This window comes from Bidens hawaiensis, unplaced genomic scaffold, assembly GCF_021521415.1.
Source record: "Bidens hawaiensis isolate Kalapana, Puna unplaced genomic scaffold, B.hawaiensis_p1.1 tig00035923_1, whole genome shotgun sequence".
Classification (NCBI taxonomy): domain Eukaryota; kingdom Viridiplantae; phylum Streptophyta; class Magnoliopsida; order Asterales; family Asteraceae; genus Bidens; species Bidens hawaiensis.
In genome coordinates, this window is record NW_027496257.1 from 79,811 (window position 1) to 151,899 (window position 72,089).

General features: G+C 37.4%; 3 protein-coding genes and 1 pseudogene across 4 annotated transcripts; 3 read left to right on the forward strand and 1 right to left on the reverse strand.

The window, feature by feature from the left end:
• Positions 1-26,484: 26,484 nt before the first annotated feature.
• LOC143587920 (prohibitin-1, mitochondrial-like) lies at positions 26,485-28,413 on the forward strand. Its single transcript, XM_077069074.1, has 4 exons — positions 26,485-26,762; positions 26,850-27,020; positions 27,809-28,021; positions 28,103-28,413. Exons 1-4 carry the CDS (start codon positions 26,496-26,498, stop codon positions 28,262-28,264), a joined length of 813 nt encoding a protein of 270 aa, XP_076925189.1. The 5' UTR covers positions 26,485-26,495; the 3' UTR covers positions 28,265-28,413.
• Positions 28,414-38,310: 9,897 nt separating this feature from the next.
• Positions 38,311-42,678, forward strand: LOC143587922 (bifunctional riboflavin kinase/FMN phosphatase-like). The gene is made up of 10 exons (XM_077069075.1): positions 38,311-38,374; positions 39,195-39,381; positions 39,480-39,610; positions 40,591-40,660; positions 40,771-40,836; positions 40,932-41,086; positions 41,165-41,242; positions 41,491-41,627; positions 42,224-42,316; positions 42,480-42,678. Exons 1-10 carry the CDS (start codon positions 38,311-38,313, stop codon positions 42,582-42,584), a joined length of 1,086 nt encoding a protein of 361 aa, XP_076925190.1. The 3' UTR covers positions 42,585-42,678.
• A 5,067-nt stretch (positions 42,679-47,745) lies between these two features.
• On the reverse strand, positions 47,746-52,744 carry LOC143587923 (TPR repeat-containing thioredoxin TTL4-like; annotated as a pseudogene). Its single transcript, XR_013144998.1, has 6 exons — positions 51,828-52,744; positions 50,924-51,116; positions 50,668-50,852; positions 49,543-49,876; positions 48,981-49,146; positions 47,746-48,096 (listed from the first exon to the last, which is right to left on the reverse strand). The product of XR_013144998.1 is annotated as a TPR repeat-containing thioredoxin TTL4-like (transcript).
• Positions 52,745-64,879: 12,135 nt separating this feature from the next.
• LOC143587924 (uncharacterized) lies at positions 64,880-71,312 on the forward strand. Its single transcript, XM_077069076.1, has 8 exons — positions 64,880-65,060; positions 65,128-65,240; positions 65,358-65,407; positions 65,499-65,732; positions 66,498-66,650; positions 70,264-70,359; positions 70,442-70,462; positions 70,995-71,312. Exons 1-8 carry the CDS (start codon positions 64,909-64,911, stop codon positions 71,160-71,162), a joined length of 987 nt encoding a protein of 328 aa, XP_076925191.1. The 5' UTR covers positions 64,880-64,908; the 3' UTR covers positions 71,163-71,312.
• Positions 71,313-72,089: the final 777 nt, after the last annotated feature.

Below are 72,089 nucleotides of genomic sequence, written 5' to 3' on the forward strand. Positions count from 1 at the left end.
AAGTGCCTGAGATTTGATCACAGTCCAGGGCTCATATTGTACATCATAGGCGCTGATCTTCACAACCCACTTAGCCATCCTACCTGACATTTCTGGTTTTCTAAGCACATTCTTAACAAGATAGTTAGTTCTGACAACAATAGTATGAGTTTCAAAATAATGTCTTAACTTAGTTGAGGCCATAATTAAAGCAAGTATTAACTTTTCAAGGTGAGAATACCTGACCTCGGTGTCTAAAAGACTCTTACTTACATAATATACTAGATGTTGTTGTCCTCCGTGATCTTTGGCTAGAACAACACTAACTGCATTACCTAAAACAGCTAAATACAAGGAAAACGGTTCACTATCCACTGATTTCATCACGGCTGGTGCTGAGGATAGATAATCCTTAAGAGCTTTCATCACATCTTCCTGTTTCTGAGTCCACTCGAACTTCTTGTTCTTCCTTAAGATGTCATAGAAGTCATTGCATTTCTCTGAAGATCTGGATATAAATCTATTCGGAGCTGCAATCCTTCTCATCAGTCTTTGGACAGTCACTGGAGACTCTAAGGTAATGATGGCTTCAATTTGCTCAGGATTGGCTTCTATTCCTCTTTTGGTCACCACGTGTCCTATGAATTTTCTAGCTTTGACACCAAAATGACATTGGGATGGGTTGGGCTTCATGTTGTATTGATCAAGGATGTTGAATGCTTCTTCGAGATCCTTGAGATGATCTTCTGCTCTTTTTGACTTGACCACCATTCCTTCTATATAGACTTCCATGGTCTTTCCCAATTGGTCTTTAAACGTCATGTTGACAAGTCTTTGATAGGTTGCACCTGCATTTCAAAGTCCAAAAGGCCTAGCAATATAACAGTATATGCTAGTGGAAGTCAAGAATGTTGTATCCTCTTAATCAGATGGTTCCATCTGAATTTGTTGGAATCCAGATGAAGCATCCATAAAGGTAAGCATCTCATGTCCTGCTATAGCATCCACTATGGAGTCAATGTGTGGTAAGGGGAAAGGATCATTGGGACATGCTTTGTTTAAATCAATAAAAACAACACATACCCTCCATTTTTCATTTTTCTTAGAAACAACTACCACATTGGCTAACCATTTTGGATACTTAACCTCCCTAATCATACCTTCCTTAATTCTTATTGGATAATGATGTTTCTCTCAGGCGCAAATTTTCTCCGTTTCTGGTGGATAGGCCTGACAGAAGTATTTATCCCAAACTTATGCGTAATAATGTCTTTAGAGATACCTTTCATGTTGGAATGTTTGAAAGAAAAAGTATAATTCCTTTGTTTGAGAAAGGATACCAGATCCTCTTTAATGTTGCTAAGAATATTGGATCCTATATACGCCTTGATATCTGGATCTTCAGGTTCCAATGATACTTCTTTAAAATCTTTCTCCCTTGCTTCCAGAACTTCTATGGAATGGTTCTTTGATTGCTATGAGATCGTCTGCTTTGTAGTTGGCTTCAAGGATGAAAGCAGTTCCTAGCCTCTTCTTGATCACTATCAATCTTCACCACTCCCCACGGGGTTGGAAGCTTGATACATTGATGGTATGTTGAGGCCACAGCTTTCACTTCATGAATCCAAGGCCTGCCAAGGATAGCATTACAGCAAGACAGGTTATCAATAACACAAAATTTTTTGAAAGAGTTAACTACCTAGATATATATTGGAAGCTTAATGTCTCCCATCGTATTCTTGGTTTCACCACTAAACCCAACGAGGACAGATGATCTTGGAGTAAATTCAGTTTCAGGAATGTTCATCTTCTTGAGAACATCAGCCTGAATGATGTTAACAGAGCTCCCACCATCTATAGAAGCATGCGAACATAATTGTTAGCAATAGATAAAGTAATAGTCAAACTGTCATGGTGAAGATCCTGGAGGCACAGTCGATCCTCTTCATAAAAATTTATGACCCTTTGGTCAATCAAAGTTGTCGTTCTGATGGGTCTTTCTCCATTCTCCAGCTTGATCTCTTTGGCATGTCGTTTCGCTGAGAAGAAAGAAGTTCCACAAATATCTGAACCTCCACATATGAAATTGATAATTTACGTATCCGCTGGTGGTGGAGCAGCCTTCTCTGGGATTTCTTCAAGATCCTGATCCTTGACTTCTTCCTGCCCATCATTCCTTGATATGACCCTTACTGAGGAGATACCCTATCTCTCTTCTTAGAGCAATACATTTGTCAGTCATGTGGCCGAAGTCTTCATGATACGTGCACCACTTGGATTTATCCTTGTAGGATGTTGACTTTTCATTCTTCAAGGCAACTTTGCTTTCCCCCCTAGATCTCTCATGGCACATATCCGTCCAGGAATATCAATGGATAAACAATACTCTGATATTCTTGGGTATTCCTCTTCATCATCTTCTTCTTCTACAACATGGATGTTTTGGTTGTTGAATTTTGAATAGGGCTTGGAGTTGTTGTTCCGCTACGAGGATCCTTGTTTCTTATTGAGTTTCTTCTGTTTTGTTGAAGTACCCAATATTTCTAGGATCCTTTTGTCGTCTTCTAGTCTGATGAATCTGAGTGCCATATTTCTGACTTCATCTAAGTTCCTGCATAGAGTCATAACAAGATCATCATAAAAGGGGGAGTCCTTTTGGAATCCCATCTTGAATGCCTCAACAACCGTAGCCATATCAAGATTTGGGATTTCCAAGGCTTCCCTTCTAAACTTGGTGACAAAGTCCCTTAAGGATCCATCACGAGATTGGACAACACGGTATAAATCACTAGTTAATTTTTCAAACTTTCTACTACAAGAAAACTGATTATTGAAAAGATTAACTAGGTGCGAAAATTAAGTAATTGAATAAGGAGGAAGACTTAACATCCATTTTACCAAAACCCTTGCACAAGCATTCTTTCCTGAGTAATTCTGGAATGGGTTTAATCTCCATTCTTTCTCTATATTGGTCTGCATGTTCCTCCGGGTCATTCGTGCCATCATATACCTTCACGTTGGGAGTTTGAAAGCGCTTCGGTATCTCAGCATCACAGATAGGTGGAGCAAACCTACAAATCATATGACTTCCATCTGGAATTTCCGGAATAAGCCTGACCAATCCCAGGACGCTAGATATCATGCCCTTCAACTTTTGTAAATCTTTAGCCATAACTTGATTAATACCTGTATTCTGCATGAAACAAAGGCTAGTATCGATACATTATTATAGCTATTACCTCTTGGTTGACTAAAGGATGGTATCCCATAAGAGTATTCAGGATATGACGCAATAGCCATAACAGTTGGTCCACCGGAAGCAATGGTTTGCATAGGGATAATGTCTCCCTCATGAACCTCTGATGACCTTTGATGTTGAACTCATAAGGATCCTTGATTCTGCATGAAGTATCCTTAAAGCTGATAGTGAGAGGATCCTTGATGGAACATTCCTAAGGATCCTTGAGCATATGGAGCCATGGACCCTGGTTGAAGGATAGAGGATCCTTATTGAAGGATGGAGGATCCCGGTTGGAAGGTGGTGGATCCTTGAGAATATGGAGCCATGGATCCTGGTTGAAGGATAGAGGATCCTTGTTGAAAGATGGAGCATCCTTGAACATTTGAGCCATGGATCCCGCAGTGGTGAAATCCTGCATAGGCACTAAGTGAGTCTGATCCTCCGCTGGCCTTTTTTCTTTCTTGAGATCTTTAATCTCACGTAGGATCCTCTGGTTGGTCTTATTTTGCTGCTCCATATATGCCTTAACCTGTGAACACAAAACTGATGTGTTATAAAACACACTTACTTTCCATATCGTTTTATCATGTTTTAATTGCTTAATAGTATAATTAATAAGAGTTATGGATGGTTTTTCCATGATCTTACAAAGATTTATAATTAATTGTAGGTTATGAGTTTTAATGGAGAAAAGAGTAAAGTTTGAAGACTCTATGGGCCTTTTTGATCAACTTTGAGGACTACAACTCAAGGCCTGACCCAAGCCCACAAGATTAAAGCCTTACATGATAATATATTAAGTTAATTAACAAGAAAAAAACCCTAGACCAGCCCTAAATCCAGAAATCAGCAGCCCCCCCTAGTCTGATCGCAATCTGCAGCCAAGAAAAGAAAGAAAAAAAGTGTTTTTGAAGCTTGTGGCGGCTAGAGGAAGAAGAAGATCATTAGAGAAGGTTGTGGACAGAAACTAGGGTTGATATTAATCATTAAACTCAGCCCCAATTGATAGTAAACATTCCATATACTTTGTGTTCTTGTTCAAGGTTCATAACTTTTTGATTTGATCTTTAAACTTGATTTCTTTTACAATTAAATTGAAGATTGGATTGTGTATGATCTTGATAGATTGTTGAATAATTAATATGATGTTTATGATGATTAATATGGTGTTTATAATAAGATATAGATGTTGTCCAAAACTAATGTTAGGCTAAACTAGTTAGTTCTACCTAGGTTAGATGAATATTGTTAGGTTTTAGTGAGTAATATGGATTGTTGATCATCATGACTTGAATTTTTGATAAAAGTTTGGTTTAATATTGAATTAGGTTGTGTTTATTGGCTGTGATTTGATTATTTATACTCATATACCTCTTGCTTTGATTGATTGAATCGTTTTGATTGATTTTAGCTTGTTTGAACTCTTTACTTTGTGTTTAGAGATTGTTTGCAGGGTGTAAAACCGTAGGATTTAGTGGGTATGTTAATTAGTTAAAATCAGTGGGTAGGCACCCTCTTAGAGACCGAGAGGTGATAGGAAGTAAACTCGTCTCATAGCTTTTACTTGTTAGGATTAGGATCGCGCGAGAGCGGGTTCGGTTCTTGTCGGGTTTGGTTTTGTGAGCGATTAGTTGACCTAGTTTAAGTTAAACTAAATGGTTCTTCTATCCTTGGTTGCGTAGTATTCGTCTCCATTAGGGTAGTGTGTCGGTGAGACCGAGAGGAGAATCGACATTAGAACACTTTAGCAATTCATTCCTCGGTTTTGTTCTTAAAATCAATTAAGTGTAAGTTAGAGTTTGTTAGTGAGACTGAGAGGTGATCTAGCGTTCTTGAGTGAACCTTAGTTGTGTCATCCTTAGATACTGGTTTCGTGAGATTCTTCAATCCATTAGCTTATTATACCTTCAATAGGATTCTTACCTAGGTAGACGTTTTCTCCATTGATAAGTCTCATTCTCAAAGTTTCGTCTAGTCTTGCTAGGTTAAGTCTTTTAAGTTAGTTAAAGTAAGTTAGTTCAAATAGTTAATTATTAAAAAATCATTTAAATATTCTTAGGTGAGTCTTGGTTAGGGTTAAGTATTAAAAACGTTTTCACGTGTCCTTGTGTTCGATACTTAGACCTCCTTAGTTCTATACTATTAGTGATCGGTACACTTGCTGGTTTTGTGTGGTTTCTTTAGGAGTCTTGTTTTATAAATTTAAAGCTTAGTTGTGAGTTACTTAGAAAGAGCATCATTAGACACACATCAAAAACAGAAACATCATTGTTAGTGGTTAGCACAGGAGTAGCAGCAGAGAATTTTGAGTTTTGGAATACTTGAGTTTGCGTCTTGCTCCCAGTAGCATTGTTCCTTTGCAACCCTGCGGTGGAGGAGGCGTCAGCAAGGAGGCCTTTGATTAAAGAGAATTTGTAAGTCCCGAGAGAGGATATTTCAATATGATATCAACAAACCTAACGTTATTGCGGAATATAACGTAAAGTGATTCAAGATAAACAAGTATAATAAATAGAGAACATATGATGATGCTTCAAAACACATGTTAGATTAACGTCGGGTGCTTAAGCACTAGGTTACACAAATCACTCGTTCACAAATATGTTATGAACGACCAACCCCTAAAACCCTATACACGATATCTATATATAGGGGAAACCCACAACCTAGCCCAACGTAAAGCCCAAAGCTCACCGAGATCATAAAGTGACCTCAGTTTAGATACACACATCCAAACACAAATTACACTAACATATAACTAAGTACAAACCAACTGAATGTAGACCCAAAAATCTTCCCCTTAGTTTGTAGCTTCGTCCTTTAATCGTGTTACAAGATATTCACATCCGCATCCTTCAATCTACCAGCCTAAAATCCCGTTCTGATAATCGATGCCACCATCCTTGTATATTCTTTAGCAGCAACTTCAAAAATGGGTTCAGCAACAATGTAGAAAATACTGAGTGTCTGATATCTCTCTCACCCAGCTTCAGCAAGTCTTTTGGATCAATAAACCGATACTGCCCCTTTCATAGACGTATAACAACAGTAGCAGTTTCACTGTCATACGCCCAGAACTGCCTATCGTCAAGAGAACCATCTGGAATAGCACTCAGCACAGGAATGTGAGTTGCCTTATTTGTTGCAGGCCACATAACGTTCACCATTGTTTTTCCTATCCGTGGATCTTGAACTCCTTTAGCCTTCTTAAAAAATGACTCAGCAGTAATCATATTTGGAAATCCCATATCAACTTGCCTCTTCAAAAAGTTCCAGAAATCAGTAGCCTTTTTGTCATGACTCAGATTGCGAAACGGAGCGTTGATGAGGTCACTGAGATCTACTTTTGTCCAGGATCCAAAATCCTTCATTTCCTAGTGGTACTCGGTAGTCCCGTACCTCCGTTTCACCCACTACATGTTCTTGTCAGTATCAAAACCCCATGACATAACCCCAGAACGATCACCATATTTAACTGAAAAACCCTTCTTAAAAGTAATAATAAACTTATCTGGACTATCAGAAGACTCCGCATTCTTATTAGAATTCTTCATCACAAGATTCTTCTTTTGAAGTCAATCAGACTGTTCAGCAGATTTGGGTGGGACTGAGAGATAGTGCTTCAGTGACTCAGATGCGTCAGCATGTGCAAAGGTATGTGCACTGGAGCACCCGCTTTAATCGGCAGTGGTTGATTTCATAACAGGGTCTTCACTGCTTTTGAATTCGTCCCCAAATTTCTAAATGAGTTTTTGTTGAAGGTCTAAGTACATAGCAGTCAAAACACCCATGTTGGACTGAAGCTCTTTGATCTTAGAATCTTTGTCAGAGTTGCTAGCTTCGAGTTCTTGGATACGTACATCCTTACAACTGAATCTTGTTCGAGTTCAAAGTCTCGACGTTGTAAATCCTTCACATCCACAGGAGCATCTTCGAGTACAATCCCCTTTCCTTTATTCTGCATAAAAGTATCTTGCATGGCAAGAATCTGAGCAATCTTCTCTGAAGCACTAGAACTTGACTGACCAGTCAGGTTTGATGATCCCAATGGCTCGTCAAAGGCAGGAATATCAGCTTCAAAATCAAATTCCTGGGCGATATCATCAAAAATCTTTTCCTGAGATTGACGCTCAGTTGCGAATGGACTTGTATTAACGTGAATCTCAGTAGTGTCTAACTCACGTTCTTGTTGGCTTGATGTTGTTGTAGTTGTGGTTTCAGTAATCAGAACGCCTGGTCTTGGATCTTTCTTTCTCTTTTCACGTGGAATAAGATCAGCGTCTGATTCTTCTGGAGTGTCTTCATCTTGAGTTTCAGCTGCTGCTTGAGGAGGCTTCAAGGCAGTTGACTGAAGTAATTCCTTGAATTTCTCAAACTCCTTTAATTGCTCAGTAGAAAGAGCAATTTTTGTTTCATGGTGTTCCATCTCATCGTCATCTGAAATGACCTCAAACGTAGCATTACGCCCCTGAACCGGTGTCACATGCTTCTCAGCCACCTGAGCACTGACAGACACAGTCTCAGTGTCAGCAAACTTGTCAAACTTAACTAACTCGTGAATGCCTTGATAAATGACCTTTGACCCCTTCTTGTACTGTTTCATCATACCAAAGGTGTCAGATCCCATTGACTTCATATCCAGCGTCTCTACAGATTTAACAAGGTCAGGATAGTGTGAATCGAATATCATCTGTAGAAACCGTGGATACATAAGGAACATCTCCTTCTTATTTCCCTTCAAGTTGCTCATCATCTCATCGAACACGAAATTGGAATAATTGTAGTTCCAGTCCATGCTCAGAGAAACTACAGCCGACATCTGAATGTGGCTAATCTCATCAGATCCTCCTTTTCGTCTCGACATGCAAGTAAAGAACGTGTGTATCAAAAACCACCAGTAAGGATGAAAAGGCTTCTTGATAGCCAGAGGATAAAATCCCTCGTAACCCATCCTGACTAGAATTTCCATAACAATGTTAGTTGGATATTCCGTTTGGTAGTCAGGTTGATCTCCGAATAAAAGAACCTCGTGTATAATGGCCTCAGAAATGACCACCTGCTTCTTTTGAACTTTAGAATCGATAGTAACAGCTCCACCTATTCCTCGTTGGTTGATAGAAGCATTATTCCATAACTCCGTGATCATCTTCTTGCATATGACTGGAGTTTCTCGTAAAGCATGAGAAATCCTGCAAGTACTGAGACCAACGATCATGCATTTAAACTCCTTGTGTGTCAAAGGTGGATCAAACAAATATCCAGCTATGTTGTGAGCATCAACGAACTTCATTGGTGCTTGACCAGCCATTACTACAACTAACTCTAACAATGGCATCAACCCAATCAAAATTCCAACTTAATATGGGTTCATTATATGAATCGTCAAACAAAACTCAATCTAGAATCAATATCACAACTTAATCAAACTCTCAAGAATCAAACAATTCATTCATTGCGTTCCTTACATGTTTTTGAACACAGAATACCAAGACACAAGGCATATTCGATTAGATTAGCAAAGGGGTTAGGATTTTCAGCCAGGAGGATTTTAGAATGAAGATGCTTTTGAAAATAATGTCAATAATGGAGATTTGAGGGCTTTTATATCCCAAAACCAATGGGTCGAGAATCCAGATGAACCCAAACCAATAAGACATGCCCAAATCAGAAATTTAGCCCAAAACAAAATTATCATTCAAGCTGTAAACAAACTGTAAGCCCAACACGTTTTAACCAAAATCAAAAATAGCCTCTTTTATGGCACTTGTTTCGATGAGAGCAATTTTTAGATGAAAATTAAATAAAATGACAAAAATGAAATTAAACATAATAGCTAAAATAAAAGAAAAAACTAAAAGAAACATAAAAAATAACATGAAACACCGATCTTCTTGTAATTTAGCAAATTTTGGATCAAATTTCAGTTTTTGACAAAAAAAAAGCCGCCTTTATGAAAAGATCCGAACATGGAATCTTATTGATTAAGGTGCTTTCACAAGGATTCATGTTCAGCGTTATTATGACATAAAGAGACAGGTTGATAGCAGGTATAACAAACTTAGCATGATTTTCATTGCGGCAGTGATATAGGTTAGGTCCAGTTAGGCATAAATCTCATATGGACATCACTTATGGAACTGTGATGCATCCTATCTCTTCTCAAAGCGTATTTGGCTTTCCGGGATCACCCCAATTTGACTCTAACCCCCTAGTGCTTGATCAAAAAATTTATAGAAAGCAATAAAACTTTTAAGCTTTAAGGTTGAACGTTGGACTTAAATGCTTTTCATTCGGAGTGTTTAGGACTTACTTGAATGCCCCACCCTTGTATTTCTAGTTTGACCCTTTAAGCTTTTGAAAAACCAAAAATTTAACAACTCAATATCATATATATACTCAATTTTTTTTAAATAAACAAAACAGCACAATATATTTGGTGATCAAGACAATAACGGGCGCTTGTATGATTGGGTAATTACTTTTCTGCCTCTCATTCGGAGAGATGTATATGAAGACATGCACATTTCTTCAAAATGACTTTCCACAGTGAGTTTAGCATATTTAACTTATATCACTTCATCATTTACACATCATGGAAAGCTACCATACAAATCAATGACTGTTCTAGAGTCTTTTAAGCTTAATAACTTCACCCGTTAGGCACACAGAAACAATTTATCTATCATTTTCCAAAGGTTGGATCAATTTTCATTTGAAAATATTTTGAAGCTTCAAGAAGTTGTTAACTGAATAATCATATCACTTCCCAGAGAGTTACAAAAGACACATTTTTAAAACTCAGTCACCCCGGTCAATCTTAGTTTTCAGGTGAATGACTATCCTGTATGTCCACAAATGGTTAACAGGACCAACCACATATAAGAATACATGTCCCTCCAACTTAGAATAACCGACATAAATTTAAGTGAAAGAATTTTAAAACAAAATCGCATCAATATCACCCCGGATGCTTTCAGTCTTTAGGTGAATGGCTACCAGTGAGTCTATGTTATAATGCTAAATGTTTATGTTTCCCGTGTGTATTTTATATAATATTTTAATTGTTTTTATTCGTTTTTAGTCAAGATTTGTATACTACTAACACTTTTATGTTTCGTAGGTTCCGGGAGTTGATCGTGATAAAAAGAGGATGAAAAACGAGCTAAAAAGAGCCAAAACGGATATCCGGAACGCCTCAGGAAGGGTCAGAACAGAGAACCGCCGGTCTGACCGGGCCCCTTGGTGGAGCACGCCGTGCCGCACGGAGGGGTGCCCATATCCCGTCGCACGGCACCTAGGCAAAGCTGGAGGATTTTTAATTTCGTTTTTTTATCACTTGTTGGGCCTTGTTTTGGGTATTTAAACATCTTTAACTTAAACCTGAACATACCCTGAAGCCACCAACCGAATTGGAGAGTTTTTGGAGCTATCTTAAGAGTCTTGTGGTGATTTTGAAGGCAAGAGAACATCCGGTGAAGAGCTAGACGTTTAAGATCGAAGAATACGGGTTTTATCGCCTTTAATCTTTCGTTCTTTATTATTTCACCATGTTTTCATTATTATTTGTTTTGTTTGATTTAGACTTTAAGATGCTAGGCTAAATTCCATAAACTACCTATGTCGTGATGAACCTTAGTTTGGTTTGATTTTATTTGGATTTCGTTTCGTTATGGATTTTATGTTTTAAGTAAACTGTTGAGTTTGATTTAATTAATGCGTATGATTGCTTGGTTTTTGTTTACTTGAATTTATTGTTTCACATTGCCCTTGTTGATTGTTTCATAGGATAGGGTTTTGTTAGGTCATTTACTGTGTGTTCTTGACTAGTTTGTGATTGAATTCGAATAAGATCATAGAGACAATAAAATCAATTAAACAGATTAAAGTGAGCTGCTAGTCAAAAAAGTTATAAGGTGATAGACTATTAATAGATCTTTGCTTGTCAGGATTGCTAGATTTAGTTCTTCGTTAGGAGTCCGTCTAGGTTTGATTGTCAGCTTAGTCTATTAAGTTAATTAAGTCTGCTTGGCTATCTTTGAATTTCGCGCTGTAAGGTAGGTTTTCGTCATAAATATACTTAGACATAAGTTATTAAATAACCGTAAGGAAGTTTAATTAATAAACTGGTGAGTCTTAAAACTTGTTAGAAATCCATAGGCGTCTTCTTGAAGTTCAAGGGTCCTGTTTGGGTTTTCTGTCAAGGGTCTACTTTATGATCTCAGTTCCATAACGTGAGTTTTCCATTTAATTAATAACCGTAACTTTGGGGATTCTGGCCTGAGTAGTTATCTTCGTCATCTGAATTAATCTAAGTGTTTAATTGTTATTAGTTTAAAATTAATTAGGGTTAAGGTTTATTAATTAATTAATTAGTTTAAGGTTATGATTATGTTTTATTATTATTATATTAATTATGTTTAGGGTTAAGTATTTTATTATTAGTTTAATAGTTAAGTAATCATTAGTTAATTATTAGTAAGTTAATTAATTTTAGTTAATTATTATTTAGAGTTTTAATTATTAGTATTAAATTCCCCCTCAAATATATTTAATAAATAGTCGTGTCTTGTAGTTGAGTCTTATTTGCTAGTTTCATAATTTAAAGAGTCTCATGGGTTCGATATCCGGACTTACTTAGCTGTACTAGAGTCGACCGGTTCACTTGTCGGTTAGTAGTTTAAGTTAAGTTTAAGAGTCTAGAGTTATTACTTAATGTCTAGATTAGCTTATTTTTAGTTAATAATTATTTGACTACTTTTAGCACAGCAGTCTACGAATAGATGACAGGACCAAACATATACAAGTATATGTCCTTCCAACTGGAGCAACCGACATAATTTTAAGCGAAAGTGAATAAATAATCCTTACAATTTTATTTTTTTGTTAAAGAAAACATACACACACACACTTTTTTTGAATTTTTTAACTCTTTTTGAATTTTTCAATCCCCCCCCCCCCTAAATTTGTGCAAAAAGAAAATATGTACAAATTTATCCTCAAAAAGACTCAATCCTCGAAACTAAGCATTTTGAGAAAACCGACAAGCACATTAAATTTGGTTGTCCCGACCGGTTTTGTAAATAAGTCTGCCACATTATTATCAGTGTGAACTTGTTCAAGATGAATCAATTTACGATCGTAATAGTTACGAATAAAATGTATTTTGATATCAATGTGCTTGGTTTTTGAGTGTTGAACCGTATTCTTAACAATTTCAATGGCAGCATCATTATCACAAAAGATAGGGGTGTCAAGAAATTCCAAACCGTAATTCAGCAATTGATGTTGCATCCAGATAACCTGTGAGCAGCAAGCTAACGCAGCAACATACTCAGCCTCGGCAGTCGATGTGGACACCATTTGTTGTTTCTTGCATTGCCAAGAGATGAGACGATCGCCCAAGAACTGACAACCGGCAGATGTGGATTTCCTGTCAATGTCATCTCCACCATAATTGCTATCAGCAAAAGCCTATAGATCAAAGTCTGAGTTTTTGGGATACCAAAGACCTAACTTTGGTTGTCCCTTCAGATATCTAAAAATAACTTTAACAGCAATTAAATGAGAGAGTTTAGGGTTAGCCTGGAAATGGGCGCATTGACAGACAGCGAACATGATGTCAGAGCGACTGGCGGTGAGACACATCAAGGACCCGATCATTTATCGATAGTATGTTTGATCTACGGGATTCTCTTCAGGATCAGAGGACAAAAGAGGCCTTTCCGCCATAGTAGTGGTAGCACTCTTGGAATCTTGAAATTCAAATTTGGCAAGCATATCTTCAACATACTTTCCTTGATGCAGCAAAATTCCGGTCGAACTATGACGAACCTGCAACCCTAGAAACGTTGTCATTTCTCCCAACGAGCTCATTTCAAACCTCTTCTTCATCGCTTCTTCAAACTCAGAGCACAACCCAGCACTAGTAGATCCAAAAATAATGTCATCCACATAAATTTGAACCAGTTGCAAGACTTTCCCAATGGTTTTAAGGAACAGAGTTTGATCAATGGTCCTTCTTTTATAACCATGACCCAGAAGATGAGTCGTCAACGTAGCATACCACACCCGAGGAGCTTGATGAAGACCATACATTGCTTTATCTAACTTGTAGAAATGAGTAGATTCTTTGAGTCTACAAACCCCGGTGGCTGGTCCACGTAGATTTCCTCCTTAACTTCTCCATACAGAAACGCGGTTTTAATATCCATCTGATAGACTGTAAAGCCCATGAACGATGCATAAGCCAGAAAAATCCAACTGACTTCAAGTCTAGCTACGGGCAGTGTAGTCTAAATCTTCAACCTGACGAAAACCACGAACGACTAGCCGTGCCTTGTTTCTAACAATAACCCCCGTGTCATCTTGCTTGTTTCAGAACACCCATCTCGTATCCAACGCTTTCTTTCCAACCGGCAGTTCAACCAATCTCCAGACCTTTAACTTTTCAAACTGATTCAGTTCTTCATGCATATCATCCACCCAACTTGGTTCTTGAATAGCCATTTATACCGACTTCGGCTCAATTTGAGAAATAAAACAAAAAAACAAGAGGTGGACACGCATGTTTCAAGAGGACCATTGACATTCTCAATTGGATGATTTCACTGAATTCTTGATGGAATTGATTGTTCGGGTACAACACCGGTAGAAGGTAAGTCTGACAGATTTTCATCAACCTTAGTGAGGGGATTCTTCCATCCAGAGGCTGTCGTACTATACGAGTACGAGGTGATTGCAACGTATTCATTTGGAATTACATCGAGAAACAAAGTGCTTCCGAAAATTTGATGAATAGATTTCTCCCCCTCAACAATTGGAGTATTTTCTGATAAAGTTGGTGAGGACACAGTTTCAGTAACTTCTTCTTGTTGATTGACAGACACAGGCGGAGAGATATTGGGTGATTCTGAGAGATCATCAATCAGAACTGGAGATATATGAGAGACATCATGTAAGTCTTGTTTCTTAGTATCTACAATAGCAGCACCCGAAATTTCTGAGTCGATGACAGGAAGTATATTGAAAGGTTTGCATAGTTCATTGTAATCGAACAGCCAGTCGGGACCAAAGCGAGCATCGGTCTCGTTTTCTTCTAACCAACGTACATCATATGATTCAAGTATCTTCTTGGTGGACTTGTTGTAGACTCTGTAGGCAGTACGACCAGCATAACCAACAAAATCATAATCATCAAATTTGGCCCCAAATTTTGGAGTTGACTCAAGATTCAGTAGAGTGCACGGGCAACCAAATGCTTGAAATATGCAACTGTGGGCTTGTGACCATAGACAATTTCATATGTAGTTTTCATTTGAGACTTGTTAATAAGCACCCGATTTCGAACATAACACGCCGTATTAACAGCTTCTGCCCAGAAAAACAACGACAGTTTTGAATCGCACAACATGGTCCTTGCTGCCTCAATAAGATTCATGTTTCTCCATTCAGCAACACCATTCTGTTGCGGTGTCCGAGCAGAACTGTATTGTCGAAGCACCCCCTTCTCTGAACAAAAGTAATTCAATGAAGCAAACTTGAATTTCGTGCCATTTTCACAACGAATGCCCATCAGCTTCACGTTGAGCTGATTCTCCATGAGCACCACGAACCTCTTAATCAATTCTGCAGTTTCACTCTTATTAGACAAGAAAAACACTCAAGTAAAACGTGAGTAGTCATCGGTAATAACGAGACAATAAGAACTGCAAGAAAGACTCAAAACATGAACCGGACCGAAAAGGTCCATATGCAATAACTGAAACACTGATGAAACGGTATTAATCAATTTTGGTTTATGAGTTTTTCGATTGTGTTTACCCAAGGCACAAGCCACACACTTTTCAATAGTAACAAAATCTTTGATAGGTAAAGCTCGCACCAAATCATTTTTAGCAAGATGTTTAGGTTTTTCACATTTGCATGACCAAGACAACGATGCCAAAGCATGGCATTATGTTCTGACACTTTTAAAAACAAGCATGCTATTTCATCAGGAACATTTTTGTTCATGTCGATCACGTAAGCGTTATCTTTTCTTTGTGATCTAACAAAAATCCAGTCTTCTGGTATGATGATACCATGTTTTAAAATCAAACACTCTTTAATAGTGAAATGAGTTGAGAAGCCTTTATCACAGATCTGTGACACGCTTAACAGACTGTGCTTCAGCTCTGGAACAAAATTAACATTCTCAAATTTTAGAACACCGTTACTTACAGTACCCCTCTGCGTAATCTTCCTCTTTTCTCCTCCCGCAGAGGAAACATACCCACCGTTAAAGATTTGAATGCCATTTAGCTGGGAAATGTCTCCTGTCATGTGCCTGGAACAGCCACTATCAACATACCAAGGTCTGATGATATTCCTCCATAGTTGTTCCTGCACGATGTGCGAGATTAGTTAGACTTTGGTACCCAGTCCAAAGTTACACTGGGTGACCCTGACTCATCTAAAGTTGTCACAGTTTGCAATGACATATCTTTTCAATCATCTAATATTGAATTCAATGCCTCTTTTACCAGAGATTTAGGCAACCATTCATGTCTACCATTGTAAGATTTGGCATTATTTGTACGAATGGATGACTTGGTATCTTGTGTTTGAGTGGGAGACAAATGATTTTGTCTTTTCTACTTGTTTTGGTTTAGATGTCGTGTTTATTTTTGAAACCGAAACACTGTTTCTACCACCTCTACGAAACATGTTAGGCTTGGTCTGATGAGGATTAAACCTACCAGATTTGTTTCTGTTTCAATTATCGTTAGATGGATTAGCCTGGTTATACCTGAAATTTCGCTTATAGGTATTACGAGGCATATTCCTCTAATAGAATCCATAGTAAGGAACGTATGAGCGATGTGGACAATTTCTAGCAATATGACCAGGAGTGCCACAGTTAAAACAAGTTTGATGTTTTATATAGAATTTATTCTGGTCAACTCCTTGTCTGGACCGGTTGTGTGGACCATTTTGCTTTACCTGATGTTTACTGCTTGACACGTGATTTGACTTACCACCTTGTTTGTCATTAGAGCATCCCTCTTTAACAAACATAGGCGATGAGTATTTATTAGAATTTTTTGATCTTTTAAACTTATCAAAAACCACATTGTCAGAATTCAAAGTTTTAACGAAATCAACCACCATGTATCTTTGCTCTTAAAAAAAGAGCCCACACAAACAGTCGGAATAACAGAATTCAAAGCAGGTAATTTTAAAGGAACATCAGAGTTAATGTCTTTATTATTTGAAACACACGAATCATCATCCCCATCAATCCAATCCTCAATGATTACTTTATCTGCACATGAGGCAAACAAATTAGAATCGTTCACTTCTAAAGTGGACGCAGTAGCCTTAACTGAGTCAATTTTTTCAATTTTAACCAGTTTACCATACTTCATGTCTTTCACCTTTTCTTCCTGCTTTTGGAAAAAGGAAGACTAGTATAGTTGTCATTGTATGGTGGGGGTACTTGACTATATCCTATACCCTCACCTTCATTCTCTTTTCACCATAACTGGTTTTCAATCATGGAATTGACTACCTTACTGGAACCATCAAACTTTCTAAAATCCAATTCAGCCCTTTTAAATTTATTAGTTAGATTTGAAACTTCTAACTAGGAGGCTTCCAGTTCAGCAGTTAATTCAACAATTTTTGTTTGGCATCTAGATGGTGACAACATTTCAAACTAAAATCAGATTTTAGCTTGGAAAAATCCTTTTTCTGTGCCTCAACTTTATCTAGATAAGCTTTTCATGTTTCTTAAGTTTATGGTTTTCGAATTTTACCGTTTCCATTTCTCTAAGCAAGTTACTGTTGTGAGATTTATAGAGATCTACTTTATCAATACAAGCTTGAGAACATAATTGAGAACTTACCTCAGACGAGTTGGAAGAAGTAAATGCCATAAAAGCAAAGTGAAGTTCCTTGAATTGTTCCTCAGCAGCATTTTCTTCTTTAGCATCTTCAACGAGAGCAAAGTTGGCAGTCTGATTATTAATGTTGAGATCAGCCATCTGATCATTCCAGGAGAATTATTGAACCACCATAACCCGTTCACCGTCTCCCGAACTACCCCCAATTTCTCCTGTAGCACTACCTACAGGAACCAACGCTCTTTCCATGTTTCCTTCCTTAGCTGGATTGGTGCGCTCACGAACAAAGTGACCTGGCTCGTGACAGTTGTAACATATCAGAGTATCTTTATTAAAACCCACCTTTTGATTATTTGGCACACTCCAATAATTTATGCCATTCTCTTAGTGAATTTCTTAGCGCGAAACACAGTCATGGCGATTTGCCAGGAGATATCCATCTCTTCTACATCATCAGGATGAATTTGATCAAGCTCAGCAGAAACTACGGGTTGAACCAGATCTCCAGCAAGGAATGCATTGTAGCAGTTCATGAATCCCGCCATTAAAGCAATGTTTCTTGAGTTTCCTTTGAGATAGAGGGAATCTGACTGGAACTCTGACTGGGAGAAGCACCAGATGATTAAGGTTTAACATTAGCAGCAGGAGATTGAGCAGGTTTAGCAAAGAAAACTGGAGCTGGTTGTGGTGAGGCTTGGGAGACTTGACCCTGAGCGGACTTAAACATCGAAAAGTTATTTTGAGGTTGTAACTGTTGTTGCCCTTGGGTAACTTTGAACATTGAAAAGTTGTCTTGTGAGATAAGTGCATTGTTTGAGGCAACACTGTAACCAGCTGTGTTGTAGGAGTTTGCATGGTTTATAGCACGTTGTTTGTCATCCATGTCACAGGCCTTGATGATGGCCATAACCTCAGACAATGTCAGCCTGTTTAGATCTTTCGTCTTCTTGATAACTGCAAAGTTCATATCCCAACTTCGAGTCAATGAGTTCACCAACTTATTGTTTATTTCAGCAGTTGAAAGATTGACGCTTGCAGATCTCCTCTCAGTCACAAGAGATATGAACCTATGAAGCTGAGTTTCCAACGACTCTCCCAGAATGTGATTGAACATGTTAAATTTTTGTTGCAGTAGATCTTGACGACGACTCCTCATGTCTTCATTCCCTTCATATACTTCAATTAATGCTTCCCATAGTGCCTTAGCAGATTACAGTTCTCTAAAACCCAAGGGAATCTCAGGTGAGAGTGCCATAGTCAAGGTTGAAAGTGCCCTTTCATCTTTATCATACAACTCAACCGGCTTCACAGCAATTTCTTGAGAGTTCTCACGTTGGTAGGTTATGACTTGAGGACCTCTAACTATACTTCTCCAAACTTTAGCATCTTTCATTTTAACATATTTCTCGAATCTGAACTTCCACTCGCTAAACCCCCCATGAGACAGTAGACGGGGTATGCGAGTAGTGGTTCCCATTATAGAGTCCAGTTCTTGGTGAAGTGTGGCATTGGATGATCCATTACCATTAGTTATTAGGTCCATCTTAACTTTCACAGTCCAATTATCCTAAAGTCCAAGAATCAAAGCCCAAAAGAATTGATGAGGCCCAAGATTATATCACAATCAGCGTTCTGGCCGAGAACTCCTTGTTTTAAGCCGAAAATGATTAAAAATGGATGAAAAATATGAAATACAGCCAAGGACACCCGAGAACTCGTTTGACTAGAAGATTTTGGTAACAACTAAATCCCTAGATTGGTGGGATTTGAATTATTTCAAAAGGTAACCTGAACTTTGACCAAAAATAGCACTTCTTCTCTGATACACAGATCACCGGAAAACAAAACCAAAACCACCAAACACACTTAGATCTTGAATTCGTTGATATCAAACCGAGCCTTGAATGGTTCAAAAGGCTCTAATACCAATTGTAAGTCCCGAGAGCGGATCTTTCAATATGATATCAACAAACCTAACGTTATTGAGGAATATAACGTAAAGTGATTCAAGATAAACAAGTATAATACATAGAGAACACAGGATGATGCTTTAAATCACACGTTAGATTAACGTCTGGTGCTTAAGCACTAGGTTACACAAATCACTCGTTCACCAATATGTTATGAACTGCCAGCCCCTAAAACCCTATACACGATATCTATATATAGGGGAAACCCACAACCTATCCCAACATAAAGCCCAAAGCCCACCGAGATCATAAAGTGATCTCGGTTTACATACACACATCCAAACATGAATTACACTAATATATAACTAAGTACAAACCAACTAAATGTAGACCCAACAAAATTTGATGAAGGCATTGTGGTTGAAGCAGAAGTTTGTTGAGAGGCAATTGGTTACGGTATGGGTTGGAAAGCTTGAAAATTGATGCTAATTCTTCTGGATTAAAGCACCACTTGCCCCACGCTGGGCGCCAAATAGTTTTGTTCAAAAATCAGTTTTAAGGATAATGTAACCAAATCGGTTTTGTAATGTAGAGTGCTTGAACAAAAATGGTGATTATGTAAACAAAATACGGATGAACACAAGGATTTGTTACGAGGAAAAGCTCTAGATCGAATGATGATCGCCAACACTAAAACCCCGGGTGATGACAAATCGTCTATAACCACTATATTAATCAAGAAATAAGGTTACAAGGGTGGAAGCTTTAATCAGTGATTACAATGATTGCTAAGTGTGTGTGTGTGTGTGTAATGCTAGAATTATAGAGCAAAGTGTAAGTCGTGAGTAATATGTTGTGTGTTTTAACCTAACTGATCAAGCTTCTTAAATACAAAAAGATAATAACAAAAATGTCCTAAAAATTCGTCACTACTCCACTAAATCCGTTGCATGCATTTGACCACGTGCTAACTTCTCTTGGCATGCGAAATAGTGGGTTACACCAACTCATCAGCCGTTAGACCTATTAATATATCAATATACAAATAGAACAACCATTAGTATATAACAAGTACTAAGGATCCTTGATCCTGACATAATCTTGAACATGTGCTAAGGATAATTGATCCATAAACTATGTCAAAACAACGTATCTTCAGTGCAAAATATTTGTGCCCTAACAACTATGAGTACACGTTTACATTGACATATATTTGCTTAATTTCTTGTGTTCTTGATGAAGATACTTTTTGTCTTTGGAAAATGTTTTCTTTATACTCTTGGTAGTATCTGGATCCCTAACAATTTGTGGACTGAATATCAGTTAATTCATAGAATAAGAATTATATAGTTGTTGGGTGTTGCTATAATGATTTTTAAGTTGTAGGTGTAACTAATTTTAGCAACCCAAAGAACATGTTCTCAAATCAGGCCCAACTTGGAAATGTAAAAGAAATAAATATTACAAAAATCGGAAGTCCATTTTTGCTTAATTTTATACCATAGGTATGATTTTTTATCATCATCACCCATTGAAAAAGTGAAATTTGTATTGTGTCATTTCATTAGCTTTTAATTTTATATGCTGATATTAGCAATAACATGTGTTGCAGCCTTTGAGGGTTTTGTGGAGTTCTTGTTCTCACCAAGGAGCAGGTAAACGGTTTGAGGTAAATAGGTGAAGCTTAATTTCATCCTCCATACTTTATATTTTCTTACTACACTGACAATAACAACTCACCTATATTTCAAATCCAAATAGATTACAAGAAAGTTAACATCAATGAAACGTATATCGAAGTAGCTCACTTGCTGTTACTATGTGATAGTGGGCCTTAAATATGGTATGATTCAAATTTATCACCTTAACAAGATTAATTCAATAATTTGTAAAAACTATAGATTTATATGCTACCATTATAATCTATTTAACTCATGAGAAATGATGAATTTCTTATATTTTATATCTAACCAATTTGGTTTTGTTAAGCTAGACACCGTAAGTCCATAATCAAAGCCAAACCACAAATTTTAGAACTTAGTTAACTTAAGCGAACCATCGGTTAATCATAAGGTTCAGTTTATTCGGTTATGGTTTGGCTAGTTCAGTTATTTGGTCACCCTATTGTATACACAGACAACTTGATTAATTAATGGATCTGATGTTTTGATTGTTGATAGATAGTATATATCCATATACATTGGTCTGTCGATGCATATATTGTCGTCTCAGTCTTGTTTATATTGAATTCGTCTTTTGTAATAGTCTAGGGGTTGTTATTCTAATTATTGAAAGCCCTTTCACTAAGGATTGTTTAGCGAATGGGTTTTTGAATTTTGTTGCCATACACTAAGGATTGTTTAACGTATGAGTTTAGATTATTATAGGCCATTCGCTAGTGATGTTTGCGAATGGTGTAGCGTATGGAGTCCATTCGCTAAGCCTATTTAGCAAATGAACCAAGAAATATAAATAGGTTGGAATTTATGTTCTAATTAATGAATTCAAACATTATGAGATATTTTGTGTCCAATCTCTGTCCAGATTCTCTCAGAGAACACACACTTACCCTAATTGATCAAATCTGACTATAATCATAAGACTACATCCACATTATTGAATGTATGATGATGAATCATGATTCCTTAAGTGGTATCAGAGCCTATGGATGTTTTGATTGGTTAATTTGATAAATCAATTCGGCTAAATCGGTGTTTTAGAACGAGAATTAGTTATCGGACTGTATGGACCTTAAATCGATGGATTCGTTTAACTTAACGGGTTAATATAAGTATGGATTGAGGATGAATTGTATGATTGTTAATTGGACTTTAGTTGGTTTAATTGAGATTAATTGTTCTGTTTTGGTATATTTTGGTTTTGTCTGTGTTTTCATGGGATAGAACAGTAGTTTCTATTGAGGATTTTGACTTCTCCGAGTTAGTTGTAACTGTCTAACTACTCATTCGCCAAGTTTTCCTTCCCATTTGTTGTCCAAGTTTTCTTTCCATTTACTGTAACAGTGCCGTTAGTCTAAACTATCCATTCGCTATAACATTCATACGCGTGTTAGATTCATTCGCCAAGTTATCCATTCGTGTCCAATTTCCAAAGTATTCATCCCAAAATTTTCACAAAATGACAAGTTATTATGCTCTTTGCTTCGCAAAACACGATAATGCAATCCATGTTTAACTACGACAATGAAATTGCATGAAGAAACTCCAAAGCTAACAAACACCAAGATTTTCAAAGATGGAGCCAGAGATTTGAATCTCATCTAGGAGTGATTGAACTCGATTGTCTACCAATATTGAAAACTCGTTATGAGTATCCTAAGATTGATATTGTTGGCGTTGGTGCTAGAAAGATAGCCATTGAACATTTGACTCCTGAAGAAAAGAAAAAGAAAAGGATGAGAAATCTTGCATGTGTTTAGCCCCACAATCATTGATTTGAAGTCCTTGTGAGCTAGAGGAGGATCAAAGAGGCATCCAACAATATTATGAGTATCAACAAACTTCAGAGGTGTTTGATCTGCCATGACTACAACAAACGAGTCAAGTTAGTGATATATTCACTTAAATAAATAATCGGTTATTATATGCAATATATATCTTGTAGAAAAAGCAACTTTATTACAGTTTAAGGACCAAAAACATGACTATTGATAATAGGAACCCTCTTTTGTAAATTAGTTCAAATAACATTAATGATAAACTGATTAAAAACGTTTTTGGTCCAATTTGTGAGTTTTCTGTTCAAATATAGTATTTTTCGATCAGTCTTAAAACGATTTCGGTCAACAATATTAGTTTACGGTCAAAGGCTGATCATAAATAACCCTAAACAACCGAGAACAAGAGTTCTCGGGTAACCCGATGGGTTCTCGGTCAAAGTTTGACAGAGATCCTTTGAGATCTCTGTTGATCAAAAGGTTCCCTGGTTGACCAAAAGGTATTCGGTCAACCAGGATCGAAAACCCTTGGGTTTAAACTGAAAATCCGTGTTATCTTCCCCAATAAGCCTTTGAGTTAGGATACAATAAGTTTCTAAGGATTTTTTTTTTTGTTTTCATGTCGTAAGGCGCCATTACCATATATATATATATAGAAGGTCTTGAAACGTCTAACTAACAGCTTTTCTCGATTCATTCATCTTGTCACGTTTGGTGCACCAATGAACCTGCCAAGTCAGCAGGACTACAAATATGTTGCTAAGTCAAATGGGTATTTTACATTGCTGCATGCACTCGGATAAAGTTTTGTTTAAGAAGCTTGAAAAACTTAATGTTGCTGTAAATGAGGCGCGAGAGTCCATTGAAAACTGAAATTCTTAGATGTCACGTGACGACTTCACAAATAAAACATGGGATTATATGAGTTGAGTTATTTAAAATGCAAACAAAAATAAGAAGTGTGATAAGATGTGTCAAGTGAGAATCAAAGAAAAATTGTATAAGAGCAATCTTAGCCCTATCTCCATCTCCATCTCTATAATTACACTACATTTTTCTCTCATGTTTAACTAAATAATATTTTTATACATTTATCATTACAGTTTATCTCTCCTCTACTCACAACCAATTCAACAAATATTAAAACTAAATAGGAACAAACAAAGTTTCACCCTATAATTTACACCCACAAGCCTCAAAACCACACCCTATGATTTACAAACTCTCATCACATAATTTAGATAATGGGTTGGGAATGCTCTAAAAGTACAATACACATTTTCTCTCTCCACATGCAAATCACATGTTAATTTCCACATCATTTTAAAACGTCCATAACTTTTTCAAATGATAAATTTTTTTAAAAAAAAATCATCATAATAACAAACGTTTTTTAATCTTTAAAATTAGTATGATTTTGTTATATAAAAAAATAAAAAATAAAAAATACGTCATTGTGTCTTTTTGCTTACCATCGTGTATTTTTTCGTAATTGTGTCTTTATGTTTGTCATTGTGTTGTTTTCGTCATTGTGTTTTTTTTAATATTAATAACACCGTTGTGTAATAATAATATGTAAATATAATGAAAATACTAACAAATTATCTAAATACATAAAACACAATGATGAATACATAGTACAGAATAGCCTAAAACGTAAAACACAATGATGATTACATATAATACAATGACCTGAAACGTAAGACACAATGGTAGATACATATAACACAATTACCTGAAACGTAAAACACAATGACTTGAACGTAATACACAATGAACATAATATTATTTTTCTCAAATTAAGTGAATGACACATGTCAATTCTGAACAAAAGAAAATGAATGTATCACACAATGACTAAAACATAATGACAAGTAGAAAGACAATATTGTTGAACATAAAGACACAAAGGCGAACAAAAAAGATACAATGACGTAATCTTTGTTTTAATTCTTACTTTTAATATGAGTACCATTTGAAAAACACAATGTCAAAAATCTATAATACAATGTATAGAAAAACCCAATTAAAAACACAATGAACAACCAAATAACACAATATAAAAAAAAGCTCACTACTTTTATTTATTTTTGTATAATAATATGATATTCATATTAAAGATAAAAAAAAACGCTTGTTATTGTGATGAATTTTGTTTTAAAAAAATGTCTTATGAAAAGGTTATGAACGTTTTAAAATGATAAAAGAATTGACATGTGACTGCGGAGAGTGAAAATCATCATAAATGGGTTATTACCTTAATGTCCTCCTCATCAATTTTTATTCTTAAATTAATCTTCACCATCGAAATCTTAGATCAATGACTTAAATTTTTCTCACCCTTCTTATTATTTATTATACTTTGTATTTTAACATCATCATATATTGTTAACTACAAAATAAAACTAACATGTCATTGACACCCAAACCCTTACGACTCGAACAAAAATAACACCTTCTTTTAGTCGACATTGTTAAAATGGTTAAAAAAAACCCAAAGATTTAGCTTATGGGTCCTTGGCCTATAAACAAACCGTTCAGTGAACCATTTTGCGGTAAATAATAAAAGAATATGAACTTTTATTCATTTAGTCAAACGAACAAACATGAAAACATGTCTTGTTTTATTCATTTTGTGAACATTCGTCTACGTACATTTGCATTCATTTATGTATGTTACTTTACGTTTGCTAACATATTTAATAAAATTTTATAGGCCCTTAGTTTAATAAACTTTTTTGACCCAACACATTGTTGTACATTTACTTTTTAACTAGTTTTAGCTCACTTTCTTTTCTTTCGTTTACGTTTGTGAACCGTTCATTTACCTGATAAAGAAGGAAAGTAAACGAACACGAACACCTTCAGTTTTTTAATGAACGAACACGAACAAGAAAAATTGTACGTTTAGTTGTTTGTGTCTGGTCGTTTGTACGGTTGAAGTAAAATGAACAAACACAAACATGCTCGTGTTCTGTTCGTTTACAAGCCTACCTATCAAAATAATGAAAATCGTAAAAACAGTTTATTTTGATCAAAGATGATGATTCCAATAAAACTAGTAAAAACATAATTGGATACATATAAAATGATAACAATGAAATGTGGGTCAAGTTATTCTATAAAGGAAAGACAAAATTAAAAAGGATAAGAAGGATTTCTAGGAAAAAAAACTTGCAAAAATAATGAAAATTTAATAATAATAAAAAATCATAACTCAAAATTTAATAAAAAATGTAAAACCGAAAAATGTTTCCACCGTTTTCCTCATTTTATAAAAATAAAATAAATAGATAGATAAATCTCGAAGAAGACACAATGCTGAGGAAAATACATAATTCCTTTTTTTTATTTATATTATGTTTTGTGTTTATTTTCGTTATTGATTGTGTCATTTTTCTTTGACATTGTGTTATTTTATGCTGTGTTATATTACTCAACATTGTGTTACATTGTTCGATATAGTATTAAATTTTATGACCTATTGTGTCCTTTTTTTATTTATCATTGTTTTGTTTGTTCATTCTCGACATTGTGTCTTTTCGTCGGGTTTTTTTGGTTTATAAATTTCTTTTGATTTTTTATTTATATTTGAGTTATGATTTTTATATTGAATTTTTTGTTGAATGATTATAAATTATTCTCACACTCATGAGGCTTATTATATCAATTTGATTGGAAAAGAAAAAGCATACAAAGTAAATCTTAATGTTAATAAATAATAATAATAATGAGTTAATTAATATTAATTAATAACAATAAGTAGGGTTTGAGAGATTTCTTGAAAAGCACTTTACCTACAAAACCCAAACCCAAAGCCACCCTCGACCGCCGTTAAATAATATATCCATCCATACTGCACTGCACGGCGATAGATCATTGAAACAACGGCGGTGACTCTGATCAAGGTACGCCGTTAAATAATTTCCAAAACCCTTTTGTTTGTAATCGGTGAAAGGCTTTTTTTAAAAAAAAAAAAATTTGATTAACGACTATGAATGATAATATTTGATGGGCAGTGAAAGATGAACAATCTGAAGGTGCCTGGGCGTGGAGCTTCTGCGTTGATAAAGTTTGGCGCTGTTATTGGTCTTGGACTGTACGCTGCTGGTAACAGTTTGTACAACGTTGAGGGAGGTCATCGTGCGATTGTCTTCAACCGTATCAAAGATAAGGTTTACCCCGAAGGTACACACTTGATGATCCCTTGGTTTGAAAGGCCAGTCATCTATGATGTTCGTGCACGGCCCCATCTTGTAGAAAGCACTTCTGGTAGCCGTGATCTACAAATGGTATTTATTTTATCACTTCACCATTTCCATCAACATTATTCTTTATGTTTCCCCTTTGAATATTAATAATTAAAATGTATGGATCAGGTGAAAATTGGTCTTCGTGTGCTTACTCGCCCTGTTGCTGATGAGCTGCCAGCTGTTTACCGAACTCTCGGTGTCGATTACAACGAGAGAGTTCTGCCTTCAATTATTCACGAAACATTGAAAGCTGTCGTTGCACAGTATAATGCTAGCCAGCTTATTACTCAGAGAGAGGTATGCCATATTATATACCACCCCCTCCTATTTCACCCCCCTAAATGAGCTGAGCTGCTTGTGAGCTTCTTGATATCAGCTAGTTAAAAGTCTTGAATCGAGCCGTGCTCACTATTATTATTTATATAAATTTAAATAAACAAGCCTGTTATCTTGATAAATTTAAATTAATGTATTATATAATAGTAATCATTGTACATTAAGTTATGGTTAAGATAAATAATAAATTTTATATTATAAGTAAAGTATATAGTATATATCTATAAAAATATATTAATAAAATAATTGATAAATAATAAGCGAGCTGAACCCGAGCGTGCTGAGCTCCAGCTCTAGAAATTGAACACTAAACGAGTGGAGCTCGTGCCCGAGCACTCTTAACCGAACCAACCCGGTCCAAATTAGAAACATGTCTAACCAAAAACCAAATCGATCCAAATTAAAAATGGTTTGGATATCGGTTAATATACTCGGTTTTGGATTTTTTTTGGCCCTGCCCGAATACTGAACCGATCTAATAGGAATGTGTCTAATCGAACCGGTTAAGTAGGTTTTGTTTTTTCAGTTTCTATGATTGATTTTGGTTTGCTTATTCGACTAAGCAACATTTGTGGAACCGAAAACCGAATTCACAGTTCAGTTTGGTTTTTTCTGGTTACAGATACTGTTAGGTTTTCATTTTTTGCTGCACACTTCAAACAACTTATTATTGTGACCACGTTTTTCAGGTCGCAATAAAGGTATACTTCTCACAAATGAATGCATTTATATAAAATTGTGTCGTGTAGGGTGTTAGTAGGGAGATACGGAAAATACTAACACAAAGGGCGGCCAATTTCAACATTGCACTGGATGACGTGTCCATCACCAGTCTTACTTTCGGGCGGGAATTTACTGCTGCAATTGAAGCCAAACAAGTTGCTGCGCAGGAGGCCGAGCGGGCCAAGTTTGTTGTTGAAAAGGCTGAGCAAGACAAGCGCAGTGCTATCATCAGAGCACAGGTAAGTAACACTTGACATTTTTTTATTTTATTTTGCAATTAATGAGAAAACAAAGCATAAAACGTGGAAATAAAATAACAGGGAGAGGCAAAAAGTGCGCAACTGATAGGTCAAGCAATTGCCAACAATCCAGCATTTATAACACTGAGGAAAATCGAAGCAGCTCGAGAAATTGCAGCAACAATCTCTAAATCATCCAACAAAGTTCTCTTGAATGCTGATAATCTCTTGCTTAACCTTTAAGAAATGAGCTTGGAAAATAAGTAATTGTAAGGCTAGACCGCATTCTTTTTGTCGTTTTGTAGAACTCGTTGGTTAGGGTGTGTGATGCAAGATAGTAATTGGTTGGCCTATTAAACGTCGAATGCATTTGAACAATAATCTATGGATGTGCACATGAATGCGGTTATGTTTCACGTGTGAATAGTCTATGAATCAATAGATATGAACTTTTTGTAATAACGAATAGCTGGACTTTACAAAACTTTGTTATGAAAAGTTCATACATGTTTAATTTATACATTATACAACGTGAGGTTTTAATGTTACTTATGAATGAATATGGAATTGTAAAGTAAGGGGGGCAATGTGTAATTACATTTAAAACACAAAGACGGAACCCTAATAATAAGTCATCATCCCCATTCTACTCATTCATTCTTTGTCAAGACACTTCCAAGAAGCTTGTTTTTTGGGTCCGGCTACGTTTAGCATACTGTAGAGAAGGGTTTTTGGCAACATTTCATCGTCTGAAGAGGTAGGTCCCAGCAGAGCTCAGTTGGACCCGCAAGACTCACCTTGAAGAGGGACGTCTGCGCAAAGACCAACTGGTTCCGCAGGACCCACCATGCTCAGAGAGATGAAGACCTTACGCGCAGTACGCCAGCTGTTCCCGCAGGAAAAGCCTCCCAATGGTGAAGTACCCCGCCTGTTCCCGCAGCTGCGGATACAAGCCATCAGGGAAGGCTACCCGCACTAATAGTAAGGCTACACGCACAAGGCACTAACTCTCAATAATTCAGTAATGTCACCTGAAGAAGGAATGAGCAAGGCGGGAATACTCCCGCCCAAATGAGCCAGTCCGTACGCTTCTGGAGGATCTTTTGTACTATACCTGCCAAGGTATGGACAAAATAGACAAGATCTGACCAAAGCAGCCCATGAACCAATCACAGGGTGACAGCTCACCGACAACAGTACGAGGAGGAACACGCTCTAGTACAAAATGTCACTATCAGCCGCTGCCTACCCACCAACCCTCATCGTGGCACGTACATAGCCTGTAGTTGGTGGAAAAGGAATAGTACACAGCCGGCCATGTCACTATCAGCCGCTGCCTACCCACCAACCACCAGCATGGCACGTACGTAGCCCACAGTTGGTGGAAAAGGAATATTATACAGCTGGCTGTACCTGCTTGGAAACCTACCTTCGGCTATAAATACTCCAACACCTTGGAACGGTATCATTATCTCATCTTCTCTAGCTATTTCTCTTAATATACACTTATATTCAGAGCAATCTAGTCTGATTCTCACGCCGGAGGGTGGTCACAAGGAGGTACCCCCCCCCCTTCTCAGTGACGAGCTCACGGTGTCTGTTTTGCAGGTCATCAGAAGAATAACTATCTTTGCCGGACCTGACCCTCGTGGGAAACATCTACTTAGCCCTAAGATTATCCGTAATCTGCCGGGGTCACTTAGTGTTTCTTCATTGGCGCCATCCGTGCAAAAAGCTAGAACTAATTCTTTTTCAGTTTTTTCAAAACCTCTGGAAAGATGGTTAAGGTTACTCCGGTGCCAAGGCCAGCGAATGACCAAGAAACTCCGGTAACCACAACCCCAGCTACTGGGGGGAACACCGGCGAATACACAATTTTTACGAACACTACCCCGGTTACCCAAGCCGGGGCAAGTGCAGTAAACAATCCTTCACTGGGATTCACCGATACCCAGTTGGAGAGACAACAGACGAGGCTCCCCCGCCAAACACTTGATCAAGTTAAAGCGTGGGCGGAAGCACGTCAGAAAGAATTCCAAGCTGAGTTGGATGAACGTTTACGTTCACTCCAACAGGCTAATGACGAGTTCGGAAACACTCGACAACAGCTCAACATGAGCAATGAGTGCGAGTACTTGGATGATGATTGGGAGGAGTCTGACAGTGACGCAAACCCTCGTCATAGGGCGAAAGGGAAGCGCAAGGAAACGGACTTCCAACCAAGAAGGAATTTTGGAGAAACTTTCAAACCAAGGAACGTGGGGGGAAACCCACGTGACTTCTCCAAAACCTTTAGACCAACTGTTGCAAATGCGGGAACGTCCAAGTTTGTAAGGGACATTGCGGAAGCAATCGCCCCGAAGAGTGCCAAACAGATGTCCAACATCGGCACTTATGATGGTATATCCGACCCAGATGATCACTTGAACAGATTCATAGCGGGGCAACCGTCAGCAACTGGACGGAACCCACGTGGTGTTATATGTTCCAGATGACGCTGGTTGGAGCGGCCAGGGCGTGGTTTGATCGTTTACCGGTCCACCACATCTATGATTGGGCGGACTTCCAACACAAGTTCAGCCAGCACTTCAGCCAACAGAGGAAATATACTGAAGAGCAGTGGACGATCCTCAACTGTGTTAGAGAAGAGGATGAATCTTTACTAGACTTCATCACTCGCTTCAACTCAAAAAAGCTGAGTCTGGGCACCATAAGCGAAGATCTTGTTCGCGCCGCTTTCATCCAGGGCGCCGAATACCCAGAGCTTATCCGCACGTTGACGGGTAAAGACGGCATGCCATCTACATGGGATGCCATCATGACGGCGGCCAAGCGCTTTGCCGAAACGGAGAAGCAACTGGGTAGGGATCTTCCCCAGAGTACAAACCTCTACACGCAGAGGACTAGAGAAAACAACGTCCGGACCGCCCGGCAAAACAAAAAGAGGAAGCTAGGTATTTGGCAGTCAAGGGTAAACTTTGACACCTCATCCAGCTCTCGCCCTCTAGTAGGCGGAAGGGATAACACGCACCCATCAAGCCGAAACCCCCGGTGGACGCCACTCACCAAAAGCGTCACGGAGATATTTGCCACCGAAAAACTCCCATGGCCAAAAGCTCCAATGGTCCGACAGCGACATAACGCGGATCAGAGCAAATCCTGTGACTTCCACGGGACAAAGGGTCACACCACTGAGGAGTGTATATCCTTGAGGGATATTGTTGAAACATTCGTCAAGGATGGAAAACTTACACACCTTGTGGCATCAATCAAGAATGGAGGGAAGAATGATAACCGATACAAAAGCAACGGACGAAAGCCCGTTGACATCACCATCCACATGGTTCATAGTAACGTCAGAGGAAGAAAAAGACGAACGACAGAACCACGCGCGTGGAAGGAAGCTGAGATGCGCTTCCCGCGAGTGCCAGGAGGACCCAGCAAAGAAGGCCCTATCGTCATCAAAAGCCAGCTGGGGCACTACATCACTTCCCGCACTCTTGCTGACAACGGCGCCTCGTCAACGGTTATGTACAGGCAGTTCTTCGACAAGCTAGACGACGAAGACAAGGAACGCCTGGAAACGGTCTACGCCTCGTTGGAAGGGTTCGACGGCAGCACAAATACCCCCCTGGGTATCCTATCTTTCCCCGTCATTCTCACAGACGGGAAACACTCCCGCACAGAAGACGTGGACTTTGTCGTAATGAGGAAGCCACACCACACATACGACATTCTCTTCGGGAGAGACGGGATGGCAAGATTCAATGCCGTGGTATCTTCAGTCCACGGCATGATGGGATGGCCAACAGTTGAGGGTGTAGCGATGATCACCGGTATTCCCCAGGTATGCGTCGCATCTGTCTCATCAAAACCCAAACCAAAGATGGCTAAACCAACCATCACCGAACCAGAAGAATGGGCCTTCAATGGCAAATACCCTGACCAGGCTGTTACCATTGGCCCAACAGTCACTGATCCTACGCGCACCTTACTCAAACGCTTACTACAGAAAAACGCTGACATCTTCGCGTGGACACCAGCTGACATGACTGGTGTACCTCGAAGTAAGGCAGAGCATAAGCTCAAGTGTGACCCGGCTTTTACGCCAGTCATACAAAAGCGCAGAGTAATGGGGGCGAAACAAGCTAACGAGTGTAGAACCCAAGTCAAGGAACTCCTTGATGCGGGCATCGTACGCGTTAGCAGATATCAAACATGGGTTGCAAATCCCGTCATGGTACCGAAGTCTAACAAACAATGGTGCATGTGCATAGATTTCAAAAACTTAAACAAAGCATGCCCCAAAGATTGTTACCCGTTACCCGAAATTGATCTTAAGGTAGATTCGTTAGCACCGTTTCGCCTTAAATGATTCCTTGATGCGTATAAGGGGTACCATCAAATCCACATGGCCGTTGACGATCAGGACAAAACCGCATTTCGGACGCCCGATGGCACATTTTGTTATCAAATGATGCCATTCGGACTTAAGAATGCCGGGTCCACATACCAACGCCTGATGGACAAAGAGTTTCATGCCCAAATTGGGAGGAACTTGGAAGTCTACATGGATGACTTGGTCATCAAAAGCCCTGACCCAGAAACGATGTTGAAAGACATCGAAGAAACTTTCAACACGCTCAGAAAGATAAACATGAAGCTCAACCCGAGCAAATGTTCCTTTGGGATGGAAGAAGGGAAGTTCTTAGGAGTCATTGTTACTAAAGATGGCTTCAGAGCGAACCCTGAAAAGGTCGAAGCCATTATCAAAATGGAATCACCTACTACCATCAAGCAAGCTCAGACACTGAATGGACGCCAAGTCGCACTTAACCGCTCTTTGGCAAACCATGCGGATAGGTCGTTCCCATTCGTGTCAACATTGAGAAACTGTTTAAAGAAAACGCACTTCCGCTGGACACCAGAAGCGGAAGCAGCTTTTCAGGAAATTCGGTCACGCTTGATCGAACTCCCAACGCTCACAGCACCAGAAGCGGGGGAGGAATTAATCCTATACCTTTCCGCCACAGATAGAGCAACCGGGGCCGTCCTGCTAGTAGAGCGAAAAGGCATCCAGGTGCCAATCTACTATGTTATCCGTGTCCTAACAGACGTAGAAACCCGGTACTCTACCCTGGAAAAATTAGTCTTAACACTTGTACAGGCTTCACGCAGGCTAAGACGATATTTCCAAGGTCACCCAATCACCATTCTCACCAACTTCAAACTCGCAAACGTTCTAGGCAAACCCGAATTGTCAGGACGCCTAGCCAAATGGGCAATAGAATTGGGAGAATACGCGATAAAGTACAAGCCGAGGCCAGCCATAAAAGGCCAGGTCTTGGCCGACTTTATTGCAGAAGTCCCCGCTTCGCGGGAGAAAGAGTGCCAGGAGGAGGCTCAACCCTCTCCAGCACAGGACATCGATGATGTCTGGCGACTCTACACTGATGGAGCAGCCAGCAACGAGGGCTCAGGCGCAGGGTTGAAACTAACCAACCCAGCAGGCCAAGAATACACTTACACTATTCGACTGGATTTTCCAAGTACAAATAACGAAGCGGAGTATGAAGCATTCTTGGCCGGGCTGAGAATTGCACGTAAGATGGGAGTGAAAAACTTGGAAGCCCACGTGGATTCCATGTTAGTAGCCAACCAAATAAACGGGACGTACATGGCCGTGAACGACACAATGGCCCTGTACTTCGCACAAGCAAAAACCCTTATGCGCGACTTTAACGATTGTAAGGTCATACACGTAAAGCGTAGCGAAAACAAATCTGCGGATGCGTTAAGCAAGCTTGCATCATTAGCCTTCACCCACTTGGGAAAGGACATCCGCATTGAACTCCTTGGAGCACCATCAGTCCCGCACAAGGAAATCTGTGTCATCCAAACCGGCACAGAAACGTGGATGACACCAATAATAAATTACCTTGCGGCGGGTATACTACCAGAGTCAAAAACACAGGCAAGAAAAATACGCTGTAAAGCACTGAACTATCAACTCATCGATGACATCCTTTACAGGCGTAATTTTCTTGGCCCACTCCTAAGATGCGTGGACAACCAAGATGCTGGCTACTTCCTAAGGGAAGTGCACGAGGGCATCTGTGGAGTACACGCAGGTCCACGCGCTGTCGTAGCTAAGCTAAATAACGCGGGATACTTTTGGCCGGGGATGCATACAGATGCACTGGCATACATCAGAAAGTGTAGATCTTGCCAACTCTACGCACCCAACACGCATCGCCCGAAGAATGAACTTGTTCCAGTCACCTCTTCATGGCCATTTCAGAAGTGGGCCATCGATGTGACAGGCCCATTTCCCACAACAGCAGGGAACGTTCAGTTTCTAGTGGTAGCCATCGACTACTTCACCAAGTGGATAGAAGCAAAACCCTTAGCCCAAACAACCGCAAAACATATCAAAAAATTTATTTGGGAACCAACTTTGGACTTCCCCAGAATTTGGTGAGCGATAACGGCACCAACTTTGCTGACAAGAAGCTACAAAAGTGGCTGGAAGAACTTCAAATCACCCACACCTTTACCTCAGTGGCGCACCCACAGGATAATGGTGAGGTGGAAAGAGCAAATAAGAGCATCGTCGACGGCATAAAGAAAAGACTCTTGGAACACAGATCCGGCTGGGTGGACGAAGTTCCACACGTCCTTTGGGCAAACAGAACGCTGAAAAAGGCCAGTACGGGAGAAACCCCATTCAGCCTCACTTATGGCACTGAAGCCATGGTCCCGGTCGAAATTGGTTTACCCTCACCAAGGGTCTTGATTCAGCCAGAAGACAATGATGCGGAAAGACGGTTAGACCTTATGCTAACCGAAGAACGCAGAGACTTAGCCGCAGCGTGTGAAGAGAACTACAAGCGACAAATGCAAAAGTACTACAACACGCGGGTAAAACTCTCAATGTCGGAGACTACATACTGCGTAACAACGAGGCTTCGAACCAAGAACGCCCAAGAAAGCTGGCCCCGGTCTGGGAAGGGCCATACATTATCAAAGAAGTTTTGGGAAAGGGCGCATACCGGCTCGAAAGGCTCGATGGCACCCCCATCCCAAGAACATGGAATGGAGCTCAATTACGCAAATGTTACATGTAGATCAATTCCAAACTTATAAAGAAAAGGCCTAGAGCCACTTCTAATGGAAATGATTCTCCTTTATCACATTGTGTTGATAGCCTTACCTTTATACTTATTCAAAACACTGATATGCCGGTATTCACCGCATAAATAAGTGGGGAAGTAAGTCGTTGTGTGTGGAAGGCGGCAAAACCCGCATAAACACAAGAAACGGCAAAAATTTCTAAGGAAAAGATGAGGAAAACCTTCACGCAGGTCAGTTATAGGTAAAGTTTGGTCATCCCACTAAATGAAAGTGACGGTCCTACCCGCACAATCATGATAGAGGAAACTGAACATCAACCTATTGACAACCGCGCGTCTAAAGGTTAACTTATTTAAAACACTTAGAAAATTTCTAAGGAAAAGATGAGGAAAACCTTCACGCAGGTCAGATATAGGTAAAGTTTAGCCATCCTACTAAGTGAAAGTGACAGTCTTACCCGCACAATCACGAAAGAGAAAGCAAAACTTTAACCTATCATCTGCCACGTTGAAAGGTTAACTTATCCAAACTACTCAAGAAATTGCTAAGTTAAACTAAAATATGCGTGAAACAAAGATTCAAAAATAAGAGGGAATATACCCCCTTACCTTGGTAACCAAGAAACCGTAAGACAAGTGCGGGTACAGTGTCAAGGCGAAACCCTTCACATACTTAGCACCTGCAGGGAATTGAAGCCAAGAATACCTTGGTAACCAAGAAACCGTAAGACAAGTGCGGGTACAGTGTCAAGGCGAAACCCTTCACATACTTAGCACCTGCAGGGAATTGAAGCCAAGAATACCTTGGAAGTCAAGAAACTATAAGACGAGTGCGGGTACAGTGTCAAGGCGAAACCCTTCACATACTTAGCACTTGCAGGGAATTAAAACCAAGAAGGATCTTCTGGGCCATGCTTGTGGAAAGGGAAATAACATCCCCGCATAGCGGGAACGTTGAGAACTAGATTGTTTGAAGCTCCAAGATGGAATTGGTTGTTTAACATAATTGATCACTATGTCTAAAACTACCAAAACCTCGTGGAGAATCTACACAAGTGAAACTCAAAGCTCCTGACTTGCGAGGAGGTTACACACCTACCCGCATCATACCCAAAGATCAAGCAGAAAAGTCGGGAATTTCTGCACGTGACATTAGGAAAACCGCGGGAAGAATCCCCACGGAAAACCTTAAAACTAAAAACCCTTTTCAAAACCCCTTGCTTAAGTCCAAAAGTTCACTTCACTTATTAACAATTCCTGAGAAGAACATTGGACTGGGGGGATTTGAAGACGTAGGTCCCAGCAGAGTCCAGTTGGACCCGCAAGACTCACCTTGAAGAGGGACGTCTGCGCAAAGACCAACTGGTTCCGCAGGACCCACCATGCTCAGAGAGATGAAGACCTTACGCGCAGTACGCCAGCTGTTCCCGCAGGAAAAGCCTCCCAATGGTGAAGTACCCCGCCTGTTCCCGCAGCTGCGGATACAAGCCATCAGGGAAGGCTACCCGCACTAATAGTAAGGCTACACGCACAAGGCACTAACTCTCAATAATTCAGTAATGTCACCTGAAGAAGGAATGAGCAAGGCGGGAATACTCCCGCCCAAATGAGCCAGTCCGTACGCTTCTGGAGGATCTTTTGTACTATACCTGCCAAGGTATGGACAAAATAGACAAGATCTGACCAAAGCAGCCCATGAACCAATCACAGGGTGACAGCTCACCGACAACAGTACGAGGAGGAACACGCTCTAGTACAAAATGTCACTATCAGCCGCTGCCTACCCACCAACCCTCATCGTGGCACGTACATAGCCTGTAGTTGGTGGAAAAGGAATAGTACACAACCGGCCATGTCACTATCAGCCGCTGCCTACCCACCAACCACCAGCATGGCACGTACGTAGCCCACAGTTGGTGGAAAAGGAATATTATACAGCTGGCTGTACCTGCTTGGAAACCTACCTTCGGCTATAAATACTCCAACACCTTGGAACGGTATCATTATCTCATCTTCTCTAGCTATTTCTCTTAATATACACTTATATTCAGAGCAATCTAGTCTGATTCTCACGCCGGAGGGTGGTCACAAGGAGGTACCCCCTCCTTCTCAGTGACGAGCTCACGGTGTCTGTTTTGCAGGTCATCAGAAGAATAACCATCTTTGCCGGACCTGACCCTCGTGGGAAACATCTACTTAGCCCTAAGATTATCCGTAATTTGCCGGGGTCACTTAGTGTTTAGGGTAAAAATTGTTTAGGGTAAAAATTGTCAAAACGATTCCAAACGATTGATCAAAGCTTTGCTTAATAGATCAGTGTATAAAGGATTTTGATTCTTGTGTTTATCTTTGTCACCCTAGTAGTCATAATTCAGTTTTGTAACTTGTAAAGGGTTAGTAACAATGATTACTTTAATTTTAATAAGCTAGAAAAATCTACAATAATTTTAAAAAATAGTTTTAAATTTCTTTTTGAACTTTTAATTTTATTGAAAACTCAAACAAAGACTAACTAGAAGCTAGCCTCAGCCTTGATAAAGACAACAAACCCATACATTGTTTAGAAAAGATATTATACACACTTAAATGCTCAACGAAAATGTGCATATGATTCCTTTCATTCTAGACCGACTATTCCCCCTATTCTCCACCCATAAGAATGAGAAATGCTTTGCTGCCTTCCTTTACTCTAGTGATCGAGGATCTCGTTTAAAAAGTGTGTCATTCCTTCATCTTGTGGCCTTATGTTTTTATGTGTTTTAAAAGCATCATTAACACTAGATCTCCATGAACCGTTACACATGCGTATAGCGAAGAAATACGACACCAATTGCTTAAAAACTTCCAAATAACTTTATATTATTAATTTTGTGATTGGGGTTGGTGGTGGGTGGGGGGGGGGGGGGGTGTTAAGGTGGTTGTTGAAACAAAAACAACATTGTATATAATAATAATAATAATAATAATAATAAGGCAATAATAAATAAAATAAATCTTTATATTATAGAATAAAGGGAAATGTCCGTCCATATGCGAATCAGCCATCACGATGACGATCTTAAAAACGCATTTGTACTGGTAGTAATAGTAATGCTTCTGCTGCATTGATGCCTTGTTCAACCACCACCACCACAACCGCAGCAGTATTAAATATTAATGGACGGCCGTCGCAGCATCTCCGCCGTGATCTTTGATCTTGACGGCACCCTTCTCAACACCGGTATGTACATTAATATTAATATTATCATCAATAACCTCGCACTCTCTTTATTTCGTTATAATATATATATCTTTTTTATATTCATTTGGCTTTACCTAGGGGTTTTTGTGATTGGCTACTTTATACTCGTTATCTTATTTATGTATGAGCCAAGGTCCACTTGTTTGTAAACGATCGGAGCCCGGGTCAGTTAGTTTGAAAACAAGCCACGGGCTATTTAAATATATCTAGACTTAGTATGAGCAAGTGGGCAACACCTAGCCAATACCATCCACCACTCACAAAATAATTATATATATACACATATAATAAATTACAAATAAAATCATCTGAGCCGATTGTAAATGGGCTGACTTCTAGCAAGTTTTATCGAGCGATCGTTGAGCTTAGCTAAGCCGAGCTCAACTAAGCTCGAGATCAGCTCATTTTGACTTATGAGGGCTCGAGCTCGGACGCGCCTCATTCACTATTTATATACATTTTTAATATAGTTTGAGAAAAAAAACCTATAAACTAGTGTAGTACCTTAAACGAGCCAGAGCTTGACTGGGTAACCTAAACTAATACATTATACATAGAAGTCTAAAAGAGGCAAAAGTAAAAAAGAACAAACAAAGCTCGACGAGACAAGGCTCGAGCTCGGGCTCGATAACTAAACGAGTTTTATTTGAGAATCGAGCTCGAAAAGGCTCACATCATTTTGAGCTTTTTATCGATCCGAGCTCAAGTTGCTCGGAATGTCACGGCTCGTTTGCACCCCTAGTCCAACTTATGTGGATATTTTATAATTTGTTTGGATTTTGCATCTTGGGTATTGAAGAACAAGTGACAAAGGATCTGTTGAAGGAGTTTCTGGTTAGATATGAGAAAGAGATTGACACAGAAAAAGAAAATAGAAGAATGGGAATGATACACCATGAGTCAGCAATTGCAATTGTTAAGGATTATCATCTTCCAATCACACCTCAACAATATTCTCAAACTATCATGCCTATGTATCATGAAAAGTGAGCTCTCTTTCTTATCATTCAATAATGCTAAATTATCATTATTCAAGAACATGTCTTTAATGAAATGAAATGGTTGAACTGTTGTTGTTTTGTAGGTGGCTGCAAGCCAAACCACTTCCCGGTGTTAATCGCCTCATGAAGCATCTTCAAAAACATGGGATCCCATTTGCGCTTGCTTCAAATTCTGTGAAGAAGAATGTACTAGTCAAAGTTTCTTCCCAACAAGGTTATTTTAGTTTTGTTCTAAAGCACTTTAGACACATTTATAACGATGGGTAAGACTTAAGTTTTAGTTAGATGGAAACGGGTTGATCGAGTGAAGCATGTGAAATAGTTCGAAAGTCACTGAAAAGTGCGCTTAAAACTGCACAAACCTTGTAAATCGTTTCATTTAAAAAAAAAAAAAAACTAGATGAGGTTGTTGCTTCCTCTTCAAAAAACCTTTTTTTACTTGTATAGTGTCCGTATAACATTATAACCAAATAACATAAAGTATGACACAGTGAATCAAAACAGTAACAAAAAAAACTAAAAATGGTAGCAAGCAGTCTACTACTGAATACTGATAACACAAAATGGTGAGAAAGTTATATTAATAACAGATAATATAGCAGAGAGCCATGAAAAGGGTAGCACAGATTCCTTTGAAAGTACCTATACGCTCTCCAAACAAATGTATATACACCAAGACTGCGCTATGACAAAGCTAAGGCAAACGAAACCAAATTTAGGCAAAGCTAAAGCCCCAAGAAAAGCTGAGACAACCTTTATCTGACGTCTCCAAGAACTCTTGTACCCGATCATGTCTTCAGAGAGATGCAAGTCTAGCTAATCCGCCTCTCCACATGCCCACATAATCTCAACCCCCCTCCCCCCAACACACACACACCATCTTCCCGGAAAAAAATCATTTCTTATCCTGCCCAACCTCTGCATCCTCTAACTCCAGCTTCCGCTCCTGTGTATTCTTGATGGTCCCAAGAATCAATTCTGTATAACATAGCCTGTCGAACTGCCACCCTATAAAACTTTCTGATTAATCTTGTTGAAAACCTCCTGAGACAATAGTCATGTGGCTGCGCAGTGGGCGTTGTATTCGCTCATTCATTTTACTTGTTTTAACCTTGCTTGCATCATCAGTAGCTAAGGTTAACTGGGGAAAGTCTGATATTTAGTTATAATTTGGATTTGATTTTGTTTCATTAGGTTGGGGAGAGTCCTTTTCGGTAATTCTCGGAAGTGATGAGGTCAAGTCAGGGAAACCCTCTCCAGATCTGTAAGCTAACTGTTTCAGTAACATGTTCTTAGATTAATTGTTTTAAACTTGTTTTCTTTTATTTAAAACGACCCGTTTAATAAAAATATCATGTGACTGTGAAACATCAGATTTCTGGAGGCTGCTAGTCGAATGGGTGTGGATGCATCTTGCTGTCTTGTGATAGAAGATTCTCTGTACGTTATCATTCCAAACTTTGCAGGCATGCTTTTGAACTATGTATTGCAAAAATGGAGTTTAAGGTTATGGTGGTAATTATATATATGAACAGGATAGGGATTAAAGCGGGAAAAGCTGCACATATGCAAGTGGTGGTGGTTCCATCAATTCAAACCGAAACAGAAGAATTTTCAATTGCTGATCATGTGATTCATTCGTTCCTAGATTTTCAGCCACAAATATGGGGACTTCCTCCGTTTGATGACTGTATGTTTCATTGGTTTAGAGGGCGTGTGAGTTAGCAATTCGTAAAAATTAGTAAAAAATAACTTTATATGGTTGCAGGGGTGATGGAAGCATTGCCAATTGATCCAATTTATTTGAAGGGATTATACAAAAATGGATTTCTTGAAGAAATTTCAGGTATAAAGCTTTACTCATTTTAATCACATTTATTGGTAGCACTTTATTACCAAATTTTATAAATAATTACTGTATAAAATACGACTGCATACACTATAGCAGTGCATTTAATATTTTAGTTTTTCTATAGAACAACACTTAAGATTTTATGCAATTAAAATTCGACTTTTGACTCGTTCTACACGTTCACTTTCTATCTATTATACACATTTTATGCAATGTGTATTCATGTTTTGTTAATTATACAGATAACAATGCTTCTGGTATTCCGGGTCAAGCCTGGGGTGTCTATTTTGGTTGGGTTGTCTTTGACTCACACGAGAGGCTTAAGTTGGTTGTTAGCATCAGATGGGATTCTACCCGTGGCTCTTACATGAGAAACATTGTGAGAACTTAACATTTGCGATATTTTTGATTTCTATGAACCGTGCTACTAATTAAACGAGTCAAACTAGTCAAATAATTTTGTTAATTTGGGTTATATTTCATTAATAGTGGGTTAAAATGGTCAAATATAGGAGGTTTCCCATTCGCCCTTCCTTTCGAACTTCTCATTTCGCCACCTCAGCAGTTGCCTTGTGTACAAAACGAAACTAACGCGAAATTCGTGGGTCAAACTACGAACGTGTTAAGCCAAACAAGTTGCGTTTTTGACATAAATTAAATTCGTTAGGTGTTCTTTTGCCAAAATTTAAACCTCAAAGAGAAATTGATATAGGACTTTATAATCAAAATGTGACTGTTTTATATACATTTGTATTTTTTAAAATTTGTAATTTAAAAGTATTCATACGCGAAAGATGAAAAAAAAAATAAAATCGGGCTAATCATAAATGAGTCGTGTTCAAATCGACCTGCAAATATGGATGTTGTGTTCAAGTTGGACCCGTCAACCCACGAACACGACTCGTTTAACATCCCTTTAAATCATTATCGGGTCATGGTTTTAGGAAATTTTGTAATGTGTAGCTTTCGTTTCAGCAAGCTTGTGTTATCAATGGAAACGATGAGCAAATTTTGGATCAGAAAATTGATGTGGCACTTGTTGGTTATATCAGGGGATTTCAAACCAAGGTAACTTATTATTGATTTATTGAAATTTGAAGAGTATTTTAGACATTCACCTAAATATAAACACCTATTTACTAGACAGTCTCATTTTTGACTGATTTGTTATTGTTTTTATTATATTTTAAGTTGTTTTAAAATAAGGGTCTACACTCTACATGATATGCAGGAAAATTCTTCAACCAAAGCTCAAATTCTCGACGTTGATAAGTCAACCGCGGAAGCTTGTTTGGATTCAGAAGCATATAGCTATCTTAGGTACAGCTCTGCTTAACTTTAAAGAACTTGCATTGGTTATAAAAAGTCAAACCATTCGGTTTGACCATTACATATTGATGAGTTCGCATTGACTCAAAATGTATGCTACAAAATTTCATATTTAATTTAACTAAAGGCTTGCCCAAGGTGAAATTTGGCTTTGGATCAAGGTTTAGTTTAATTATTTAGCTCTATGAGTGTAATATAACTTGAATTACATATTTCTAATGGTTGAAATAATAAAGTTGAGTGATTATATTGTTTTTATTAAACATATCATGTGTTATTGTAATTTTGAAAGAGTTGGATAATGTTATCTGATGACTTAAACGGATGTTCATCGGTTAGGATTGAAGACTAGACCCTAGTCGAAGTTGATATGGAATCGAAAAACCTGAAATAGTGAAGCCGGAAATTAGGCTAAACCGAACTGGTTTGGTTTAGAGTTGAGCTTAAGCCCCAAACCACAAACTAGAAAGAACTAAATGCGTGTTGGGTTCGTAGGCCTTGTTGGCCCGGTTTATTATATGAAGTCAAAAGAGGAGACGGGTGTGGGCGGTCGGGCCCAAGCCCGGCCCGGTTTAGATTTCTTGCATAATAATTTACTAACCCTAGTTCAGTCTCTATATAAACAACATTATGTACTTGTAATATTTGTCACTCAATAAAGATATACCTAGTTGCCACCCGTGGACGTAGGTCAGTTTAGACCGAACCACGTTAAATCCTCGTGTTCGTTTACTGCTTTCGTGTCGTATTCAGTTTCGTGTGTGCGTTTAATCCTAACAAGTGGTATCTAGAGCTTAGGTTCAGATCACGCGAAGAACACGTTGAACCAGCCGAGTCGCCGCCAAACCATCCAGCCGCCGCCATCCTACTGCGCTAGGGTTCCGCCGCCGCCTACGGTTTTCCGATCGCCGTTAGGGTTTCCGCCGTCGTTTCGCCGCTACTAAACCCAGCCCGCGCGATCTGCGTTTTTTTGTTGGTTCCGTTTGAAAGCTGTAAGCATCGTATTGTTCGATTCCAGGTTGTCTCTTTTGTTTCCGCTAGTGGCGTTTGAACAGAGAAGAAAAGAAGGGTTTGTATTATTATTTTTCTCTTGAGATTCATGCCAGACTAGGAAAAGACAAGGAAAAACAATATTATTTTGTTGACAAGGGAGTTCAATGGCCACCAACTTTATCCAGATTGTTTAATTTTTTGAGAGGGCCTAGCACTTTAGACAATAAACAATTATTTGGGTAAAATTCATATATTTTCTTTGGGACGAGATCATATTTTGCAAAGTACGAGCCAGGAACGCGTTAATCAAGATCCTATTTTAGTTGAATAATCGTTGTCAAGTCAGAAGAAGCGTTAAAGAAACGGAGAACCAGTGCCAACCGCGTTTGTCAGGTTTATCGTTTCAGTTTAAAGTTTCGGTTTCTGATTTACAGTTCGTATTTCCGCTGCGGTTTAAATAGGTTGATTTTTTAACAGAGTTCAGTAGAACAATCGTTAAGTTCAGGCTCGTGTTGCTGTGTCTGTCTCTGTTTTATCCAGTTTTTCGTTTTAGTCATTGCTATGGCAGAAGGCGGAAAGGTTTCGATACAGAAGTTTGACGGACAGAAGTTCGGTTGGTGGAAGATGCAGATTGAGGCACTACTTTGTCAGAAAGACTTGGATGTAGTGTTTGAGGATGAAAAACCAGAAAAGTTGTCAGAAGCAGATTGGAAGAAGTTAGACAAGAAAGCTAGGGCTTGTATTACATTGTCGTTGTCGGAAGATGTGGCGTTTAACGTCATGAAAGAAACCACAGCCCGTGGTATGATGGACGCACTATCCAACATGTATGAAAAGCCTTCGGCAGCGAATAAAGTCTATCTTATCCGAGAGCTAGTGACAACAAGAATGAAAGAGGGTGGGTCAGTTACAACTCATATCAATAATCTTAATTCGATCTTGTCCCGCTTAGTGTCAGTTGACATTAAGTTTGATGATGAAGTTCAATGCCTCTTGTTATTATCCTATTTGCCCGACAGTTGGTCGCAAACAGTGACTGCAGTTTGTAGTTCGTCTACAAATATTACTTTCGATGGGATTCGAGATCTGATTCTGGGAGAAGATTCAAGACGCAGAAGTTCAGGTGAATCATCAGGCAATATGCTAGTCACAGAAGGTAGAGGTAGGGGAAAACAGCGAGGCAGTGGGAGTAGGAAGAGGAGTCAGTCTAAGACTCGTAAGGATATTGAATGTTGGGGTTGTAAAGAGAAAGGACACTTCAGGAATCAGTGTCCGAATGGTAAGAAAGAGGTGAACGTTACAGAAGACGACACAGATGACGGGGTCAGTAGTGATGAGGCTTTGGTTTGTAGTGTTGAGAGTAGCGTTGATGCTTGGGTGATGGATTCTGGTGCATCGTTTCATGCCACTCACTGTAGTGAAACGATGAAGAATCTTAAATTTAGGGATTTTGGAAAGGTTCGACTAGCGAATGATGATATTTTAGAGGTTACGGGTATGGGAGACGTTGATTTGATAACTTCAGCCGGTACTTCTTGGACTTTGAAAGACGTGAGGGTTATTCCAAGTTTGAAGAAACGTTTGATATCAGTTGGGCAGTTGGATGACCAAGGGCACGATGTTAAGTTCGGGAATGGGCAGTGGAAAGTAGTCAAAGGGAATTTCGTGGTTGCTCGTGGCAAGAAAATGGGTTCGTTGTATATGGTCGATATGTCACCGAAAGGAGTGGATCCAGTTTTGGTGAAAGACAAAGTCCGGTTCACAGAATTTCGTGGGCAGAAGAAGGTTCGTTTTGCAAGTAACAAACCCAGAGCCAAAGTGAAGATTCAGGATGAACGAGCTAGGAAGGTTAAATCAGTTGGGGGACATCGTGACAGTGGGAGCACAGGTCGTGTTTCAGTTACAGTTCCAGGTCGACAGTGGATTAAGAAAACCAGTATTCCAGCTGTAAAAGTCTCTCCAATGAATTACTTGCTGAATATGGAGAGTGTTTGTTCTCAGGTTATCTCAGGATTCGGTAGTTCGTTACAGTGGGAGCCGGTAGGGACAGAGAATGGGTCAGGGGCAGTTTCAGCCGTGACTGACGTGTTGGAGCTCCGGGGAGCTTCAACGGGCCTTCAGGTTAATTGATGAGAAGGCTGGTGGCAACTAGAAGAAGTTTAATGTTCAGATTACAGAAGTACAATCAGGAGTGCAGACGAGAGTACTCAAGGCCTCCGAGTGGGAGATTGTTGGGTTCGTAGGCCTTGTTGGCCCGGTTTATTATATGAAGTCAAAAGAGGAGACGGGTGTGGGCGGTCGGGCCCAAGCCCGGCCCGGTTTAGATTTCTTGCATAATAATTTACTAACCCTAGTTCAGTCTCTATATAAACAACATTATGTACTTGTAATATTTGTCACTCAATAAAGATATACCTAGTTGCCACCCGTGGACGTAGGTCAGTTTAGACCGAACCACGTTAAATCCTCGTGTTCGTTTACTGCTTTCGTGTCGTGTTCAGTTTCGTGTGTGCGTTTAATCCTAACAATGCGTACTTTGGTTTGTTTTATATTTAGCAGTACATTTCGATATAAAACAAATTCAAAATTTAGTAGACTTTTATTAATCTAAACCATATCCTTTGACATTTTAGACACTTGGACTAGCAGTAGCAGATATCATCCAAACTGATCAAATGGATCATGGACGGAAATGTCTCATCAAGTCGGATCATGTGGCACACTGTCATAGACATAGCGTGTTATCGTTTACTCCAACCATTGGACCCTAATTTCATCATCAGAATGAATCTCTTATTTTGAATTACAACAGTTTTAACAAGTTTAAAATTATTCCATTATAATTGCAAATGGTTCACTTTTGGTAATATGTTATAAGCCAGCCGCTTGAATTGAATCACTGACTAACTTCCAAGAGTTTTAGCTAAACGTATCTATTGTAAGAAAACAACTATTGATTATTGAAAAGACTGAATTATGCCAGTTCGATAAAACGTTTCAAGGTTACGCTTTTCATGATTTTACGCCCCCACCCCACTGTAACGCGAAGTACTTAATCTTGGTTACTTGTAATTATGCATGATGCAACTAGAAGAAGTTTTGTTTTATTTGCGTATACATGGGTGGAAGAACAAACACATGTCCCCACTCCATCAATATCTTGAATCCTCATTTTAGGGCATCTAAAATCTGTAAGTTATATATATGAATGACCTAGTTATTCATTTTATATTTAAGGAGTGGTAGATCCTGACACGACTAAAACATGTCACGATTTAAAAGTGTCTACGTTTTAGGGTTGATGTCACAATAGATATATGGATAGTGTTCAGGTCCATGTGTTCAAATAGAATATTAATAATAATATTTATAAACCAAAGATAAAAAGAAATTTGAGTACTTATCGTCGTCGGATAGCTCGAAAAACGTATATATATTTCACCAAATTTGCCGATCCAAACACGTGTCAACTATTTATACTATTTAGATTTTCTTTAAACTGGCAAATAAGTTTTTTAAACTAAAATTGAATGAGTTGTTAAGCTAAATAAATGATTTAAAGAGAAAAATGAATAAATCTCAAAGTTGGGGCGGTGGAATTGTTTTGGAAATATGTGGGATCTGATCTGAGTGTTGAATTGGTGTAATTGTGGTGTGGTGGGCATGCTCCTAAATTATAGGACAGCTGGGGCGGGTTCGACTCATGTTCTCACACCATGTTTCTAACTTTAGAATAACATAAATACTCCAAAAATAAAATTTCAACTTATATAGTTTTCTTGGATTAACCAAGTGGATCGAATCGATATTTTATTAAATATTTTATTTTAATTTTAGCAGGCCATCTTTAATAAATTTCTTTTTTTTTTTCAATTTTTTTCTCGTAAATATTTAGGACAGGAGTGGATTAGGTTAAAGATAGTTTGAATCCAATTAATCAAAACTGCGTAGCTTTAAGTTAAATTAAACAAAACAACGTAGTTTTGAAGCATTTCGTATTTTTAGATGAATGACATACTCATGAAATCCAACTTTTTCTAGGTGACTTAAAGTACTCGTTAACAAAACTGTTAAGACAAAATAGACAAAAAAAAAATATTAAATAATTAAATAAAAACTAAAAACAGAAAAGGTAAATAAGAGGAAAAAAAATAGGATCTCACATAATTCAGTCTTTTCTTCATTAAAAAATAAATAGCTCCAATGCAACAGAGGTCAATAGAAAACAAAGAATAAAAATAAGTAATCACAATATTCAACTTTCCACAAACTTTTTTGTACTAAAATAAAAAATCATTATATATGAATTTGTTTCAAGTAAAATGATTTTGATCCCTTTTTTATATCAAGGGGTAACACTGGTACTTGAAACTTTTAAACAAGCCCATCTGTTCATCAAACGGTATTTGTGCTTGAGAACATTCGGTTATCGAAAATTTGCCATGCTGGTGTATGTGGGGCCCACAAGAGTCGCCATGTGGATTGACCTCAATGGTTACGGCTCTTGATACTGCCAGGAGTAAGCTCTGCTTCATGCAAAAAAAAAATAAAAAAAATAAAAAATTAACACAGTTTGACCTTTTTAGGTCAAATATAATATTTTGTGAATTAAATATTAATCTAGATTTGGTATAGATTTAGCAGCAAGATTTTCCAAATAAGCAATAATTGTGTTTAGGTTTTTATGCAGGGGCAAAGATGTCATACATACAGAACTAAGGTAAAAGTTTAAGGTGAAAATTGGTCTATTTGACCTCATAAAAGTTCATTTAACTTTCACCGAAATTGAACACGAACAACTAAACAAACGAGGCTTTCTTCGTTCATTAGGAATATATGTCTGTTTCTGTTTGTTGTTCGCTAACAGTATAAACGAGCGTAAACGAACAAACGCATACGGTGCACATTCGTGTTTGTTCATTTAACTTTAACCGAACAATCAAACCCGAAGAATTAAACGAACGAGGTTTTGCTTTTTTAGATTTGTTAAGAAAAAAAGTGTGTTCGTGTTAATAGTATAAACGAATGGTTCACAAACGTAAACGAGCGAGCACAAACGGAGCATGCTCGTGTTCATCCATTTAGATTAACCAAACAAATGATCGAACATGAACATTACATGAACGAGATTATCTTGTTTGTTCGTTAAGAAAATACGTATTTTCGTGTCCGTTTATGTTCGTTAGTTAATAGCATAAATGAACGGTTCAAGAACGTAAACAAACAAACAAAACTGAATATAGATCAATGAACAAAAATCAACGGGTCAATGGTCAAACGAGTTAAAAGTAAACTGAATTATCTCCAAATGCGCAAAAATCTCATAAACTAATTTCTCAATACATGATTATTTTTGTAATTCTACTATGCACACTATATATTTATTAAAATCAAAGGTTCAAAAAGTTACCAGTTGAATACGTCGAAGTTTTAACACGATTAACGCCACAAGATTCCCCTCGGGCCAATCTTAATGCTTCGCGGGCCCGAGATAACGATTCTGCCACCTCATTGTCGCCCGGAAGTTCTTTACTCAAAATTTCATAGTCTCTCACGGCTTCTCCCCATCGCTCAAGCTACAAATCCAACAAAACAATATCTTCCAGAATTAAATTAATAAAAAACATATTATGTAGGAATAATCCAATAAAAAATAGAAATGGCAATTTATAATTTTTTAGGATTATATAAAATGTGTCAAGACCAAGAGGGTTGAGTAAAAACATTTAAATGGTAAAACTGAAAAACTCAAAACCAACCCCATTTTAGTGCATACAACCTCGTATACCTTTTTATTAAAAAACTTAAATCATTATTCTAACAATTTAATTTTTGAAATCATATGTAACACATTATATTGAACAAAAGTTATTGTTTTGTCATATACGCATTTTGGTCTTTTACTAATTTTCGACGAAGTACTAATTACCTAATCTAAACAAGGTACTAATTACAAAAATGACCCTAATCACCTTTGCATTTGAGACAGCTCTCCTCATAAGGGCTTTTGTGTAATTTGGATGGATGTTAAGGGCAAGATTACAATCTTCAACAGATTTTTCCCACAACCCGAGCTTTGACCAACAAACCGCACGGTTACAGTAAAGAACCGAGTTTGACAAGTTGTATTTAAGCCCGTCACCATACGCAGCACAAGCCTCGGAAAATCTACCCGAGTTGAAAAGATCTTTGCCTTGAGCACGTGCTCGGTTTATTAATTTAACGTGTTTAATTAGCGTTCCGACTTCGGTGTTTGTAAAATCAATCAAGCTAGCCTTTTCTGCAAATGCAGTTGCTGTTTCAAACCTGCCATTAACATTATAAAACAGTTTTTTTTTAATCAATCAAGGATCGTTAAAAGCTCGAATCGAGCCAGACTTAAACAAGCTCAAGCTTTTTAAATAAGCTTGTTTGATAAGCAAGCCTAAGACGGAGTTTCATTCGCGAGCCAAACGAGCCTATTATTTATATGATATTATTTAGTGGATTAAGTATATATTTATATAATAGAATTTATGATTATGATAAAAATAATTATATAACATCTATTATGTCATATATACAAGTTATAGTTAGAAAAACATATAAAAATAATCAAAATGTATATAAATTAATATAAATAAATATTAAATGAGATGAGCTGAGCCGAGCCGAGCCAAACTCTCGTAAGTTGAACGAGACTATTATTTAAAATACTTATTAATGTGTTAAATATATATTTAAATAATAATATCTATCTTACATCAAAATTACGATAATAATATATATTATGTTAAATATAAAAATTATATAGTATATATTTATATATATATATATTTATGATAAAAAATAACTAAATTATATATATTATGTTATGTATAAATATTATAATTAAAAAATACATAAAAATAATAAAAATGTATATAATTATTTAATAAATAATTAATGTGTCGAACTTGAGCTCCCATAAGTCAAAACGAGCCGAGTTCAAGCTCTCGTAAATCAAAATGAGCCAAGCCGGGCTCAGCTCGGCTCATTTACACCCCTAATAAAAATTATGTTACTTTTTTTACAGCTATTACCAAAGAAAAAGACATAAGAATTCAAATAAACCTAACCTTCCAAACGCCATGTCAACATGAGCTCGAACGTAAAACACATACGCTTCACATAACATTCCAAAAAACTTGACCTTAGAACATGTGGCAGGAAAAGGTTCTATTTTTGGCAACTCAACAATAATAGAATCCGCATCTTCAAGTTGATAAAGCTTCAAGAATGCTTCCGCCTTGCAAGCGATTATCTGTGGATATTAATTTAAACCATTGATTAAACTATAAAAAATAATGATTTAAAAGATATTTAAATGAGTACTTGTGGAGATGACACGGCTCAGGTTAACATGGCTGCTTCACATTCTCTAAGCACTCCTTTCCAATCGCCGATCTTTCTAGCATCCGAACATCGGTTAATATGTTTTTCCAAAGTTTGTAGCTTTTGCAACTCGGTCATATCGTTATGCTGACTGTGAGAAAGATGGTGATACGCGCGGTCCACCTGTCCTAACCTGTTAATTATGATTATGATTATGATTATGATCATCAATTTCCAACTATTTAGGGCCAATATAACATAGAAAATTTTCAGATAACAAAAAATGTAGCTAAGAGAATCAGAGCAAACAGCCATACAAGCACTAAATACTAATAATAGAAGTTGTAAACTACTGCTAACCTACAATGATAAGTAATCTGCAAATAAAATATCAAGCACTAACCTCAATGCTTGTACCTATATGCTTGGTATATTAAAATGCGCGCATCAGGATCGCATAATGTGATGCGCTGAGATTCCATGATGAGAGGATGACGCGCTCTAAATCGCACAATGCAGTCTGATGCGCACATTTCTGAGTTAAAGTGAGTTCATGCATAGATTACTTGTTCCGATTGCATAGACTACTTGTACACATAGAATTACAAGACTTATTTTGGTTAATACATGAAATTTCTTTGGCAGTACCATAACTTCGTTTTGAATTTATTATTTCAATCTCTTACTTTTTATGCGTGCACACGCATCATGTATCGGCTATATGATCAAACGCATCAGAGCACATTACGCATTTTAAAACCAAGCCTATACGCTCCCCTAAACCGACAAATCTATACACTCTCAAAAACACTAATCATGATCTAAATAATTTCAACATCAAATTCACCATTCATGCACGAAATCGAAACAATTTAAACGATTAAATCACGGATCACGAATTTACCGGAGATAAAGAGATGCTAATCTCTGATGAGCTCTTAGAAACCCCGGGTTCAACCTCACCGCCTCCTCACACTCCCTAACAGCCTCCCCAAGGCGCCCCAACATGGTCAACGCGGCCGCCCTATTACTCCGGCAAGCCGCATTCTCCGGAGAGATCAAAATCGCCCGATCGTACAACGACAAAGCCTCAACAAAATTCCCTCTTTATACAACTCATTCCCAGCATTTTTAACCTCTTCCACATCATGACTAATCATTGCCTTCTTAATTATCATCCCAATTTCAACATTTGACTCCGTTGACTTCACCCCACCTTTAATTATACTCCCATGGCCATAATTCCCGGTTCCCATTCCTAACCCTAGTTTCTCGGGCCGGGTCACCGGGTTCCGGGTATTCATATTCGATTTCAAGATTTTACCCGACGGGCATATGTTTCCGGTAGGGTATAGATTCGTCACCGGAGAGTTGACTGAACCACCGCCGGCGCCGGAGACACCGCCGGAGCTGTTGACTGAACTGTTTCCGGTGGTGGTAGAGCTGCTGGTACTGGTGGTATTAACAGTTCCGGTGACTGAGTCACTGCCGGAATATATCAACGGAGCTCCGGTGGAGTACGATCTCCGGTGACCCAGCTTCCGATTAGCAGATCGGAGCTTATCCGGCGAGGTGAAATTGGGTATGGAAGTAGCAGCGTTAAGCTCGCCGGAATGAGATCTGTCGGATGTTCTTCTACCGAGACCCAGATCGAGTTCTTTGAAATCAGGCTTGTTCTGGTCAAGAAAAGAAGCTTCATTTCTCACAGGCATTTCGTCGAACACCTTGTGTGCATGCTCCATTTCTGAAATTTGAAGCAACTGGGTGAAATGAAGAAGTGGGTTTGTGTGTATGATGCTGGAATTGAAGTAATGTGTGTGAATTTGGGGTGAAAATGGAGGATTTGAGGAGATGGATTTACCGAGTGAGAGAAGAAGAAGAAGAAGAAGAAGAAGGAGGAAGAAGATGGGGATCTCGTGATGTATTTATTGTATTCTGTAAATTATTATTATTATTATTTATTAATATTATTGTGATCCACTCTCCATAACTGGCATCAGCTGGAATAATATTAACTAGTACAACAGCACACCTCATCATAGCCGTCCAATGGTTTTCAAATTTATTTATTATTATGATTATGAGCAAAATAGTTACAAAATGATGAAATTTAATTTAAGATTAAGAAAGATGTTCATAATTAAGGTTTGATAATCTGATTGCTTATCATTTAGCACACAAGCTTAGTACTTAGACTATTAGGTGCGGATACCATTTTACTTCTCATTTAAAAGTAGCACGTCAGCTCCCCATCATAACTCACTCCACTTTAATTTTTTTTATAATATTATGGAAATGGTTCCTAATTCACCAATTCCTCATTTTTCAAATAAAATAATAATTTTGTATACTTAAAATATTAAATAAAAGCACAACATAATATTATATTAGGAAATATTAACTAAAAAGCATAATATTTATTAAATTAAAAAAGCGTTAAATAACATTTAATATATATAAAAACATAATATATATTAAATATTAAAAAAAATTAATTACATTTAAAATATTAAATAAATAAAACATTATACAAATTTAAAAGCATAAGTGCATAATAACAATAATTAAATAAATAAACATAATATTATAACAAAATGCTTTCTCCCAAAATCCACCTACCAACTCCATCTTCTTCAAAACCCATCCACCGCCACCATCGAACGTCGTCTTCGGTTCAATAGTTTTTGTGGTATTTGAAGATGAATTTGTGGCAATTAAACTTGGCTTTGATAATAATAATTAATAAATTAAAGGGAGAAAGAGGATTTGAGCGTAATTTTATCGGTGAAACCTCCACCAAAGTTTTGCCGCTAGCCGACACCAACAACACCGGGGCGGTGTTTGCCGCCGGCACCCCTCGCCACCTCAGCTCTTCCACGGTAAAACGGTGGCCACACCGTATAGACTATAGTCTTACTGATTTATACTACTCTACGCTTGGTTTAAAAGTATTTTTGAGTCCAGGTGTTATATTAGTGGGGAAGGAGACAATCTTTATTAACCCTCTTAAGAGGAAAAACCATATTTTCTAGTTTCGTCTGCAAAAGTGGTTTCTGGCAGGTACTATTAGACGAAGAATCTCAGTTATTAACTACATTTACATGTCATGATGGTCATTACCAATGGAGGGTAGTACCTTTTGGATTAAAACAAGCACCTAGCATATTTCAAAGACATATGCAGACGGCTTTAAGAGGATTAGAAGATTATTGTACAGTCTACGTAGACGATGTTATAATATTTTCTAACTCTGAGGAACATCACTATTTTCATGTTTTATCAGTTTTAAAAACAATTGAAAAATATGGGATTATTCTGTCAAAAAATAAAGTAAATCTTTTTAAAACAAAGATAAATTTTTTAGGTCTTGAAATATATCAAGGCACTCATTGCACACAAAAACATATTTTGAAAATTTACATAAATTTCCAGATACTTTAGAAGATAAAAAACACCATTTCAAAATTTTCTATTTATCTAACCCCTGTAAAATTTCTGGTCAGGACAGATAACAAAAATTTCACTTATTTCCTAAAAACAAAAATTTCAGGAGATAACAAACAAGGACGCCCCCGTTAGATGGCAAATGTGGTTTTCAATATATTCTTTTAACATTGAACATCTTGAAGGACCAAAATACGTGCTAGCTGATAGCTTGACACGTGATTTTCAGAATACATAAGCAATGATGTAATCACTCTCTATAAATAAGATACGTCCCTTTCACAAAACTCATCACAACCATATCTGGAAAAACAAATGTGATGGAAGAAGAGAGAGAAAAAATCAAGGCTTTACGCCTAAAGGAAAAAATTCTTTTAATAGAATTACAAGTTGTGAGACAGCTACCCAAGAAGTTATAAAACCAGAAGAAAAGTATTTCCTTGAAATACAAAAATATCAAAAAATAGAAGCATTACTTGAAAAGGCATGCTCAGAAAATCCTATTGACCCGGAAAAATCCAAAAAATGGATGAAGGCTTCAATAAAATTGATAGACCCTAAGACTGTAATTAGAGTAAAACCCATGAAATACAGTCCACAGGACAGAGAAGAGTTTAGCTGTCACAGCCCCCGACCCCTATACCCTGGGAGGGAAGCCGTGAACATTGATTGGTGGTATCGGTGTTTATTAAATTATTTTGCAGCGGAATATTTCATCAGAACCATAGTTAGGAAAAGTGATCAGAGTATTAAAAACACCATATTTATTATTATGATAAACCGGGAATTTAATCCCATTTTTATACAAACATAAACTTTATAGGGATAAACCCTAATATACAAAACACGTTTCTTTATTATGGTGACAAGCCACTTATTTAAGCTGGAAGCCCGCATACATTATTCCTTTGTCTCTAACAAGTCACCTAAAACATGTTTAAAATATTTGACCAGCAAGAAATACTGGTGAGTACATTTATTTATAAATGACACATTTTACAGTTACAGCATTAAGATGTTTTTACACCTGTCTACTTACAAATTACCGAAAGGTACTTGTCACTCGACCGTATCTATGACCGTGGTCATATTACTTATTGGCTAACACTTGTCCAATAAGTAACGTATAATAGCCCAGTAGGCAAGCCTTGTATTCAAAACCCCACAATACCAGTAGTAACCATCCCGTAAGTCTACAGAGACTTTATCACTGTAATGTATTTAAAATACTTTAAAAATATATTTGAAAACATTTAGACTATCTGTCATGAGTTTTATAGGTTTTGAAATTATCATGACAGTGTCGGAAAAACAGTTGTCTCACACAAATGTGAGTGGTACAAAATCTCGAATGTCTCACCTTGCAGGTTTACAATTAGAAAAAACGCCTCTTGGTATTTAAGCACCTAGGATAAACACCATGTAGTATCTCTAAATTGGTATAAAACCAATAATCAAAACAATAATAACGAGAGTAGAAACTTTACACGATGGCACAATGTCTTACCTTAACAGGCAGAGCTTTTGGATTCGAGTATATCTCTTTCGATCGGATATCGTTATAATACTCGGGTATTATACCGTTATCTTAATATATATAAGTATATGCGTGTGAATTCAGAGAGAGATTTAGAGTTTTGTTGCAAGATTTGAATGTCTCGTTGCCCATCTATTTATAGCAAGTTCTGGACCCCATCACGATACGCGATGGCCATAAATAGAAAGGCGTCGCGTATTGCGAAGAATCTCATAGCTAAGCTGAGTCAGCCCTAGGCCTGCTACATGGCACGCCACGTGTCCTCTGCGTAACCTCCACGTCGCGTACGCGATGGGTAGCTATATCAGCTCATCGCGTATCGCTACGCCGCCATATATTTGGATAAGGTTACACTTCATCGCGCTACGCGATGATACTAATCTAAACCCGTAGTGTATCTCGATGGAATGATTTTTAAAAATCTTAATTCCCAACAAAAATACTAAGGCGGGGCCCTTAAGCGGCTCGCCTACGCGATGGAAGGATTTTTAAAAATCTTAATTCCCAACAAAAATACTAAGGCGGCCCTTAAGCGGCTCACGGCGATGCGAGCGTGCGAAGTGCGCCATCAAAGCGCCACATTGCTCCCATCGCACTTCGCCCGAGCCCGTGCCCGTGCGCGTTCGGGTGCTTCACACCCTCCGCTAGGAGCACTGGGTGTGATATGTCTTATAAGAACATTAACATATGAGTTTTCTTTCTTATAAAGAGCTCACTAGTTTTGTAACTTAGCGATGTGGGAAAAGGACTTAAAATCCTATTTATACCATGGTGGAATACTCTCCTTTTTCTTCCTCCACCAATGTGGGATGGAATTTTCTCCTTTCATTTCCTTACTTTTTCTTTTAATATATTTTGTGGTTTGTTATATTAACAAACAAATTAAAGAGTTACTTGAATTAATTTAATTATTCCAGGTAAATCACCTCATATGTCACCAACCTTTCTAGTTGAAAATGAAGCTGAAAAAAGAAGAGGAAAGAAACGAATGGTCAAATTATAAAGCAGTAAACGCAACCACAATAGGAGATACTCACAATCTTCCTTGCATGCAAGAATTATTAACCCTCTTAAGAGGAAAAACCATATTTTCTAGTTTCGACTGCAAAAGTGGTTTCTAGCAGGTACTGTTAGACGAAGAATCTCAGTTATTAACTGCATTTACATGTCCTGATGGTCATTACCAATGGAGGGTAGTACACTATACTCTCTTTTTCTTTATACTTTATAGAGTGAGTACTGTTGGTTATAGCATACGATATTTAATAATTAATCGTAAATACTTTATTTCTTGGTTCCATAAGATCAATTCTTTCACACTGATGTACGAAACTAAGAGTTTTATCGAAATCTTTCGAATCTCAATGTAAGGCAAATTTGGGATATACTAATAAACATAAATTTACCATATGCTAAATTTCCTTGTACAGCCCCTAAGAGAGCATCTTTTCTGTTAATGATTCTATTATCAACAACAACCATCTTAATAGGAAATTTAATTCCATCTATGAATTGTGCTTTTAGTAGGATTTTTACTGCTCCTATATGCACCATGTTCATCGGTTTTCTTAATTCGGGTTTAATAGTTAAAAGTCTGTTTGCTATTTTTCCTCTTGTTAAGAGTGGCAAGAATGCTTTTCCCGATGTATCCTTTATGTCTACTGAGAATTCTTCAGTATTAAAGCAGTAAAGGATTTTGTTTTTTCTTGAAAAAGCTTTTGAGACCTAGCTTTGTAAACTATTAGAATTTTCTATGACATATCACAAAGGCATACCCTAATAATGGGAGTTCAACCACAATTGACACCATTAAAATTGACTGTATCTTCGATTTTGAAAATAGAAAAGAAGTTATAGATAAATGGAATACTGAGATTAGTCTCATTATCCAGTCCAATCCAGAAGAGTTTCTCTAATGCAAAGGCATTATTATTATTGATAGAACATAAATCTTTAGGAATCATTCAAGACTTCATTAAAGGCACTGCTTGGAATGAAGATTTACATGGTGAAGACCTTTTTGTTCAAATAATCAACTATATGATGTTTTTAGGTCTTGATTTCCTCACAAACAAAGACCATGAAAATCAAAAATTGCTTGAAAAGGCAAGAAAAAATCTTACAAAAGCACAATTATGTGATATATGCCTTTTAGATGATTTTACATGCCTATTTGAGCAAAACTTATATAAGTTAAGTACGGGTGAATATCATTCCTGGATAGAAAAGCCTACTTACTGATTTATACTACTCTACACTTGGTTTAAAAGCATTTTTGAGTCCAGGTGTTATGTTATGGGGTGGGATTGGAGCAGAAGTCGACAGAGATGCAATGGGAAGGGGATTGGGAGTGGGGAAGGACGAAAACCACAGCGGTGGCATGCGCTAGAGTGGGATGCCAAGTTAGTATAACACATGGTTTTTAAATTTAAGGGGTTCAACGTATAACTTTAGACTGTACAAATTTTTTTAATGTCATGCATCTTTGTTGTCTTAAAACTTGATTTCTAACATTTTTCTTCTTCTTTTGGTTTTTTATTCTTAGAAAAAGAAAACTATAGAAGATGTCTCTAATGTGTTCGATGGGTACATATAATATCACTTTATTTTCCATCCCATAGCTTGTCTTCAGTTAAAATTGAAGAACAAAAACTGAGTTGTCTCTTTTTTTAACACATTTATTTAACACTTTTAAGTAAAATAGTCGTCTTCTTCTTTATTAATATATTTCTTTGATTGGTCCTTTAAAGAAAGAATAAAATTTGATGTACTCTATATCATATATATTTCAAACAACCATTTATTTTATTTTTTTGACGTTTCTAGTGATGAAATTGCTGAACTAGACGCTAAATTGCTCCATATTATAGTTATGGGTTATTATCATCACCAAACAATCGTTTGAACGAAAAATGCACATTTAAAAAGAGTTAGATAAACTTATAAGACATACAAAATACTAGTATGCATTACGCTGAATTTAATTAGGTGTTCACCAATACCCGGTCCCACTTTACGTGTGACGCCATTAAGATCTAAGAATTATGAACCAAAACACACGACCACAAACATCAAAAATCACTAAACTTTTGCAATGCAATTGCCTCCCCGTGTGAAAACTAGAAACAAGGTTATGCTCTCTTTTCAACATAATTGTGTGGTAAATATAGATATTTAGAACTAGTTGTTTAACACACCGCGTTGTGACGTAGTTGGAATGCTATCTTGATGTTTGGGCGCAAAAATAGATGTGTGATTCATATTTGAGACACATGTTGGTAGTTGATAGACAATATACACCCAGGTTCCCGAAGCCAAGAACCCTTTGGTCAGTTCAGTCATCGATTTTCCTCATTGGCCAAAAAACAGGTACCCATTGCCCTTGTACAAGCCTTTGATACATTCCTAATTGGTTCACTTGTTGCAACGATTTAGTACACGCGTAAAAGTCTGGTTCGGGTTCTCTGTTGTCTAGATATCCCATCCTTTGATGGGCGGTTTCATCTCGTCTCATGCCTTCTGGGAAGATGAGGAAAGTGTGAACATCGTCTCCATACTCAGCCATCTGAAGTTTAAAACAAGATTATGCAAATAATCACAAAGTTTCACTGAAAATATGGAACAGAAGCAAAAACATGCCCCCGTGTTTCAAGAAACACGGCCCCATGTTTTTGGGATTTTGACAGATTTGACGTTTTTGACCTAGGTTGACCTGCAGTTGACCATGGGGGCGTATTTTGCAGAAACACAGCCCGTGGTTTTAATCTGAATTTTGAAAATGTCACGATTCGAACTTGCATTTCAACATGGTTCTAAGAAAGTCATACAGGTTTGATTTATATGATATGGATTGTTCCATGTTTCTGGGATTTTGACAGATTTGACGTTTTTGACCAATTTTGACCTAGGTTGACCTGCAGTTGACCATGGGGGGCGTATTTTGTAGAAACGCATCCCGTGGTTTTAATCTGAATTTTGAAAATGTCATGATTCGAACTTGCATTTCAACCCGGTTCTAAGAAAGTCATCCATGTTTGATTTATATGATATGGATTGTTCAAAATCCGAACCCGAATGATTTTCTTTCAAAACTTCCTTCATTCCTATGTCCTAATCGGGTCAAACCCTTTTTAACATAGCAAAACCCTTGATAGTAACAATTAAGTACCATATTACTCGGGTTTTAACCCGATTCAACAATGAAATGAGTATGTATTCGGATTTGGGGCTCTCTTACAACCCGATTTTGACTTAGAATGGTTAATTAGAACCCTAGATCATTAAATTGACATACCTTAGTAGTTTGATTTTGTTTATTAGTTCGATCAAGCGAGCCTCTTCTTGAATGTTGCTTTCGACTTGATCTCTCACTACACTTTGGAGCCTTGTGATTTCTTGTTTAAGATGTGATGAATTATCACCATTCTTTAAGTTGCTTACTGGCTTCCATTCCATTGTTTTGTTATCCATTTAGGATATTTTTGTTTGGTATGAATGGAATAGGGAAGTGTGTTTGAAATATATAGAGGGACTGGACGTCAGACACGGCCCCGTGTAACCAGATACACGACTCTGTGCTTTTGAGGGAATAAATGTTCTGATTTAGAGAATTGTAAGGCGTCAGCGCATATCATGCTTAATATTCTAGGGTGACCACGACCCCGTGTATCAAGATACACGACTCCATGTTTAGTCACTAGATCATAAATCTTTGATTTTTAGCAAAACGCGAGAGCAAAAATTTTTCAAAACGATGTTTTAAGATTTTGTTGCACACATTTTATGTTCTATAATTTACTTTTATTAATAAAAAGGTCCTAAACATACAATCGGGATAAGCCCGAATATCCTAGAACATGAAATTAAGTCGGGTTAAGCCCAAAAGTCCTAAACTTGTTCCCAATGCACTTGATTACAACATAAAAAGATAAAAACAACTCTAGATTCCACTGAATGAGTCTCCTCCATCGAACGGCCCGGGTGGAGGAAAGTAAGTGAAGCGGAGGACTTCCAATACGATGATAATTTTGTCCACCAAGTCTAAAAATGTACGGCGCTTTACCCTTATTAATGGAGTTATCAACTTTTTCACCCATTGAAATAAAACTAAATATCGAATTGTAACGACGAATATTCTTTAAAAGGTATTTTCTTTTAGAGCCAACACCAGTAAACAAATTTTTATAGTTTATATAAGTTGCTTTCATTCATGGAAGTTGAACCTTGCTATAACCACAACATAACAAATAATTTGTTATCCCATTATCTATTCTACCCTGCACTCCTTCATTTTTCCATTATTTTGCATAACAACTTCCACACGTCAAACTTTGATCACCATGGTCCAAGTAATCTGTTACACGATTTGAAATAAATAATTATAACTTTGTTAAAAAAATGTACTAAATTTTTGTTATTCTCAAATATATTTACCTCTAGATATACCTGCAAACGGGTCCCTAACAATATCTTCAAAATGTATATGTTCGTTATGCATAATGTTACTCACATTAGATGAACCTGCTAAAATAAAAAAGTTAAAACTATAATAACGAAAACTATTGCTAAAATTGGAATGTTGTATGTGGATGTGTTCTTCTGTAACTTTCAATTTTATATTTATAATAAAATAAAAAAAAACATTTAATATCTAAATGTATACCAGCATTTACATATGATGAAGTTATACTGTCGTTGACGTTAGAGATGGATGTACGTTGATGGCTAACAGACGTATTTGAAGAGGAAGCTATTTTTTGCCATAGGATATGCGGTTACTGTTTGTATGTAAAAGTGTAGTATTTTGAAGCCTTAATGTAGATGCGTGCAGTTTAGATATTCTATTATCCAAAATTAGTTTCCTTTCTTTTCGTTTATCAGCAGCAATTTTATTAACAACTGTAAACAAATATGAAGCACAGGGAAAAAAATATGAATATTAATAGAATTATACATAATTACAAAATAGAATGGTAAATGCGACATACTGTTCGAAATATCCAATAAGGGAGTTCTTGATAGCTCAATTACAATAACAAAAATTAAATCAAATCAAATACATAGATAGTAATTAACATATCTAATTTATGCATGTAAGTATATTGTATAAATTTAATATAAATAGTGAATGTTTTAAATCTTAATTAAATTGTTATTTTAAATAATTTATGCAGGCAAGTATAATGTGTAAATTTAATATTGATGTTATGATTGATAAGGCTAATAAGGAAGGTTTTAAATCTTAATTAAAATTGTATTTTAAATAATAAATTTAATTAGAAATTACATGAGTGTGCCACTTGTCAAAATATTAGGTCAACTAAGGGGTTTGTGGTTCAACCAACATTTTTGTTTATTATAATAGTAGATTTATAAAATTTAAAGTAATATATTTTTTTAAGATATGTTTAATTAATTTGACTAATTATTTTATGTAACAAATCTTTATGTATAATATTATATTATTTACTTATTAATGATTATCGAGTTGTTGTAATCAATCTTAAATCTTTACTTAAGCGTATCCGTTACTCTAGTTTCTTTTAGGCTTTAATGTTCGCGCGTGACTTTTTCCGCCTTCTCATTATCTTAATCACGTTTGTTCGTCTTTGAGGTGAGTACCACATTCCCCGTATTTTACTCGTTTTTTCATGTTTTGGGGACATATGCGTAAATTATATTTCTCATATATACTTATACACAAAACTGCAACTATTGTCTTATGTGTTAACAATTTATACCTTACTTGTTTATGTGCTTACATGCTTTACGTGAACCACATTCGGAGGTCCAACATGATCTCAAAACAGCATGATCATACGACAGTCGTTATAGATTTGTGCTTCTTGACATCTCATTTATACTTGCTCATTTGGTTAATTTGTTATTCTCACATGACTTGTTGCAATTACTTATTTTTATATATACTATATGTACATCAAAACTTGTGTGCTGCTCACTCAACCTTGTGTTAACAAAACTACTTTGTTTTTAACTCATATGCAGGTCATCGTGTGATGTGAAGTTAGTTCAAGATTGAAAAGACAACTTAGGATTCAAGATAGAGAAATAAACAAGTCTTTTATATTTTGATTTATGTTGTTTGGTGAATTATTTGATTTTGAATGTTTGTATTGAATAATTTGTCTTAATCGAATTTTATTAAATAGATATTGAAATTTCCAATATTGCATAATAGTACCTCGAGAGCTGTGGGCAATCAGCTCACGCCACGACATTTCCGCTGTATGTTGGGGTGTGACACGTATCCCCACGATCGATCCGCGCCTGCTGGACCACTTCTGCTGCACGAGCATGCGTATCGTGCAGTCGTTTATAGGACTCGACGGTGCCCAGATATACCGTCTCGTGACGGGGATGTCGTCACGCGCCCCTTACGTCCCTGTGCCTTTAGTCGAACCTTCCCCGATAGCAGCAGCGAAGGTCCAGGTTGTCGACCACCCTGTCGACGAGGAGGATGCAGGTGGGGACACAGATGCTGATGTCGACGCACATAAGGTACATGTATTATATTATTGTTTAAAGTTTACTTTTAATTCGTCTATTTTATTAATTAGTTGTTCTTTTGATATTAGCCACCGCCGCAACACGTCCCCCGTACTTATCGGGCAGTGCGTTTGGATGCCGGCACTGACGCCAGGTTACAGCACATGGAGCGGGGGATGCTGGAGATGCTGTGGGGGATGCTATAGATGCAGCGGCTGCAACTGGAGATGCAGCGGTCGACGCTACCGACCCAACGCCAGATTGGATGGGTCGTCAGTTACCTCGGCGCTGCTCAGCGTGGTGAGAGGTACGAGGTACCACCTCCACCTACTTTTGACCACGAGGCGAGCACGTCGGGCGTTAGACGCGGACGGGGCGACGACGTGGGCAGCCACGTTGATGTTCACGATGCGACGTTTACGGCCCCCGGCATCGACAACACGCCGTTTTTGCAGTTTGTATATATTTTGTACAAACTCGATGTTTTGTATATAATAATGTTTTGGTTTGATATATATACGTGTTTATTGTTTTGTTAAAAAAAATTGTTATAAAAACACATCTTATTAAACAAAATTATTATATAAAAACAATAAAAAAAAACCAAAACTAAAACATAAAACATAAAAAAGTTAAAATAAAAAATATAATAAGACAAAATTCAGGGCCGGCCCAAGGGCTGTGCAGCCTGTGCAACCGCACAGGGCCCAAAAAGTTTTGGGGCCTAATAGGAACAAAAATCCGAAGTATGCATACATTATTTAGATACAAACGGAACAATAACAACCATATTTTCTAGTTCATATGGTATGATGTTTTGCTTACATCCTGTGCACTAAGGTTCAATTCATGGTAGCCACACTCTTTTTTTTTTTTTTTTTTCCAAAACTTGAATTGCAGGGCTGCACTCATTTTCCCAGAACTTGAATGAGCTACAATATTATTATGTTTTTCTTTTTATTGCTTGGGTAAAATTCTTTGTTTGTATTAAGATCTTTTATTATATATATATAAAAGTTTTTTAAAGCAAAAGTCCATAACTAAATTTATAAAATTCCAATTTTATGTAATTCAAAGAACCAAAAGTATTTGTCTTTTTGTCCAAATAGACTAATCCGAACATTTTTTGGTTTTTCTTTAAAAACAAGTTCAATATACAGTGGCCAATAATGCCCCTAGAAATCCCCATTTTGAAACTCCAAAAACTCAAAAAGTAAAAGCCGAGATTTCATTTTCATTTCCAGCCACAGGTATGATATGGTATGAACAGTGACAGCGTGGACCAACACGTGTCATGTTTCAAGTGGAGAAAGCAGATTACAAGGAGATTTGAAACACTAGATAACTGGCGCCGGTAACCACCCAAACAAACTCATATCCGTCAAACAAAGCAATGGCGTTGTGTACACTCCCTCCATCGAAACACGGTAACAATTACCATTACAGCAGCAGCAGCAGCAGGTCACAAACAAGGAGAAGGTCCGCCTTCACGGTACGGATGACCGGTGGATTAGCGTCGTACGAAGAAGGTGAACTTGACCGACCTAATTGGACCGGTCAGACGCCGCTTTCTCGCCTCGTCGGTGCCTTCATTGCCTTCAAACCGGTTTATTCTCTGCTTAAGCTTGGCGCCAGACAAGTTCTAATCAGGTGTCTTTTCTTTCAATTCAATTCAATTCAATTCAAATGCTATGCTAAAGCACATATGTTTCAACAGTACGGCTGAGAAAACAAACGTGCCGTGGCGAGAAATGACCAAGGAGATTCTGGAATCAGATGTTTATAAGGAAATGGAGAGTGTTCAGAATACGTCTCTTGTATATCCTGACTGTATTCACTTCATCATACATTATAATCATCTTCATGTCTATAGAGATTTGCATTTCATATATATATATTTCCAAATTAAGTATAATTTTATATCTAATCGTTGTTGTATTAAAACAGATTATCTCAATCCATTTCATGCATATGATGAAGGCAATCTTTCTTGGCTGGTAAACACTCTTCCTTTCATCTATAACTTCTACAACATATAAATTCTTTTGCATACATGTAAATAAGATTGTTTAAAATATATGATATTAGGCAGCTGCAGAAGCGGAGGCTGCAACAATGTCAATGGTGAGACGGGCTATACCTGACGCATCTTCACTCGAGGAAGCAAATGATATAGTTAGGGGAACCTGGCTCAATGCTATTGAGCAACATCATCAACAATATTCGGGCAACTTGAAAATCAAAGACATTCTTGATATTGGATGTTCTGTAGGTGTTAGTACAAGGTTTCTAGCTGATAAATTTCCTTCTGCTAAACTCACTGTAAGTATGTCCAACAATTTCTTTCTTTTTTCAGTTTTGACTTTTGTATAACTGTATGTTATGTGTGTGTGTCTTGGTTTTAAAATGCACACATCACATGATTCGGTGATGAGATCGCATCGCGTGATGCGATTCCATGATCTGCGTTACATCTGATGTGACCTTATGCGCGGTGCAACGCCCTATGCAGTTGACCCGAGTTTTTCAAATTTGATTGAACAAATCTGACCATCGATCGAGCAATGGGTTTGAGCATTTGAACAATTTAGACCATTTGTCTAACAAATCTGAGCAGAAATTATGAGAATATTCTATATTTTAGTGTACAAAATTAACAAGTTCAAACATTATCCATAAATAGAACATTTTTGTGAAGAAAATAGAAATTTAAAATTAGAACAAAAGAAATGATAGATAAGTAATTTGGTTTACCCTTAAGACAGCCAGTTTTGTTGCAACTGGTTTGAAACCTTACATCCAGAATTATTATTTTGACGACTAAAAGATCAGATAATCATAATCATAATCACAATCTGCTATAAATGCTTTAAACATTTTTCGTGAAAAATGAGAAAGAATGTTGGTTCTTATTTTACTCTTTGAAAATTTGCTTTTTTTTAGGGTTATTTCGAAGTTAAAATTACGTATTTGCGCTATGTCATTGTTGCTAACCACTGTTATTGGTTATAACTAACAGCTGTTGTTTAAATTTCCTATTTGGCTTCTGATATGATTTTGTAAAACTTTTGATATTTTGTTACACAGGGTCTGGATCTATCACCATACTTTCTAGCAGTTGCTAAATACAAAGAAAAAACAAGTCCACAAAGATCGAACTCATTCAAGTGGATACATGCAAATGGTGAATGTACAGGCTTGGACTCACAATCATTTGACATTGTTTCAATCTCTTATGTGGTATGGCCCGTTTTGCGTTCAGTTAATTATAATATAAATTATCAAACAATACTCAACCTAGGTTGGGGTGTTCACGAGCCGAGCCAAGGTTAGCTCAATCTCTGCCTGGAAGTTAAACGATCCAGCTCGGCTCAGCTTGAAGTCATATCACCAAGCTAAAAATTGAGCTTGAATTTTGCTCGGATTTCAAACCACTGAGATGAACTCTGAGCTCAAACTCGTAGTTCAGCTCAAACTCAGCTCGGTTTGACCTGAGTTAGCTCGCCTTGGATTTTAAAACAGCCAGCCTGGCTCGGCTCGAATTCATATAATCGAGCTGAAAATTGAGCTCAAACTCGACTCAGTTTGAACTCTAGTCAGCTCTGCTCGGCTGCTTTTGCTTGATTTCTATAACAATTAAATAACTTAATCAAGGAATTCGTGGGTTGGACTTTGTAACATCCCCAAAATTTTGATACAAATTTGACAACTTAGGAAAGTTGAGGGATCAAAAATAATACCAAGTCAAATCATGAGAAAATATTAAATAAGAAAATGTAAGAAAAATAAGGAAATAAAAATATTTCCTAAGTTAAAGTTTACTTACATGAAAAGAAATTCCATCTCACATTGGAAGATGTAAGAAAGTGGAAGCATTCCACCAAGGTATAAATAAGGAAGATGGAATCCATCCCACATGGAAAGTGGTAAAGAAATGGAAGCTCTTTATAAGGAAAAGAATTTCCATAGTTATATTCTTTTATGAATATCATGCACCAAGTGGTCCTAGCGGAGGGTGCGTAGCACCCGACGCGCACGGGCTCGGGCTCGGACGAGGACAACAAGAACCATTCACTCTTAGACCAACGAATCTCGAGGGACAACAAGAACCATTCACTCTTAGACCAAAGAACCATTCCAAGGTGGGGAGGATGTAACATCCCCAAATTTTGATCCAAATTTGACAACTTAGGAAAGTTGAGGGATCAAAAATAATACCAAGTCAAATCATGAGAAAATATTAAATAAGAAAGTGTAAGAAAAATAAGGAAATAAAAATATTTCCTAAGTTAAAGTTTACTTACATGAAAAGAAATTACATCCCACATTGGAAGATGTAAGAAAGTGGAAGCATTCCACCAAGGTATAAATAAGGAAGACGGAATCCATCCCACATGGAAAGTGGTAAAGAAATGGAAGCTCTTTATAAGGAAGAGAATTTCTATAGTTATATTCTTTTATGAATATCATGCACCAAGTGCTCCTAGCGGAGGGTGCTACGCGCACGGGCTCGGGCGAAGATGACGGCGACGGCGAAGGGCGTTGGGCGCAATGTGACGCTTGATGGCGACAGCGAAGGGCGTTGGGCGCATTGTGGCACTTTGATGGCGCACTTCGCACGCTCGCATCGCCGCGAGCCGCCTTAGTATTTTTGGACAACGAGAATTAGCCTAGAAATGACAAGCTATCAAAGACAAGGGACTAAAGTGGAAAAAATAATATTCAGGGACCCATCGCGCTACGCGATGTGTCCAAGAAGACGGCCATCGCGTATCGCGATGGGCAGTGATGACTCATCCACACGTGTCACACTCTGGTGACACGTGGCAGCAGGGCGTGACACGTGGCGGGCATGCAGAAAGGTACCCGTCGCGATACGCGACGGTGTTGAGAATGGAACCCATCGCGTATCGCGATAGGATCCAAAATGGGCTATAAATAGGGCAGGTCACGGCATTTCTCATGCACACCTCCCACTCTCTCTAAAAAAAAACTTTCTCTCTCTACCTCGGTTTGCGTGCCGAACATCGTTTTGCGTGCCACCGACCCGACAATCAATACATCGTAACCTGACGACCAAACATTGCCTCGATTTGCGTGCCAAGGAAGGTGGATCAAGAACGTCTTGATAAATGTGCGTATAGAGTAGAAGTGCTGCCTGTATAAACTTAGGAATATTTAACTCCAAATACCCGTACGAGGTAAGGGGTTTTGCCTAAGTTATTATTATTTTATTATAAACGGCTTAGACCATAGTCGAAGTTATAGCCAAACCTTGATAACGATTAAGAATAATATAACTTTTCTTGAGCAAATGTTATAGTCAAAATAGTATTTCTTTATGACTAAGAAATATAATACAAGAAGTTATAATTATGAAATCAATGTTTCTTCTTGAAGAAGAAACTCAGTATAGACGTTTCTTCCTGAAGAAGAAACGTAACATATAAATGGTAAATAAAGAAAGGGACTAAAGGTCCAAATGTTTTATATAAACAAATGATTTTATCAAGGTTAAAGCTATACGAAATAGACTAAAGGTCTAAATCGTTGATCTAGTTATTTATACAAAAATGTTATTCTCGTACTATAGGTCCGAGGTAACAAAACAAGAAGAAGGGAACAGAAAACAGGAATCAGTAACAGAAACTGATTATAAACAGACAAGGTGAATACGTCCCAAACCTTTTATATTGAGTCAGAATGTTTGCATAGGATTTACGAATCCTTAAAACTTTGTGTACAATTATAAGAAACGGACACTCTGATTAAGAGTATACATTTGTCTGGATCCAAACATACATGGTGACTCGGAGTTCCCCGAGGCCATGCATATCATCAACATGCCTCTGAAGGTCTACGGGACTGTTCAGAGAAATGATATTGTGTATATAATTAATTGTACATGGTACTTAGGGTAATTTGATCCCAATTTAGTTGGGTGCCTAATGAGTAGTCACAAAGGTATTATTGTTGGTTTCACAAAGGTATTGAAAAGATATTTTAGAGTCAGCGTTATTCACCAGCTTTGTGCTGACGTATTTTTCCCACCCATGTTACAGGGAAACAAGAAAGGTTAGATCATACAAGCAAGAGGAAATAGAAGATTGGAGTTATAGTCATTAGATGCTATCTGATGGCTCAAATATTTTATTGCAAAATATTACAAAGAGTTATGTTTTCCAAGAAATGTATTTGAAATATCAAACGGGTAATTAAACCCGAGTTTTTAATAAGTTTTTAATATAATAATATTTTACTAAAGACTTCCGCTGATATAAAACCCGCAACTCTGATGTATTTACAAAACAAGTACCAACTTGTGGTCACACGCCTAGGCCCTAAAGTGGGGTGTGACAGACTTAGCATTGGGTATTGGGCTCATTGGTTGTGCTCAGATTATTGAAAATAAAAATTAAATTAAAATATTTGAGCAAGCTCACATTGGCTCGAATTTTAAACGAGTTGGCTCGACTAGAAAACTAATGCATTAGATACACTTAAGACTATTAGTATAATAATAAATTAATAATCTAAATTAGTGGGATTCCCCCGATGTGGCTGGGAACCGGTCGGTATCGGTTTGGTTCGTTACGGTATCGACACTCGTTATAGTAACCGAGAATTAAAACCCAAAGAATAAAGTCCTAATACGCCCAAAAGGATATCAACACATATTTTACGTCAACAATAAAAACGAATACAAGTACCAGTTCCAATAATAATACCAATACCGATACCAATGTTATTCAGTGGTTTCACGGTACCTCGTATATCTTACAATACCAAACGAATGCTCTGTTTTGATTTTTGAATACAACTATGTTTTCAACAAAATTATGACACTTTGCAGCTTCATGAATGCCCAGCAAGAGCTACAATAAATTTGGCAAAGGAATCGTTTCGATTGCTTCGACCCGGTGGAACGTTTGTTATAACCGATAACTCGGTAACTACCCTAACCTGTTATTAATCTTTCCTGCTTTATTGTAACATATCAAAATTTAATGTTTTTAACGCGTTGTTTGCAGCCCAAGTCTAAGAAACTTCAGGTACAACTCCTTCATGTATATACTTTCGATGTAATAACAATATGCTTAAAAGTTGGTACGGGTTGGTGGATTAGCGGGTTGAAAATAGGGGTGAAGATTGGCTTGAAAAATGCTAAAATGAGCTTAAACGAGTTTGACACTAAATTGGAGCTCATTTAATAAATGAGCTGGACCCCGAGCTTCACATCCTAAGCTTGACTATGTCCATGACCCTAAATGAGTTTAACCGTATGGTTTCTCATGAAACTTCCCCCATATATAAAACTATAAATAAAAAGATTATGTTAATAATCATATCTATAAATAAATAAATTAAGCACTTCAATATTTAGTTAAAAATACACTAATCGAACTCAAGGTTGACAAAATATTTTATGGGCTTAGCTCGGGTTCGGTTCATTTACAAGCCTCGTTAATATTAATGAAAGCAAACACACCACTATATTTACACTACAATGGTCCATCCCTAAAAAATACACACTTAAATCATGTAACATAAATATTAGTGATTCGGCATATGTTATGTTTGTAGGAATTATCGCCTGTTTTGTTTACGCTAATGAAGAGCACAGAACCATTTCTGGACGAATACTATTTGCTTGATTTGGAAAAAGCTGTGAAGGATGCTGGCTTCGTCAATGCACGAACAATCCTTACAGATCCCAGACACCGGACTCTAACAGCCACGGTGCCCTATTGACATATTTTTTAAAAAGTTATAGAAATGTTTTGAAAACCAGACCACTTAGTTGTGTAATCGGTCATAGAAACCGGATAACTTCATCAATTATAATTAGTTCAATAAATCAATGGTTAACAAATGTATAAAACATGTTTTGTCTCTTTCATTCCATTCTAGTCATTACTCACTTCTGTGTTTATATGACACTAGGTTAGGTACCCGTGTCCTACACGGGCTGAACAACTTAAAAGAATGATAAATAAAGTTGAGTATTACATTAAATAAGTAAAAAAGTTAAATTGCAACTATAATACACAAATTTAAAAACAAATCATAAATCTCTAAATATTTTTTTCGATAGAACATTAAATGATACAATAAAATATGGTAACAACTAAATTAGAATAGTACTATGAGAACAACTGGTACACTCGTAACAAAACGAACCTTTCATAAGTGGAAAGCTTCCGATTAGTCGAAGAATGTGTAGTAAAAGATAATCGATATGGTTTTGATCAACAATATATGGATAGAAAGAAAGAGATTACAGTTACAAAGAAAAAAAATTTGGGTCGGGTTCAGTTAAGATCCACATGTTTTTAACAATGAACCCGAGTAAGTTTTAAGAGCTAAAATGATTCATATATATGTACATGTTTTTGTTTGTTTAAAGAGCAGTACAAATCATGTTAGAATAGTTAAATAATGAAAAATGTTCAATTTATAAATATGTTTAATAAACAAACCTAACTTTTTTTTAATAAAATACGTTTTGCAAAAGCAATTATAGAAATCAAAATGAATTAAAAAATATGTATGTTTAATGTATAATTAATAGGAGAGAGGCGGGAATAAAGAGTAAGAATACAACAGAGAATGACATGTGGCAAGAGAAAATCTTTATTTATTATATAGTATAGGAACTGATCGGCCGGTTGAACCGGG

Excerpts from the sequence above, each read along its gene's own strand:
- LOC143587920 (XM_077069074.1), top strand. The coding sequence starts at position 26,496 with ATGAACAATCTGAAGGTGCCTGGGCGTGGAGCTTCTGCGTTGATAAAG. Across the intron at positions 26,763-26,849 it reads GTAGCCGTGATCTACAAATG|GTGAAAATTGGTCTTCGTGT; the intron begins GTATTTATTTTA and ends TGTATGGATCAG. Across the intron at positions 28,022-28,102 it reads GTGCTATCATCAGAGCACAG|GGAGAGGCAAAAAGTGCGCA; the intron begins GTAAGTAACACT and ends ATAAAATAACAG.
- LOC143587922 (XM_077069075.1), top strand. The coding sequence starts at position 38,311 with ATGGACGGCCGTCGCAGCATCTCCGCCGTGATCTTTGATCTTGACGGC. Across the intron at positions 40,837-40,931 it reads CTTGTGATAGAAGATTCTCT|GATAGGGATTAAAGCGGGAA; the intron begins GTACGTTATCAT and ends ATATATGAACAG. Across the intron at positions 42,317-42,479 it reads TCAGGGGATTTCAAACCAAG|GAAAATTCTTCAACCAAAGC; the intron begins GTAACTTATTAT and ends CATGATATGCAG.
- LOC143587924 (XM_077069076.1), top strand. The coding sequence starts at position 64,909 with ATGACCGGTGGATTAGCGTCGTACGAAGAAGGTGAACTTGACCGACCT. Across the intron at positions 65,733-66,497 it reads TTCCTTCTGCTAAACTCACT|GGTCTGGATCTATCACCATA; the intron begins GTAAGTATGTCC and ends TTTGTTACACAG. Across the intron at positions 70,463-70,994 it reads CCAAGTCTAAGAAACTTCAG|GAATTATCGCCTGTTTTGTT; the intron begins GTACAACTCCTT and ends TTATGTTTGTAG.